This window comes from Apium graveolens, chromosome 9 (genome assembly GCF_009905375.1).
Source record: "Apium graveolens cultivar Ventura chromosome 9, ASM990537v1, whole genome shotgun sequence".
NCBI classification, from domain to species: domain Eukaryota; kingdom Viridiplantae; phylum Streptophyta; class Magnoliopsida; order Apiales; family Apiaceae; genus Apium; species Apium graveolens.
In genome coordinates, this window is record NC_133655.1 from 12,636,567 (window position 1) to 12,700,830 (window position 64,264).

At 38.5% G+C, this 64,264-nt stretch overlaps 4 protein-coding genes across 5 annotated transcripts; 1 reads left to right on the top strand and 3 right to left on the bottom strand.

Moving 5' to 3' along the window:
- Positions 1-38,165: 38,165 nt before the first annotated feature.
- LOC141685030 (uncharacterized) lies at positions 38,166-39,737 on the bottom strand. Its single transcript, XM_074490155.1, has one exon. The coding sequence runs from the start codon at positions 39,735-39,737 to the stop codon at positions 38,166-38,168; it is 1,572 nt and encodes a 523-aa protein (XP_074346256.1).
- An 8,176-nt stretch (positions 39,738-47,913) lies between these two features.
- LOC141685031 (uncharacterized) lies at positions 47,914-48,360 on the top strand. The gene has a single exon (XM_074490156.1). The coding sequence runs from the start codon at positions 47,914-47,916 to the stop codon at positions 48,358-48,360; it is 447 nt and encodes a 148-aa protein (XP_074346257.1).
- A 502-nt stretch (positions 48,361-48,862) lies between these two features.
- On the bottom strand, positions 48,863-52,068 carry LOC141683460 (uncharacterized). Of its 2 annotated transcripts, none has more exons than XM_074488194.1 (3): positions 51,314-52,068; positions 49,630-50,192; positions 48,863-49,538 (listed from the first exon to the last, which is right to left on the bottom strand). In XM_074488194.1, the coding sequence occupies exons 2-3, from the start codon at positions 50,140-50,142 to the stop codon at positions 49,410-49,412; spliced, it is 642 nt and encodes a 213-aa protein (XP_074344295.1). In that variant the 5' UTR covers positions 50,143-50,192; positions 51,314-52,068; the 3' UTR covers positions 48,863-49,409. The 2 variants fall into 2 exon arrangements, with proteins under 2 accessions (XP_074344295.1, XP_074344294.1); XM_074488193.1 differs by having other exon boundaries at positions 50,322-52,068.
- A 144-nt stretch (positions 52,069-52,212) lies between these two features.
- On the bottom strand, positions 52,213-53,882 carry LOC141683458 (2-oxoglutarate-dependent dioxygenase 19-like). Its single transcript, XM_074488192.1, has 4 exons — positions 53,551-53,882; positions 53,216-53,457; positions 52,746-53,073; positions 52,213-52,627 (listed from the first exon to the last, which is right to left on the bottom strand). The coding sequence occupies exons 1-4, from the start codon at positions 53,875-53,877 to the stop codon at positions 52,382-52,384; spliced, it is 1,143 nt and encodes a 380-aa protein (XP_074344293.1). The 5' UTR covers positions 53,878-53,882; the 3' UTR covers positions 52,213-52,381.
- Positions 53,883-64,264: the final 10,382 nt, after the last annotated feature.

The following is a 64,264-nucleotide window of genomic DNA, read 5'->3' on the forward strand; positions in this document are numbered from 1 at the left end:
ACAATCATGTCTGAAGCAGAAACTCCAACCAAGCCCACCAAAACTGAAGAACCTCCAAAGACTCAAATCCATAGTCGATATGAGGCTATTAGAGTTCCCATACTGAAACTATCTGAATATCCCATATGGAAGGTGAGGATGACTATGTTTCTGGAAGCTACATATCCTGAATATCTTGACAGAATCAATAAAGGACCTCAAAATCCAACCAAACTCGCTGTTGCAGTTGCAGGTGAAGCAGCAAAGTATGTACCAAAGGAGAAGAATGATTACACTGCTGAAGATATCGCATCAATTGCTAAGGATGCTAAGGTATGACACTTGCTGCATAGTGCCATTTATAATGTAATGTCAAACAGGGTAATTAACTGTAAGACTGCAAAGGTGATATGGGATGCCTTGGAGACAAGATGCCAGGGAACTGATTCGATTAAGAAGAACATGAAGACTATACTCACTCAAGAGTATGAACACTTTGACTCAAAGCCTAATGAGTCATTAACTGATTTATATGACAGATTTGTCAAACTCTTGAATGATTTGTCACTAGTTGATAAGGAGTATGATCTTGAAGATTCAAACCTTAAATTCCTGTTAGCTCTTCCTGAAAGTTGGGATTTGAAGGCCACAATTATAAGAGACAACTATAATCTTGAAGAAACAACTCTTGATGAAATTTATGGGATGCTCAAGACTCATGAACTTGAGATGGAACAGAGAAGCAAGAGGAAAGGAGGAAAGTCAATGATAGTTGCTCTTAAGGCTGAGGAAGAATCCCCCAAAGCACCTACCTCAAGGAAAGGCAAGGGAAAAGCGCTCATCACAAAGTCTGATACTGAGTCATCAAGTTCTGATAGTGATGATGGCTCAGAAACTGAAAGCTTGCCTGAGATGGATGCTGATGAAGAGATGATGAAGCTGTGTGCTTTTATGGTGAAAGGAATCACAAGGATTGCATACATGAAATTCAGGAAGGGAAATAAGTTTTTTAGGAAGGTGCAAGTTCTGATAAGAAGAGTTTCAGAAAATCTGAAGGCAAATGAGGAAATTTTGACAGAGGAGATTACTCAAATGTCAAATGCTACAACTGTGGTGAGAAAGGCCACATATCTCCTGATTGCAAGAAAGTGAAGAGTGACAAAGGCAAGGCACTGGTCACAAAGCAGAAAAACTGGACAGACACTTCAGATTCTGAAGATGAGGAAAACTATGCCTTAATGGCAAATGCTGATAGCAGTTCTGATGCTGCTGAGTTAAAGGTACCTCAAACTACTTATGCCTTTTATACTGATGATATTAATGAGTTGAGAAGATATCTTAAAACCATGTTCATTAGCTATAGAGATCAAACTTTAACATGTGAAAGATTAACTTCTGAAAATCTTGCTTGTAAAAAGAGGAATGATTATTTAGAAAAAGAGTTAGTCATGTTCCATCAAACTCAGAATGATAGAGCTGATGCTTTCTATGTTAGGGATTAAGTAATTAAAATGAATGAATCTCTAAAAACTGAGTTAGAAAAGAAAAGAGAGATTATCAGGACTTGGACTAACTCTGGAAGAACAACTCAAAATTTGTTAAGTAGTGGAAACTGGAAAGAGGGCTTAGGTTGTAGAGATGATAAGAATGATAAAGGAACTGTAGAAATTAAGCCTATAGTTGTTAAACAAAAGCCAAAGGTAAAACCTGTTAAGTTTGTAGCTGTAAAGTCTGATACTGAGAAATCAGAAGTTAAAGAGGAATTAACTTCTGACAAACTAAAACAGGAAAATTCAACTGAAGTTAACGTAGGCTTAATGACAAAGAAACAACTTAAACATAAGCTGAAAGATGTTAAGAATGTAAACAAGGTAAAGTCACCTAGGAAAAATAGGAATGAAAAGGAAGGTGTGAATAAAAGCAATGATTATAATTCTGTTCCTAATGCTCCTAGAAAAACATGTCATAACTGTGGAAGTTCTAACCATCTGGCTTCTTTTTGCAGGAAGAATAAGAACATAAACTCCTTACCTTCAAAGTCATGAGTTAAGAGTCAGTCTGTTTGATATAGGCCACAAAATCCTTGTTTTCATTGTGGTAGTTTATGGCATTCCATTTATACTTGTAAGGAATATCATAGTTTGTACTATGATTATTATCAAATAAAACCTTCTTTAAAGAAAGTTAACATTGTTCCTTCTAGTGTAAGTTCTGATTCAAAGTCTGATAGTGTAAATTCTGATAAGAAAAATGTTAACATAAACTCTGATGTAAAATCCGCTGTAAATGTTAACAAACTTAATAAGGCCAAAGGATCCAAGCAAGTCTGGGTCCTTAAAACTAATCATTAGTGGTCTTTGTGAGTGCATGGCAACAGGAAAAACATCCTAGTTCTGGACAGTGGATATTCAGGACATATGACTGGAAATAAAGCCCTGCTATCAGACTTTGTGGAGAAAGTTGGCCCAGGTGTTTCTTATGGAGATGGCAACATGGGAAAAACTTTGGGATATAGCAATATCAATCTGGGGAATGTCATCATTGAAAAAGTAGCTCTGGTCTCAGGACTTAAACACAATCTGCTGAGTGTGAGTCAAATCTGTGACAGAGGTTATCATGTGGATTTTTTTGAAGAACACTGTGAAGTTGTAAGCAAATCTATAGGCAAAGTTGTTCTGAAGGGTTACAGGCATGGTAACATTTATGAAGCTAAGCTTTCAACAAGTTCTGATGGTTTTGCAATCTGTCTGTTAAGTAGAGCATCAATTGAAGAAAGCTGGAATTGGCACAAGAAACTCTCTCATTTAAATTTCAACAATATAAATGAACTAGTCAAGAAAGATCTTGTGAGAGGACTGCCAAAATCAGCATTTGCTCCTGATGGCCTTTGTGATTCATGTCAAAAGGCAAAACAAAGGAGATCTTCATTCAAGAGCAAGACTAAATCATCAATTTTTGAGACTTATCACCTACTACATGTTGATCTATTTGGTCCAGTGAATGTCATGTCTATTGCAAAGAAGAAATATGCTATGGTCATAGTGGATGAGTTCACCAGATATACATGGGTGTATATCTTGCACATAAAAAGTGAAACTGCATCTATCTTGATTGAACATGTCAAGCAACTGGATAAATTGGTCAAAGATTCTGTAAAGATAATACGAAGTGATAATGGCACTGAGTTCAAGAATTTGATCATGGAAGAGTTCTGCAAAGAACATGAAATAAAGCATGAATTTTCTGCTCCTGGAACTCCACAGCAAAATGGAGTTGTTGAATGAAAGAATAGAACTCTTGTTGAAGCTGCACGAACTATGCTTGATGAAGCAAAGTTGCTAACATACTTTTGGGCTGAAGTTGTGCAGAATGCTTGTTTTACTCTGAATGCAACACTCATTAACAAGCATGGAAAGACACCATATGAGACGGTGAAGAAAAAGAAGCCAAATCTGAAGTATTTTCATGTATTTGGATGCAAGTGTTTTATTCTTAAGACTCATCCTGAACAATTATCCAAATTTGATCTAAAAGCTGATGAAGGAATTTTTGTTGGATATCCACTTTCCACAAAAGCCTTCAGAGTCTACAATTTAAGAACAAGGGTTGTCATGAAATCTATCAATGTCTCCTTTGATGATAAGAAGATTACTGGACTTGAAGATTTCAATGATCATGATCAGCTGAGATTTGAAAATGAAGTTTTAAATTCTGATTCTGTAAATCCTGACAGTCTAAATCCTGATACTGCAAACTCTGATGGATTAAACTTTGATGTTATTTAAACTGTGGTGACTACGCCAAAGGAAGATGCACCTGTACAGGGGGAGCATACTGAAGATACAATCACATTTCAAGAAGCATCAGAACCTACAACTGGCTCTTCAAGTTTTGATTCATCAAGTTCTGATGAGCCAAGTTCTGATAATTCTGGAAACTCAAATTATGAAGGATCCAACTCAGAGAGCATAATTTCAGGGGGGCATCAGAAAATGTTGATGAAGACAGTATGGATCATGGGGGAGCATCCAGTTCTAGAGAAAACCTTCCATCTGTAAGGAAGTGGACTAAAGCACATACACCTGACTTAATTATTGGAAATCCTGATGCAGGTGTCAGAACTAGAACAGCTACATCAAATGAATGTCTTTATCACTCTTTTCTCTCTCAGACTGAACCAAAGAAAGTGGAAGAAGCTCTTCAAGATACTGAATGGGTGCAAGCAATGCAGGAAGAGTTAAATGAATTTGAAAGAAATAAAGTCTGGACCTTAGTGCCAAGACCAAAGAACAGGTCACTTGTTGGTACAAAATGGGTGTTCAGAAACAAAACTGACAGTGATGGCATAATTACAAGGAATAAAGCAAGGCTGGTTGCAAAAGGATATTCTCAATATGAGGGAATTGATTATGATGAAACATTTGCACCAGTTGCTAGATTAGAAGCCATAAGGATATTTTTGGCTTATGCTGCTCACAAACAGTTTACAGCCTTTTAAATGGATGTAAAAAGTGCTTTTCTCAATGGAAAATTGGAGGAAGAAGTGTATGTTGAACAACCTCCAGGTTTTGTAGACTCAAAATTTCCTAATCATGTCTACAGACTTGACAAAGCACTTTATGGCCATAAGCAAGCTCCAAGAGCATGGTATGAGACCTTAGCTCAGTTTCTTCTGGAAAGTGGATTTAACAGAGGGACTATTGACAAAACATTGTTTTATCTCAACCATGGCAAGGACTTACTTTTGGTGCAGATATATGTTGATGATATCATTTTTGGTTCTACAAATGACAAACTTTGTAAAAGGTTTGCCAAGCTCATGCAGTCAAGATATCAAATGAGTATGATGGGGGAACTTAGCTATTTTCTGGGCCTTCAAGTCGAGCAGAATGAAGAAGGCACTTTTATTTGTCAATCCAAGTACACCAGAAATCTATTGAAGAAATTTGGAATGCAAGACTGTTCAAGTGCATCCACTCCCATGGCCACTGCAACAAAATTGGATAAGGATACTGGTAAATCAGTAGATATTACTGATTACAGAGGTATGATTGGCTCACTACTCTATCTTACTGCAAGTAGACCTGATATCATGTATGCTACCTGTCTTTGTGCAAGATTTCAAGCAAATCCAAGAAAACCTTACTTAACAGCTGTGAAAAGAATTTTCAAGTACCTTAAGGGTACAGCTGATCTGGGATTGTGGTATCCTAGAGAATCAGACTTTAAGCTAATAGGTTACTCAGATGCAGATTTTGCAGGATGCAAAATTGACAGGAAAAATACAAGTTGAAGCTGCCAATTTCTTGGAGGCAGATTAGTTTCTTGGTTTAGCAAGAAATATAAGTCAATTTCCACATCAACTGCAGAAGCAGAGTACATTGCTGCAGGAAGCTGTTGTGCTCAGATTCTTTGGATGAAGAATCAGTTACTGGATTATGGGTTAACATACTTTAAAATCCCTATTTACTGTGATAATCAAAGTACTATTGCTATGACAGGTAATCCAGTTCAACACTCAATGTCAAAGCACATCAGAATTAGGTACCACTTCATAAGGGAACATGTGGATGAAGGTACAGTGAAATTGCACTTTGTTCTAACCTATCAACAACTAGCAGATATCTTCACAAAACCACTGTGTGAAGCTACTTTTACAAGATTGGTAAATGAACTTGGAATGGTTTCAGGTTCTTTCTCTAAGTCTGCTTAGTTTATGTTCTGTTTCATCAGATTTTATGATCGGTATTTACAGATATTACTATCTTTGTGTGCTTAATTTGAAAATTGCTTAAATGTTGATTATTGTCTGATGTGAATTTCTAAACTATGATAGTGATATGAATGTTTCTGTGACTATTCAATCCAATGAGGATAACTGTGCTAGATGCTGACCTAGTAGTCTTTAATATACTAAAGATCCCATGTTGAAGTAATTGTTTATGTGGAAATCTTTTAACACAAGCAAATTCTGATATTGAGCTTAATTAAAATTTACTTTGTCTGTCTTATTACTAAGTCAAAAACTAGAATAATGCTTCTTATCTGTTAAGTTCTGATGTTAGTAAATCTGGTGGATGTACTAAGTGCTGATAAGCCTCACTTATCAAAAGAAAAGAAAAGAAAAGAAATAAAAAAAATCAGGTACTCCTTTGAGATCTAGAGTAAAAATGTGGAAGGGAAGACCCAAGTGCATTGCTGGTATTAAGTAATATGCATCAGAAAAGCAAAATAAATATTTTCTTGGTGACTTTTCACACTCGATGATTACTGGAGAAATACTCTGATAATAGCATAAATTCTGATAAGCAGTCGTGACTCACTTACACTGAGAAGCTACTGTAAAAAGGAATTTCAAAAGATGCATAAAATGAGCACAGAACAGTTGATGTGGACTCATGCATGAACTCATTCTATAGTAGACTTCAGAATAATAACAGATTTTGAGCAAAGTTCTTAGTTATGCCTTAGTTCTAAGATGTACTGAAGTGAATCAGACTTTAATCTTAATATGATATTTAGCTTATTACACACACATACACTCCATATGAATGATGAAAATTACTGTGGTGATAAATATTGTTTTAGATGAACAGGTTAAGTGTCAGTTGCATAAATTCTGATGACAAGTTATGATGGAAGTTCTGATGAATAAGTTCTGAAGAACCGAAATCAGAATTTGTGTGAAGAATAATAGGAATAAAACATTCACTTTTCGAGTTAAGGAGTCATGTTCTGATGACTGTTAAGTTATAATATAAGTCTAAGTTCTGATATTAAATCCTGATTCTTTACTTGACTTATTTGTGGTTCAATCTAAAACAGTCATTTCTAAAATCAGAATATGTTTGGGTGATATATAAATAGTCAACATAATTTGGGTTAGTGGTACTCGTATATGCACAATAATTTTTTACTTGTTTCGTGTGCTCATTAACTCCTGTTTTAAGCTACCAATGGCTGTTATTATTGCTCATCGATCTAGGGAGACGAGGCTTTAATTCTTTTTCATATTCCATGCATCTCTTTGTCTTCCCTTGTCTATATAACTGACCAAACATCCTTCAGTAAAAATCAATTCGTTCTTCTCTCAAACAATGGCTCAGTTTGGTTGGTTTTACAACTATGACACTGACACTCTGCATATTTTTCAAAATGGAGTTCCGACTGCATATCCTATCAACAACATTCCTCATAATCTCTGGATTCAACTTTCAGAGATCATTAAAAATGACTTGTTGACTGTCCAAAGAAATCTTCATCTCCAAGCTCTTCGTCAGCAAAAATGAATCATCCGTCTTGTAGTGATTTTCGTCAGCAGCAGAAGGAGTTAGTCCTTAGGTTTCTTAGATTAGGACTAAAACTGTTGATGTTAGGAATCGCAGCTTAGGACTGTCTTGCAACTTTTACATGTAATAGCTAAAGTTCATCGAATGTATTTGCTTGATATATTAATGAAATTTTCTCTGTTTTGCAAGATTTTGTCTCTGAGTTGTTTCGTATTCTGATGAACTTCTAAATCCTGATACTAACCATATTCTGATGACCTTTTAACTACTGATAATAATCAAGTTCTGATGCTGACGTGGCAGTACTTATTTACTTGGTTTATTTTTGGTCATTACCTCAACGGTCATATTTTTTTGAATATTGGTTTATAAGAGATAAAGCAGTAATAATGTCTTGATTAATGGAATTACTTGGTTCGTGGAACGGTTTTTCTCCTTGAAAAACTGATTGTGATAAGTAATAATTGCTTATTTACCGTGCCCATTACTTTTTGCCTTAACTACTGCATATCTGACAGGTGTCAAGGTCTGTTCCACTACTTTTAACTGCTGTCACGTGGGGTGTCTAAGTAAAAGAGATAAAAGACTTTAAAATCTTTTATTTTCATTCTTATTCTACTCTTTCTCTTTTCTTATTCTCTCTCATGTACTGACGGTTTCTTTACAAATAATTTATCAAACACCTTACAGGCAATTTTCTCTCTCACATATTTCTCATGGCACCCAAAGACATAATTTTTGATGGAGCTAAGTTTGTTCCGAATAACTTTTCCGCTATTCTTAGCATGTCAGAAGCCCCATCCGAACTTCATTTCATTCAGGACTTTCTTGCTAGTTCTGATATAGGGTATGCTCTGACCGAACCTGAAGCAGTTTCTGGTACTCAAGTACTGGAGTTCTGGAGAAGTGAAGTATATGATGATGGTGGTGCTCAAGGGTCCCCAAGTATTATTTTTTCATCAGGGGAGGATGAGTATGTTGTGACGTTGTCTACGGTTCGACAAACACTGCAACTATCTGAGAACTGTGTTTATTCTACTGTTGAAGAGCCAGTTCTTCAAAACATAATGGCTAGTCTGGGATATGAGAGGACATTGGCAAAGCTGGGCCAGTTGAAGAGATCTTTCATAAGGAGGGAATGTAGTTTCTTCTTTGATTGCATAACCAAGGCTTTTGCAAATAAATGTTCCAATTTCGATGTAATTCCCATATTTAGCCAATAAATCGGGTATGCTCTCATAACTCAAACTGATTTTGACTATGCAAGTGCTGTCTTAGGTTTTATTGGGGATAGAATGACAGAAGATAGAACTACTGTTTATTTTGCTAGATTCTGTCAGCTTATCTATAGTTTTTGTTGTGATAATAAGAAGGCTGTGTTAAGACCCCTCCTAATCCCTTTATCTGTCAAACAAGCCTTAATAAACTACGATCCAGTTAAATACACTGAACTATTTCCTGATGTTCAACCATCCGAACCTCATCCATCAGCACCTACCACCTCTACTCAACCACCTCAAACTTCTCAACCTCAACCTTCAGATCCTACAGTGCAGCCTTCATCTTCTAAACCTAAGAGGACTAAGAAAGTACCTCAGACACAACATAAGAGAAGGAGATTAATTCTGCGAGATGAATTCAATGCTGAGGAACAGGTTCCAGTATCAGAACCTGTTGTTATAGAAGCTGAGAAGGTCTCTTCTCAGAAGGATGCTGATATTGGGAGTTCTAGATCCCTAAAAAGGCTTAGAAAGTGTAATTCTGATGATACAACTCCTACAGACTCCTCAAAAGCTAAAAGATTCAAATCATTGGCAAAAAGGCCTGAAGATTCTGGTAAAGGAATGGAAGCAGCAGCTAAGGAAGGGGGTCAGGAATCTCTGATCTCACAAGACCCTGTTGAAGCTCACAATTCTCCTAGTGCTGATCCAGCCCTTCATGCAACTCATCACTCTCCACTATATGAGCCAGAAACAATTCACATTCCCACACCTCTAGTATCTCTAGTACATGCTGATAATCAGGGGCCAAGTGCTGAAATTGAACTAGACAACTTGGTCGTGCCTGAGGTTCTGTACATGGAAGCTCCACCAGCTACAATCACTCCACCAACAACACCACTTCCTGATGCTAATCCAGAATTGCATACAACACCTTCTCTGCATCTAGATACTGACGATCAGATTTTAGGTGCACATCAGAATATGGCTGTTGATCAGAACTTAATTAAGATCAGCTCTTAGAGGATGATGTTGAAGCCTCCATAGCATCTCATACTATTCTTTTATCATAGGATGCCGCTGATGCTGATTCTGTAAGTTCTGATGCTGCAAATGCTGATGATGCTGGTAATGCTGCTACAAGTGCAGATGCTGATGCAGCTGGTCCTTCTGGACATGCACCTCTATAAGTTCCTTCAAAAGCTGAACTAGTTAAAAAGTTTGTTAGAGGAGATGCACCAGTACCTTGGAGTGAAACTCATCGAGGACAGGAGTGGACTAAAGAATGGAACTCAGTTAGTTTTGTTCCTTCTGAAAAGATTCTTGCTGATCATTTGGAAAAAGCTGATGAGATGTTAGTCAATGATGATTTCAAGATACAGCTAAGAGTTAATGCACTTAGCACAAGGCACCTTCAAGGTCAACAATCTGTAACTCAGGCCAAGGTGGACAAGATTCAAGAATCCTTAAATCAGCAAGATACAGTTGTCAAGATGGATAAGAAACTGTTTTTCAAACCTACCTTTGACAGAATTGTCAACATTGAGAAAACTCAGGAGAAGCAACAGGCTCAGATTGATGAAATTTTGAAGAATCAAGCTTCTCATCAAAATCAACTCAATGAGATCCAATCCTCAGTGGAATTGCTTGTCTCTCTTCTTTTACCTGCTGATGCCAAAAAGGGGGAGAAAGTAATTAAGTCCAAATGCAAAACTGTTAAGACACTGAAGGGAAATGATCATGAAAAAGATGACCACGGAAACTCTGGAATGGGTGGAGGTCATGGTCAAGGTAAAGGTTTTTCATCAAGTAGAACTGGAACTACAAGTCAAAGAACAAGTTTTGATACTGTGCAAAACTGTTAAGACACTGAAGGGAAAGGATGATGAAAAAGATGACCAGGGAAACTCTGGAATGGGTGGAGGTCATGGTCAAGGTAAAGGTTTTTCATTAAATAGAACTGGAACTACAAGTCAAAGAACAAGTTCTGATACTGGGAAAAGAATAACTTCTGATACTGGTAAAAGGCTAAGTTCTGATGAACATCTGGAACTTGATGAGGAAATTTCAAGACAGTTATTTCTGAAAGAAAATCCAGGAATGGACTTTGAGAGTCTAAAGGAAGAAGAAGCTAGACTTAAGTTAGAAAAAGTCAACTCCAAATCTGAAGCTTCTGTTGTTGAAAAGAAACTTCCTAAAGCTAAAGGCATTGTGATAAAAGAAAGGACAAATCCTGTGGCAATCAAGGCCAAATCACAAATGGAGATAGATCCAAGGTCCAAGGGCAAAGAAAAAGTTGGTCAACCTGTAATGGTTTATGTGCCTGCTATGGATGAAGAAACATCTGTTGAATATGCTAATCTTACTCTGATTTCAAAGAAGATTTCTCAAACAACCTCTGACATGGCTCAAGTTGTTCAGAGTCAAGATATAGTAAGTTCTGATATGACACTGAAGCAAGCAACCTCTGACATAGCTCAAGTTGGCTTGATATCAGAAGATGAAATGAAAGGTAAGTTAACCTCTGATATTGCTCATGTTAAACCTACTACAAGTCTCCTACCAGGATTCACTAAAGCCAAACAAACTCAACCTTTGAAGACTGCAACAAGTGGTTTTGAAGCAAGGGTTGTTACAGGATAGGAAGCAAGAGATAAATCTGGGTTGGGTAGTTCAAAAGAGAAAAAAGTAAGCAACACTACCAATGATCCAACTTCCTTGAGTGAACCAGGTATTGGAGCAACTCCTGAGAGATTGAATCAACTTGAATCTATACAGATGGTTTACCACACATTCTTGAAAGAACACATCTTGTTATACTTTATGACAGATGGAAGGGTATACCATATTAGGCAGAATGCTATACCACTGAAGTATTATGAGGAACTAGAACATGTTTTATTCTTACTTCAAGTGAAGAAAAGATTAACAGATAGTGCTGCAAATTATTTGAAGACTCAAATTCAGAGACAGAAGAAGCTTTATTCTGTAAAGTCTGACATCACATACTGTCCCAAGTACAGAGATCACAAGGATGATATTGTCAAGATGAAGCCTAATACTGCAAAGATTAATACATATCTTGGTATTAAGGGACTTGAATTCAATCCAGAGTCTGATAAAGCCTATGTCATCAGACTAGATCAGGAGATAAGAAAAGCGAAGATAAATGATCTCAGAGCAGCTATTTTTCAAACTGGTGAAGATACAGCTGAATTAAAAGATGCAAAAAGGAGAATGGTTAATGAACTTGAATATGCTGAGAGATGTCTTTTGAAGAACTATCTCAGAACAACTCCTGACATCAGAGAGATCAGAAATTGAAGCCAAGTCAAGATCTACAACTACTCAAAATTCTGATGTGTATACAGACTGAAGCTGTTATCAGAAGTAAAAGATGGTAAAGCTACAAGGACTGTAAGTTGTAGTTATCAAGTCAATTCTCATGCATTTGTACTTAATGTTTTTGACATCGTCAAATATCTGTTAAACTTGTATATTATGCTAATTTACAAGTTGGGGGAGATTGTTAGATATATTTGATAATGTCATGTCTAATGTATTTCATGTTTAGTTTACAGATCTTAACAAACAGGAAATATCAATATTTACTGAAATTAGCACTTACTGGAAGTCAGAACTTAAGGATATCAGTACTTAAATTATCAGGAGATAATTATCAGAAGATGGATATCAGAACTTAAGTGCGGGAGGACGAACATTTATGGAAAGGCTGATTGAAAGGAAAGAAGATCAAGACTAAATAAAGAAGAGATATGCATGGATAAGAATTCTATGAAGAATAGAATACTTGGAAGAAAAGATATCTGATTGATATATTTTAGGAAACAGAATTATATTCCATATCAATTAGAACTTATCTTGTAACTGTGTAGTATATAAACACAGACATAGGGTTTACACTATATGTGTTATCATTATCGAGAATAATATTTAATGTAACCCTAGCAGCTCTCGTGATAATTTGTTCATCACTGAGAGATGACAGTTCCATACTGTAACAGAGTTTAATAAAGTTTGTTTTCTGTTACTTGTGTTCTTTAATTCGATTTGATTGTGCTAAACACTGTATTCAACCCCCTTCTACAATGTGTGTGACCAAATACATTACTTATTCCTTTGTTAACATGCCTTACATGCTTTTAACAGATAAGTTTTTCAATTTTAGCAACTATGTCATTCTAGAAATAGGGTATAAGCTAGGAGACATTCAGAAAAGACCTAGGTATATGTATTATGCTAGATTTTTAATGATGATAGCTAACCATATTTCTAAGGATCTTGTAATTCATAACCCAAACAACAAGTTTGATTTATGGGTTCTAGAAAAAAGAGTTCTTGCATATTTGATCAGGAACAACCTAAACAGTGAGGTGCCTCTAACCTATCTTCCGATCTATAAGGCACCTCAGGTAAGTGAGGTAAATGTTTCTATCCCGATCTCTTCCCAACCTCTAATTTATTTTCCTTCTATTGTGGCTATGGAATCTGTAATAGTGACCAAATAGATTCCTACCAAAGCCACCAAACCAAACATTTCAAAACCCAAAGCAAAGAAACCGACCTCCAGTGTCTCTCAAAAGACACCAGTTGTAAAAACTACCACAACACTTGAGGGGAGTCTACAGGGTAGTAAGCAAGGTAAGGGAAGCAGTGAAAATCAAAGAAGCCCCAAAAAATAAGGAGGGTGAGGCAAGTGTTACCCAATCCAACCATACTACAGTCTCCCAAAAGACTGTAGTTGTTCAAAAGGAAATTACCAAATTTCTAGTTTCATCCTCCCAAAAGGATGTAACTATTGAAACAAACTCACAACCAGGAGTACAGAACAAGAGGTGTATGAACACTGACCAAACACAAACCTACATTAGAAAGAAGAAGGTTAAACCTATGAGGGGGTCACAGGGTGCATACACAGTGCCAACTGCAGTCAAAGACTCAGTTACCACTCCTTCTCAGATTCAACTTAATGTGGCTACAATAAATGTGGAGTCACAGCTAAATTTTCTCATAATCGAAAAACCACACACTCATAATTCTCCAATAAATTCTCTGGATGTGGATATGATCAACACATTAATTCATGGTTCTCCATCTCTCAGATTCATGGAGGAGCCAACTACTCAAACAAGTGATCATCATCTAATTGATGATTTATTGGATCACTTGCCAATTCTTTCTCAAACTATTGAAAAGGTCTGTACAACAAAATCTAAAATCAATCTCCACAGACTCAATACTAGTTTCAACTTCTATTCCTCTTATTTCTTCTTCTTCAACGGATATTCATCATCCGTTGATAAGTGATTGTCTTTCAACGGATATGCTTTACAGAAATCATCTATTGATAATCACAACTACTCTTTCAACAGATATTTCACATCCGTTGAATGTCACTGCACAACTTGAGATCTCAAAATATATTACAAGTGCAGATGATTTAGTAGTTTTCCAATCACTCTTAGTTTAGAGGGAAGGGAGTGAATTGAGTGAGAGAATAGGTTGCTCCCCGGAAAAAGAAGAGGAAAATAGTGAACATATGAATGCGATTTTTTCCAGCATGGAAAAAGAGAGTGAGAGGAGTCCGACCTTAGATGGTGAAGGTGAGGGTATGAGGGTGGTGAGCCAAGGGGTACCCTTGATGCAAAAATAGAGAGATAATGAGAGAAAAACATGTACTGGTGATATAAGTGTGGCAGCCATTACAAGTGAGTTAATGAATGTCAATGAGGCTGAAAGGAAAATTTATCATCAAGAATACAGAGCTATTATAGACTCTATTTCCCTGAATGCTGAGACATTTACTCACCCTGTCATATCCTATCAAATGCTGGCTGTTCAGGGTAATAAGAAGGCATAAATGACACTTAATCTAGTACACACAACATCATCAATGCAAAGGGCTAAAGATGCTTTGTCTTCTCTACCTCCTACAGCTGATGTGGACTCAAATTTGGAGCTAATGTTGATTCTGCGTTTGATGATGATTTTGGTAATGAAGCTGGCACTAACTTAGGGGGAGATGAATGCCCTAGTTCTTCTATTCAAACTCTAGAATGGATGTTCAACAAAGAATGCAGCTATCATCACTTCAATTCAACCATGTTCAAATTAATTAACCAAACTCAGTCAGCCATTCAAGCCACTAAAAAAGCCAACACTAAAGCTCTACTTGAATACCATCTTGAGTCTCTACAACTCTTAAACATAATATAGACGTGGATGATATGAAGAACACAATTGAGGGAGTGAAAAAATGTTTTTATGAGAAGATTGAAGAAAAACTTCCAAAAGCAACAATGAGGGAAGTTTAGCTAAAAATGAGAAAAGAAAGTGATTTCGAAAGAAATGTTGAGGCCCTGTTTGATAGAATATCAAGAGTTGATGACTCTGTGTCTAAGATAGTGGCAGGATAAGACAAACTGATTAAACTCCTTCAACAACTGGTGGTTGCTCAAACTTTAACCCCTGCTTTTCTTGATGATGACAAAAAGGGGGAGAAGGATGTGCATTTTCAAGTCAGTAAAATAATAGTTCCAGCTATTAATATCTCGAAGCCAGCAGTCTTATATAGAAATGATTTAATCAACCTAGTAGTAGTTGAGTTGAAGCTGAAAGAACAAAGAATAGATCAAAGAATCTCAGAGATATTTTGCTCAACTGCTACTCAAGATAAATATGTGAAGCACTCCACACAGTTGAAGCTAATTACCATCAATGAAATGAAGCTAGGGAAAAGAGAAGAGGGTGAACCTTCAATGAAAAATGAATTCAAGAACTTTGTGGTGCTAAAGCCCAAATCAGAAAGTGTCACAATTTTAAGAAAGCACCCAATGTCGGTTGATTACACTCCACCTAGACCTGATGAAGAAAAGTTGATGGGTGCATCTATTGCATGCTTCAAAACAACCAAGGATGCCATGTTAAGATTAACAAAAGCCAAAATTTATAGATATGGAAAGATGCTATGCGTAATGACTGGGAACCCTCAGTTTGGGGAAGCTAAAGATGAGGAAATTCAAAGGCTAGGAGCTCAGAAAATAAGGAAGAAGCATGCCATGAAAGGAGTTAAAAGAAAATTGGAGATACCTGCAACTTCCACTGGAACTGAGAAGAAAGAAGAAAAGCCAGAGTGGGCTAAAGGAAACAGGGTAAAGGTCAAAGCAAAAAGGCCAAGTAGTGCTACAGAATAGGAAAGTAAATTATCTCAACCTATGCCAACAAGTCAACCAAGTTCAACCACTATGGAAGAAAATGAGATTAAGGTCAACCCTGAGATTGGTTGGATCAACTATTTATATATGACATTAAAGAATTTTCAGATATCAATCTTTACCTAGATGAACTGGATGAAGTAAGGGCAATTGATGCTTCCTATAAGCTTCCAGAAAGGTTGGTGTTCAGATACAAGGGAGGAAAGGAGATCACATGCACTCTCTATAAAATTCTCATTGAAGGCTACAATGTCCTAGTAAAGGTGTTCTCTGCAATGAAGAAATATTTTGGATTCACCAAAGTGGCCAAATCAAAAGTACTTAGCAAGGTAATCCAATTCAGACAAAGCTGGAGAGATCCAAATACACTACCTAGAGTTTTGACTATCCCATACACTGGTGATAGAGTGAATTTGAGACCTTATTGGATGATGGAGTTTTGAGATGAAAAATTTTCCTGAAGATTTTTCAGACTTGAAGACCATCTACAAATATCAAGCAATGATACACTCAAGGAAATATAGGAGATGCTGGATATCAACAATGAAAATGAAGCTGAATTATATAGACAACTTCAGCACCAGATTGAGAAGAATAATGAGAAGTTAGGAAACATGACAATGGATTCAAGGAAAAAGAATTGATATGCTCAGTCTAGATGAGCACCTTGAAAAATGACATGCAAACATTCTTTACCTTCTTTGCTAAATTTTTAAATAAAGCATTTTGTAATTTATCTACTATTTACTATATTATTTTTAAATAGAGTGTTTTGTTATCATCAAGCTAACCTGAATTTATGCCTATAATTCTATTAGACATAAATTGTGGGAGACTGTAAGGAATATGTTGTAGGTTTGATGATAGATTACTAAAATACTCTAAGTAGATAAGTAAAATGAGTTTTTAGCTTTCAACAGATGATCACATTAATTATCCATTGAAAGAGTAGGTTATATGAATAAGTATGTAGAACATTTTATACACTAGAATAGCTGGGAGATTTGGGAGTTTTAGTTATTTCTAAGTCATGTTGACTACTAGCAAGATATACAAAACATAAGGGTTAATTTTAAAATACAAAATGCCTTGTAATTTTGTATAAGTGAAAGAGTATCAACTGCTATGGAAACAACTTCAACTGCTAATCTACAAAGCTTTAATGGATGACTCTATAAAGGCTAACAGATAACTCAGTATATTCTCAACGGGTGATCTAGTCAAGTTTCAACGAATAACTCCTATGAAACCTTAACGGATGATCAACCAAAATAGTAGTTGAAAGGGACTTGACAGTCACATGGGTTAATAATGCATAAAAGGAATGTGGCAGTCTGATTGCAGCTGTTAGAAGAAAATGAAGCATTTCCATTTCCATGCAAAACAAGAACGTTCAAAGCTGCAGTATCTAACTGGATTGCATTGGATAGAGAAATGAAGAAACATGTGAATGACCTAGCTATTAGGTTTTATGTTTTGTCTTATTTCACATTTATCTTATTGATATAAAGAATCGTAGTTTGATTTAGAACAAAAAGAACAAGCAAGTTGTATCTTTAGTCTCTCTAGTTCTAAGGTTGTAAACACTTGTAAGCAGCTGTGTGCTATTAGAATCACAGAGTTATCTTCTCAATATACATATCTCTGGTGGAAATATCTGTAACAACCCAAATCTAGGGTCAGGATTTGGTGTAACTAAACAATCATTATATAAAATAAAGAAATAAATAAATAACCCCTTAAATCCGGATCGTTTACAGGTTATGGTATGAAACAAGAATATAGCCCTTTACAACTCACAATAACTAGAATACAATTATAAATACCTTTGAACTAATGCTCTTGTCACATTCCTCTAACATCTTCAACATCTCGCAGCGGAAATTTCTCTAACTCCTGCTGTCTATCAAAGCTATTCACTTTTACCCTTATCTGTTTCTGGAAGAAATAAGAATTTACAAAGCAAGAGTGAGCCAAAAATGCCCAGCAAGTATATAATTTGAGTTTCAAGCATTAATATCAAAATAAAAACTTCCGGACAAAATCTTAAAACAATTTTAAACCATTCTATTTATTTTGAGTGAGTGAGCGAATAAACGTTGGCTGTCACCAGCCTTTAACTAAAATCCAAAAATGACAAGCGATTCCCCGATTCATCTCTTGAATCAGGGTTTTGTCCGGTTTTGAAATCATAAGACCATTCGAGAGAGAATGCCGTTAATGGCGATCAACAACAAATTAGACTGGACACTAGTTCACATCTATATTCTGCTGATCAGTCAAAATATAATGCAGAATATAATGCAGATCTATATCTCAATATATAGATCTAGTCGGGTCCCCAGGCACTACGGCCCATCTCAAGGCACCAGTCATCCCGGTCCTCAGGATTAAGTAAAACTCAATCACTAAAATATCACTATCCAGCCTGTAGAGTGTTTTGATGTCAAATCATTTTGAATTCAAAACATCCCAATTCAGGGTTCGCAAATAACCCAAAAGAATGGGTATTTGCTCACGAGAGCAATCAAATTATAGGAACAATAATGAAAGGAACGTGCATAATCAGAGTAATTGTAGCAAAATGTAAAATAGTTAACTATTCTGAACTTAGAATAGGAGCGAATAAATATTTGCAGTAATTTAAAAGAAAATTCAAGAATACTTGCAGTATTTAAAAGAAAGATCTAGAATACTTGCCTCAATAAGTTTTAACCGCTATCGACTTTGGTTCGACTTTGATCGTTTGGCTTTATCGTCAAACTACTATCCTATTCTGGATACGATCCCAACATTCAGACGCTTCAGTTGGAACTTCGTTGATCTCGACGTCTAATCACTAGATCGTTCCTAGTCCGATGTCAAATCTCGGGTCTTCCGTCTAAAACCTACAGGGTTGAAATACCCTAATTCAGATAACCGCTTAAGCTTAACATCAAATCGTTATCCTATTCTACCCATACGATTTCATAACCGGATTCATATTTATATGTATTATCAAAATACACATAGCAATTATGGTTCACATCTTCGAAACTCGGTTCGGTATTTATTTTCAGAAAATACGTATACTCGTCGTTTCGAAAAACAGGGTAATCGATTATTTAAAAATTATTTTGTCTCAATCGCAGTCAAGTTCATATAATATAATTGTATGGTTATTCGACGTCTCCGATAATTATAGGTTACGTTCCCGTATTTTCGGAATTAATTTTTTTGAAAATCGGGCAGCGTCTCCTTTGTTTATCGGCCTACCCGTCGAACATCCCGACGTCAAATAAATCACAACCAATTTCAAACCAACTACAATTCAATTCCCAACCACCGATTTCAGTTCACAATATTAATTCGCAAATTCATACACACCAATTAAAACAATTATTAATTAACATTCGCATTTTCATTTTAATTCGCATTTTATAATTTTTATTCGTATTTTGCATTTTATTTGTAGGACTCAGATAAAAATCATCATCGCCCACCGTCGGCTCGCTGAGGCTCATCGCCGACGGCGGTAAAATTCGTCGGTGCCCGATAAATTCGGGTTTCCGTACGAATTTCACCGATTAATTATTATTAATTTCTCGCACGAAATATTTATTTTTATTTCACGAATTCCAATCAAATTATTTTTTTGCAGAAATAATTAGACTGAATAAAAAAATCAGGACAACACGCGCCTACGCGCTGCGATACAGGGGAGGGGTTGCCTCGCCGGATAAACCCGACGACAACCGGAAAGTCGAACCACAGCATACAGACCTGAACAAACACCAACACAAAAACACACCCGAAGCACACACATACACATATATACTCACGTATATATATACAAACATGTACCGAATTGAAAAACCGGAGCAATCGCCAGAAAGAAACCGGAAAAAGGAGGTGCGGCGGTCAGAAACCCAGCAGCGACGGAGAAGAAGGAATAGAGAGAGAAGAAAATCTAGAGAGAATGGGTGAGGGATAAACAGTCGAGAGAGAGAGATTTCAGAGAGATTAATCGGAGGGGAAGAAAGAAGAGGCGGTGGTGTCGAACAGGGGGGGATAAATTAGGTTTTATATTAATTTTTTTTCTTTATTTGTTAACTTTGTTTTAATCCAGTTATCACCCCTTTTTGTATCGAAATTTAAACTTGAACGAGCATTTAACGGGTAAAATAATCCGAAAATTTACGGAAACAATTTATTTAAAAATCCCGAAATAATTAGGAGTTAATAAAATTAAATTTGCAAGATTTTTAAATCATTTTTATAATGCGCATTGGACCTGTATTCTTTTTAATTTAATAAATACACATGTGGTTAAATAAAAGTCAGAATATTTCCAAAATAATTTTGAAATTCTTTAAATATTCCAAACTTAATAAAAGAAAATTTTCATGATTTTTGAAGCATTCTGGAATTAAATACTGATTTTATAAATTAAATGGACTCAGAAAATCATTTAGAGATAAATAATGAATAACATATTGATTTTTAAATTTTATAAATTTCTAAAAATAATAAATAAAATTATAAAATAACAAAAAAAATTTTAGGAGTAATTTTAGCATTTATGAGAATAAATATTCAATAAAATCATTTTAAAAGGAATTAAATTCATACAACTCGATAATTAATTATAAAAGTAATCTTCGCGTCCAACCAATCAAACACAATTAACAATATAGCAACACAAGGCTGACAGAACCATCACATATCTTATTTATTTAATAATTTGATAATTACATTTACACATCAGATCCGAAAATAGGTTACTTAGCCGCTAAGTAACTAAAAAGACGATACGATTCTAATACCAAATTTGGATAATTATCAAAACAGAGCTTCCTACAAAATAATTTATACGAAAATAAGATAATAATGTCTCGTCTTTTGAGAATATGGATTCTTATCGATATATAAAATAATTTGCGTATTAAAATTTCACACCGGGACTCGTACAGGTCAAACCGTACCCCGGATCGAAAAAGTCAAAACACGGAAAATGTTCAGAATTATCAGATTAGGTTAAGAAGGAGTTTTCGGAAGAGTTTCGGGTTGTAAAAACGCAAAAACGGTTGAAGTGGAACGATTTCTGATTCTAAAAAGTAATTTTATAATTAGGTAAAATAAACATTATTAATTCTATAAATCCTTATAAAATCATATGATAATCCAAAAATTACCAGAAAAATACCAAAAATAATCTAGATTTAATTCTGGATAATTGGAAATTAAAATATCTCACTTTTATCAGAAATAAACATCCAAATATTATTATCCATCATCAAATAATTCACCAAAATTCACATAAAAATCACATAATAATTATTTATTGAGAAAAATAATTACATAAATTTCCCAGACGTTACAATATCAATCCACCAGAAAGTTTTTAAACACCGGTTTATTTATTTTGTGTTTTGAATACTATTATTGTTTATCCGCACTCAAGCATATTCAAACACAATTATATATTTTAAGAAGTTTTCAAAGTTTCATAAAGGTAACCAGAATTCCATTCAACCCCCCTTCTGTAATTTTATTGTTATATTATTAGGGAATAACACTCATGTTGCAAGACTTGAGGCCATAAAAATCTTTTTGACCTATGCTGCTCACATGAAGTTTAAAGTATATAAAATGGATGTGAAGAGTGCATTTTTAAATGGAGAACTTGAAGAGGAAGTGTATGTTGAACAACCTTTAGGTTTCATTGATTCAAGATATCCAAATCATATCTACATATTGGATAAAACACTCTATGGAATAAAGCAAGCTCCAAGAGCCTTGTATAAAATACTTGCACATTTTTTACTGGACAATGGTTTCAAGAGAGGTCCATTGATAAAACTTTATTTTATAAGAATTATGTTAAGGACTTGTTATTAGTTCAAATATATATTGATGATATCATTTTTGGCTCTACTAATGATAAACTATGTGAAAGATTTTCCAAGCTAATGCACTCTAGATATCAGATGAGTATGATGGGATAATTGAGTTGATTTATGTGATTACAAGTAAAGCACACTGAAGAAGTGAACTTCATTAATTAAGCTAAATACACCAAAAATCTGTTAAAAAGATTTGGAATACAAGATAGCTCAATAGCTACAACTCTCACGGCCAACGTAACCAAGTTAGATTTAAATACTAGTTCATTAGTAGATATAACTAACTACCGAGGTATGATTGGCTTATTCCTATATTAGACTGCTTGTAGCACTGATATTACATATGCTACATGTCTGTGTGCATGGTTTTAAGCTGATCCAAGGGAACCCCATCTTATAGATGTGAAAAAATATTGAAATATCTCAAAAGAACCATGAATCTTGGTTTGTTGTATTTTAGATAAACAATCTTTAAGCTAATAGGATATTCAGATGGTGATTTTACAGGATGAAAAATAGATAAAAAAACACTTATGGTAGCTGCCAATTTCTAGGAGGCAGATTAGTTTCTTGGTTTAACAAGAAACAAAAGTCCATTTCCACTTCTATTGTAGAAGCTGAGTATATATTTGCAGGAAGCTGTTGTGCACAGATTCTTTGGATGAAGAATTAGTTACTGGATTATGCGTTAGAATATTCTAAAAGTCCTATATATTGTGGTAATCAAAGTGCCATTGCAATGACATGAAATTAAGTTTAACACTCAATAAAAAAGCGCATGAGTTAGAGAGTACAATGGAATTGAATTTTGTGCCTAGAGATCAATAATTAGCACATATGTTCACCAAACCACTTTGTGAAGCTACAATTACAAGATTAGTGAATGAATTGGGAATGATCTCAGTATTTTTCTTAAATACTGATGAAGAAGTTATTTTCTGTAATAGACATAAGTGACCCGAGTTTGGTATATGTTACTAGGAATAAGTATTTCTTATAATCTGATACTGTATTAAATGCCGATACTATGTATTCATGCTATTTATTAAGTAGAGTATTAAATTATAATGGTTTAATCTTTATAATATTATGCATGAATAAACTCTTATAGTTGAAATAAATACTGATTTACGTCAAATGTATGTTGACTGTTAAGCACATATGATTTTTGAATTTATTCAAAATCTGCTAATGTTAGTATTCTTTTTAATTTTGTGGTTGTGAATAAGATCAATAATTATTTATAATGATTACAACTGTGTCACTAATGGCGTTTAAAAAGGAGAAATGGTTCAGTAATTTCCAACATTATCCTGTAAAACCGTGCTCATATTTAATGCTTCCTTTTTATCTATTCCATGTTTATTAGGAGAACTACACGATAATACCACGTGTCCCACTAAGTCGAATCGTATGTCAGAAAAAGAGTACATAATTACACAAAATCATATTTTGATTTTAAACTCTTCATTTTATCTTTTCCTAACTCTTTCAACCCTCTTACTCTCTCTTCTCTCTCTACTAAACTATAATAACCTAATCAGTTTAAAGCTTTTTCAACAGAGAGTAACAATGACTTCATCCACAGCAACTGAGCCTTTTGTTTACAGTGGAGGAAAATTTGTTCCTAATAAATATGTTGATATCTTGGACAAGACTGTTGTTCATCCTGATTATCATATCTTTCAAGACTTGTTAGCTAGAAGGAAGTAGAGTATGCTCTTACTAACCCTACTATTATCTCTGGTAATAATGTTCTCATTATTTGGAGAACATTTGTATTTTATAATGGCGGTGAAGATGGTGGAACTCCGAGCATAGTGTTCGAGTTCAATGGAGAAGAAAAAGCCATAACTCATCCAATTATCAGAGATGCTGTTCATCTACCCACTCATACAAGTTATACTACTTTCATTGGGGATCAGGAGATGAGATGCTTCTTAACCGAGATTGGGTACGACAAAGAGATGAAGAGTCTAGGTCAACTCAAATGACTTGAATTTCGAAAGGAATGAAACTTTTTCTTCGATTGCATTACACGAGCATCAACAGTAAATGCTCCAAATTTGATACTCTACCCATAATGTCACAGAAAATTGGATACTCTTTGATTCATTCTACTAATTATGATTTTTGTAGAGTAATACTGTGTTTTTTGGTGATAAATTAAAAGCTAATCGTAACATAGTCTTTTATGCTAGATTTCCTCAGGTTAAATTTAATTATCCATGCCTAAATGTTGTTATCCCTCCTGCTCAAATTATATATGTTGTTAAGTTAACAAAAAGAGCATTTTCTGATCTAATCTCCAAGGATGAGAACATGAGTAATCTTCATGTACTCAGGATCGAGGTCAGTGCAAGGTTTCCTAGGAGGTATGCACCAGGTACTGTGCAAGGTGCTGAACTTCAGGAAAAAACTGATGGAAACTCCTTGTAGTTGTCCCAAGCACCACAACCCAAACATCACCACAATTATAAGTCATCTCAGGTGCCTCTCAACACACATCTGTTGTAAAAACAAAGAAGGTAGCAAAGTCTGATGCCCCTCAAGAATCAGGACTAATGCCTTTTCAGAAGCCATCCTTGAAGTCTTTGAAGAAACAATGTGGAAAAAAAGCCTAAACTTCTATATCTACTAAACCTTCATCCACCTCAAAAAGGAAGTTTGTTGTTTCAGTATTAAGCAGTAATCAAATGGAAAATGCTCCTCTATCATCCAAATTCACGAACATAAAGTGTAAATCAGTAACAGTTGGCCAGGGTCCTAGCAAGAAGGTTAAACTGACAAATACCGATAGTTTGCAGGGCACAATTCACACTCACAAACAACCAATGAGTGATAAGGGAAAGTCTACATCTAATGTTCCTCTTGAAATCTCCGATTCACCTGTCAAACAGAAGAGAAGAGTCAGAGAAGTTACCAAAGAACACGTGGACAGTATTATGCAAGAAATATTAGAAAGAAGAATAGTTAAAGGTAAAGATCCTGCTACAGGACTACCATTTTCTTTAAAGAAAAAGTTGAAGAGAAATAGCCAAGAATCATCAAAAGAGAGGATTTATGAATCTCTCTTCGGACCTAGTCCACAAGAACCTGTGTCTCAAAGTGATACATTAGCTACTGATGGTCCAGTTCCACAAGAACCTTCAACTCAAAGGGTTGAAGATGACATCACTGCTGATTTTGGTATTATGAAGGTCTGTTTGCAGATGCTGATGAGCAAGTAAAGTCCGATGCTGCACCTAAATCTACTACTGCTTCACATGAGGACTTTGTTGTAATTCCTAATCCTGATTCAGAAGAGAGCCCACATGAACCTCCTACAACAACTCTCAATTCTCTAATAGCAGCAACTCTATTGGTGCCACAGAAGCTCAACGAACTAAAGCCTCTCATAAGTTTTAGTTTTGATGATGATCTTTCTGGTGAGGAGATACTAGTGGATAAAGCCGGAAAGGTGTATAGTACACCAAATATTGATGATATTCTTGATGTTCAGCCTCTCTCTTCCATGCCTACGAATGCTAAAACTACATCTGCACAAGGTAAATATTATGATTCCTCATTATCAGCATTTATTTTAAATACTAATATTGTCTTAGAATTTAAAACTTTTCTTAAATAATGATGGGATGACCATGAACAGTTCGTTCTTTGAGGATACCCCTGTTCTTGTGACCATTATCTTTGAGGGACATGAATTACTGAGAGGCAGGCTCCCGACCTGAAAAAGGAGAGGCAGTTGAGAGAAAGTATTTAGTTAATCCTATTGAGAAAACTCTAACTATTAAAAGTTATGAGAAGATTGGTGTAAGAAGTAGTGAGACTATTTAAAAGAACATAGAGATTTAAGTTTTTACTCGTTTTCTTCTGCAGGTGCTCAGATTTTACATAAAAAGTTGTTGTTTCTCAGGATGTAGTCCCTCAAACATACTCTGATGCATCTAGTGCACATGTTGATACTTTCCTTGCAGGTACAAACACTAATATTTTACTATAGTCCAATCCTACTTACACATCACCCATTATATCAATCCTTGTTGTGACTGAGACAGTACAACACTCTATTCAAATTTTTACTCCATTCTCTATAATCTTTGTTATTGATGGTGCTGAAGTGACAGAACAGTCCACTCTACAAGCTATAATTCCAGTTTCTACTCTAATTCCTGAGTCTTCAGTTCATTCAAATGCCATAAAGGTTTTAAAAAGATTCATTTATTCTTATGCTCACTATTCCTAAGGGAATTAAGCTCAATCTTACTGATGGTGCTCAATATTGGAGATATTGATATGATGGTTTCTGAAGCTATTGGTTCTCACAATGCTCTTATTGTGAAATTACCATAAACTCTGATGTTGAAGGTCAAGTAGCACAGAAACTCAAAGAGCCAATTGCCGATTATGAAGCTTCTACTCACTCTGATGATAATGATAATGATGTAGATGATACTGATCCTTCCAAGATTAATGTTGATTTACATTTTGATGAGGATTTGGATGAAATTATTTTTCCTGCTGATATGCAAGAGAGGGAAAGGAAGAAAAAGATGAATAAGGGGGTTGTTGCTGTGTCCAATGAGTATTTGGATAAAGAATGGAATTCTAAATGGAAGTATGAACATTATCCTATTTTCATTCATAATATTTCTCATAATTTGCAAATAGTTGAAATACAAACTGATCCAAATATCCTCATTCATCTTAAAGCTTTCCCTTTGATGGTCAAATCCATTCATTTTACTCAACTCAAAACCCAGCCTCTGATAGATGAACTCAAGAATTCTTTTCATGAGGTCAAGGCTAAGAGTGAGCTTGAAATTCAGAAGAAACCAAAAACCCTTGTTTCAATGTAATACAAACTAGAAGCTAATCAAAATAGAATGTATGGTCAATTGGACGAGGTTCATGAGTCCTTGGAACTTATTGTCTCTCTTCTACTTAGTGATGATGCCAAAAAGGGGGAGATAATTTTTAAATATAAATGCAAACAACTCAAGTCAAATACTGATTATAAGGATGATCCTCTTGATGGAGGTAATAAGGCAGGCTAAACACCTAGAAGTCATAAGATCAGAGGTTATATCATTGAATCTAGTGGTGTTTCAAAACCCGGTGACCAATCAAGAGGAAGAGGAAGATGTGGAGGTAGATGAAAATAACAAGTCTACAACACTGAACTGAAAAGCAAAGTCTAACAGTCACAAATACTGATGAAGATCATGCTGATTTGGAGATAGAAGCTGATACTGAAGCTAGTCAGTTTTTTACAAACTGTGAAGTAAAGAGGGAGAAAGAAAACTATTCACTACAAAGATCCAAAATTTTTAGCATTTGATGCTGAAGTAGCTAGAAGGGTTTTTTCAAATAGATTTCCCTAATGTTTATATTGATTAAATCAGTCAAATATTGGAAGATTTTAAGTTTTAAAGTCAGCAAACACTGATAGTTCTGTAAATTCTTTGAAACAAGCTTTGAAGATTAAGGACATCATTCAAATTCAAAATATTGAAAGACCTGTTCTTAATTCTGAACTCATTCTAAATGCTGATTCGAGTTTTAAGGAAAAAAATGTTGATGAAATTCTAAAACTTAATCTGGAAATTTTAAATGATGATTTCAGAGGTTTCAATCACTGACACGGCTCAAGTTGAATATGTTTCAGTAAATCCTGTTCGAGTTCTTAGAGATACTACTCATGTTGGAAGACAGGTCAAAGCTAAAAGTCTGCGGTTCTAGAGATTACCTAAGTCTTTCAAGCCTAAATTTGAAGTCAACCAAGACACTGGGTATATTATGTACAAAAAGATTGGTATGAGCAAGACTTTGTATGATTATGTCAATTATAATATTGCTCCTGAACCTATTAATGAAAAGGCATTAGACTTTGATGAAAAGAAAAAGCTTTTATGAAAAGACAAGAAACCTGTTCCTGATAGAGACACTAATAATAGTCAAGAATATTTACAGTGAAGGCTCTCAAGCTAAAAAAGCTTTTCAGTGAGGTGGTCTTGGATACAAAAATGCCAAAGTATACAAGGGAGATTCCTTGATGATCAAAAATACAAATTCATTTATTTGAATTAGTGATGATATAAACCTTCATGATTTACAGAAGATAATATATGTTCAGGTTGTTCTTGATGAATTTGGTGGTGACAAGCTCAAAAATAAGCTGTTATGTTTTCTTGATTATGGAAAAAGGCTTAGAGTGTCACAAGAACAAATACTGAACAAATTGTGCCAAAAACTAGAATACATTATCTGCATCTCTCTGTTAAAAATTCAAATATTGAAAAATGGTCTAAATTCTTGAAAGATATAGTTCATGAGAAGCAGAAAGATATGATAAAATCTGAGTTCATTCTAAAATACATACGGAAGGATAACTCAGTTGCTGACATGCCTAAAAGAGGAGCACAACTTATTTTGCAACGTGGTCCCAAGCTAATCTCTTTCAGTCATGATGCTAAAGATTATGGGTTGATTCAACTGAATGATCTGAACTGAAGCAGATATAAAATTTATGACTTAGAGGATGCTATTTATCAGATTGATGAGTCTTCTCAACAGCTCAAGGATGTCAAGCAAAGACATGAGATGTATTTGAATATAGATGAGGAAAACTTGCTCAGACAATTTTTTAGTGAAGCTACATAATATGCCAGAATTCAAGAGTGAAGATTAAAGTCTGATACACTGTCTATATGTTCGTACGCTTGTTAAGTATTCATAATGCATAAGTTGGGGGAGATTGTTAGATATAATTGATGATATCAGTAGATAACAATCAGAGTTTGTCACCAGAGTCTACGAATGGAAGATATCATAGTTTATCGAGCTTATCAGTATTTGACATATCAAAGTTTATTAATCAGTATTTATCTATCAGCATATGTCAAAACTGAACTCCAGGAAGAGATTGATTCAATCTATAATTTGTAAAAGATATGTCGGTTTAGGACTTTACTCATTTGTAATAATCAACAGTTGGACATGTATCAGAACTCTTGTTTTATGTATATCATATCTTTGATTGATTATGTAGTTGTGCAGTAATATAAGCACATATTAGGTTAATACTATAGGAGTCGATTATTGATATATAATCCGTGTAACCTAACAGCTCTAAAAAATATGTGTTCATCCTTTTAAATTTTTTTTAGCACTTTTTATTATCAATATATAAATTGTTCTTTACCTTTAAGTTCAGGATTTGATTTGATTATTTAAATATTGTATTCACCCCTTCTACGGTTTAACTTAAGGCCTAACAACGCATATTTGAAAATAAATTTACGTATATTTGAAAATAACTTTAAAAAGTAACCTTAAGATTGCAAAAATTTACTGAAGTAATTGTATTTTTTTAGAAAGCCATGCATTAAATTCATAATTTTGGTTATAAGCTAAATTTAATTTCAATATCTAAAAATAAATAGAAAGTATTTATAAATAGTATTGTTAAAATAATTCATATAAATTACAAAATTATTGACTTGGACTTTTCTAGGTTTTCTAATGTTTTGAACAGAGATATGGAATTTTTTTTTGAATAACCATGAAATATCTATGTAGTTTTTTTCAATCTTCTTTTTCCACATAAATTATATAATGAAAACTGTTTAGCCAATATATAGTTACCGAAAACTACTTTGTTGAGTGTTGCATATTGTCCCACCTTATAAGAAATCTTGTCCCAAGGCTGAATTTTATTATATATTAAGGAAAGAAAAGAAAAGATTTAAAATTTAAGAGATATGTTCAAAGTTTTGAAAAAATAAAGTACTCTTGTATAGTGTGTGTTAGAATAATCAACATTTCTTGACAATAAAAATCAACATATTTATTTAACAAATAATCTTTCACTCATCATCAAATGACAGAGATTAATGCTTCCGTCGCATTTCTTCTTGGACCCAGAATTTTTGTCCTAGATTTAATATTATAGTGATATATTTCTCATCCTATCAATATTTTTTAATGAAATTTCGCACTCCAATGATTTTTTGATATTTGTTTTAGCGGCATTTTTTATAAACAACAAATATCAATAACAGTCGGTCGATTGTAACAAACAGACAACAAAAATTACTGTGCTAAATTTATATTTAATCATATTTTTCCTTTAAATTTAAAATAGATAATTTATCAATTTGTTTTCCATTTACATTTCAATGCCTAAATCAAATTTCTATTTGAATTTTTTTGAACAAAAAATATAACATCTCCCATAAATTATAACAATTGACAAAGAATAAGAAATCTGAGGTAAGTAACAATTACCCTAAATTAATATCCAACGGGTCTTTATTAATATCCAAAGTTCTCGTATTAATGCTCTAACTAAATAATATTATTCATTCAAATATGTCATGTATTTTAATATCCTGTAGCAAAATAAAGGTGAAATGCCTCCACTTCATATATCTTTTCTTTCTGGGTGCCCTTCCTCGGCCAAGTTTAGTTGGAAGAAATTTGTAAACTAACACATTAAAGCCGTTAAAGTTAAAAAGAAATGGCTAGGATTAAACGCTTCCGCAATGGTTCATTGCGAAAATAATAAATTACCTTTGTGCCCTTACATAGTAGGAAAATTCTAAAAAATTCGAAACATTTGGAAAAATAGGGGACCTTCCGCAATGAATCATTGCGGACGGAAAATTAAATAAATAAAAAAAGGAAAAACATAATTTATAAAAATTCCAGAAAAATATCAAAAATCAAAAATTTTGAGAAAATAATTACTGTAATTGTTTTACCTAATTACCTTAAGTTTCATTTTTTATGAATTTTTTAAGTGCTAAAATTCTGAAAAACAAAGCGGGCCAAAAAACAGGGGAAATCCGGAAAAAGAGAGGACCTTCCGCAATGAGTCATTGTGGAAGGTGACGTGGCTTCCGCAATGAATCATTACGGAAGGAGTATTAATGACTTCAACCAACCAACGCGCCACAGACGTGTGAAAATTAAAAAACTTCCCGACCTTCCGCAATGAATCATTGCGAAAGCCCCAAGCATTGCAGAAGCATCCAATTTTTTTATTTTTTTTTAGAATATTTTTTTTTATTTTTAACCATAAATTTGATAGGACTTGTTACTATTACTAGAATTTTTGATATAATATTTTTTTATTTTTTAAACATAAATGTTGTTTACTTTACCTTTTATTACGGTAAAATAAGTACACTAATAAATAAAAAATTATTTAACAAATGTAATTTGAATTTTAGAATACGTTGTTTATGATATAAAGTCTGATTGGAAAAATAAATTATACAATTCCGTATTACAAATATTTTAGCACTTGATAACCACAAATGATGTACTTTGAGTATAGATTCTACAATTTTTCTTTCAAATAGAAAATTTTGTACATTTAAATTTAAAACACATAAATATATTATCAAATATAATAGATAGGCTATTTCGGAAGTAGACTTATTATGTTCACATTTACATTTTTTTAAAAGTATTTTATCAAATTCTTAGAAACATTTTTCTTAATTATAAAATTATATTTTTTATTAAATAATACTCATTTCAGTAATACTACTATTAGATAATATAGAAAAACGTATACCCGAGACAGTTTTTGATTTATAAACTAATCATAAACTCGTGGTGTAATGAGATCATGAGTGTATGAATCAAAAACTATCATGTGTATGAATCAAAAATTATTCGAGATACACGTTTCTTGAAATAATCTAAAAAAGTCTAGGATATTTATATTATAATTTTATTATTTCATGACACATAATTTCACAAAATTTATAAATTAACCAATTTTATTTTAATTAAAATATTTAATATTAACAACATAATTAGAATATAATTCAAGAATGTATTTTTTTAGTAAAAAAGTTATGTAGAAGGCTTCCGCAATGATTCATTGCGGAATGTTACGTGGCTTCCGCAATGAATCATTGCTGACTATTTTGAACGGCTACATCTGTTGGTTCCATAGCCACGTGGAGCCAACCGTGGCTGTGGAACTTTTGCCTTTCTTTTTTCCATTTTTTTAAAAATAAACACCAAAAAACAACAATAAGAGCCCTCTAATAAATTTTATACATCAGTGTAAGTATTCACTTTTAATTGTTCACTTAGTTGGTTATATTTGAATTGTTTGAATATATTCATAAATTTGTGTTTATATATTTGTATGCATTGTTATACCTTTCTTTTAATATAATATGACTTTAAATGTACATATAATTGATATAATTATGCTTATATATATATATATTTATAGATGTCATATGATCGTAGTAGTAGCTTGTTGACAGAGGAATGTGGTAGTAACAAAGTTTGAGGTTCGTAGCCGGAAAAAAGATCTGTGACGGTGGTTCTTTATCGGAAACGTGAACAGTAACTGGTGGATCCGATGAACAGTGTTCGTCGGGGAGTATGAACAGTGTTTGGTGGTGGTGATTATTGGTGGCTGAGATTACTTAGGGTTAGTGGTGGCTCCTTTGCGCTCTCGCTTCTGACCCCTTACAATTTACCTACGTATCCCTATTTATAGGGAATCAAGCCAACATAGTTCTTGGGGAACAAGAAACCTTATGGGATTAGATTTCCTATCCCGAGGCCCAGTAGGAAACCTACTGGAAACCGTCTTCTACTAGCTTTAGGAATGTTCGCCGATGAGGCCCAACCACAAAGGCCCAAGGCTCGTCCGCGGCTTCGAGACTTCACGGATAAGGCATCTCTCTGGCCAAGGATAACCCTCCGCTACCAGCTGTTTCTTTAGACCGTGGATGCAGGTATAGTCGTGGTTCACCCCAAATGTTGGACGCATCCTTGTCCCCCGATAAGGTGCCCCTACCAGATTACAAGACAAGTGATCCCAAGCTTTTGGGTGCAAAGTGCAGGATACTCCGAAGTCTCCCAACGAGGACACCCGTTGACTACAGAGACAGGAGCTCCTAAAGCACACACCAGAATTTATCCCATATCCCCAATGAGGACACTCATTGACTACAGGAAGAGGCCTTCCGTCCAGGCATACCCCTGAAGGTCTCTGACCACGGACACCGCCTTTCTTGTAGATGCACTACAGGAAGGAGTTCTTCAATAGAGTACCTGCATCAAATAGGTTAGTAACAATAATCTCCATCTTCCTTGAATCTTCCAAAGAACCCGTTCAAGTAATCATGTTGAAATCTTCCCAAGGTTTCTTATTCATTCAGGGTGCGCCCTAAGTCTCACTAAGGATTTAATCAGGGATTCCTCATCCTTTCCTTAGTAATTGGGCGTGCCTTCCCACTATGCCGAGGGCGTGCCTTCGTCTTTTATATATTTTTAGTTTCATATTCATTGGACGCGCCTCCCCTATTATAAGGGTGCGCGTTGTCCTTCATAAAGAAGTAAAAATTCTTTGTCTTCTCCCTGATTTCAGGCATTTATATCTTAATTTTGACAGCTTTCTTATCTTCAGTCTAAATATAGTTTTTACCAATTTTTGGGCATAACAACTACCCCCCGAATTCCATATGTCATTGGAAATGGAATTGGAATTTTTACTCACCTTTATCAAAATTTGTATAAACATATTCATCAATACCTTTTTCTTAAAATTTCAATGCTACTATGATAGCCAAATAAGGCGTGCCTTCGTGAGGGTGCGTCCTGGAATTTCAAACGGGTTGGAAATGGTTCCCCTTATTTTTAGGGAATCGTGATCGACGTGATTGATTTGACAGTTGTCATTTTCAGCTATAAATACCAGTCACATCATTTTTTTTTACTTTTTACTTTTACTCTTTCTCTCTAACTTTACTTTTCTTCAAAAAAATTACCACACCGGCGGGAGGGTACTTTGCTCGGAATCCGACTTAATCTTCCATCGTTTCTTCAGTTTTTCCGGTTAATCTTCTTCGCCAACTGAAGAGGTACATAAAACTCTTCTCCTTTTCAAGTTTTATCACGTATTTTGTGTTGCATGTGCTTGGAGTCTATTCATCTTCCTTAACTTTTTTGATGATGTATATATAAAATGGTGTGTATATCTGTGTATGTATAGTTGAATCCTTGTATTTTAGATCCAAAATCATAGAGTTTAACTTTCAAATTGGTGTTCCTGAGAATCACAATCGTTTATTCTTTATCTTTAATTAAATTTAAGAGCATATATCTTGCAAGACCTGTTTAGGGCGCGCCCTTACATTCATACGAGGCGCGTCTTCCCTCTTCATTATTGTAATATAATCTCCCAATGTCTTAAAGTTTAACCTTTATAATAGACTTCATAGGTTTTATAATTGATAGGACGCGCCTTCTTAGCATAGGACGCGCCTTCTTAGCATAGGATGTGCCCTATAAGGAAATTGACAGAGGTCACCCCTGACACAGGAAATACCATTTTCTTAAGCCCTCAATTACTTGTCTGTTTCCTTCATATCTTCCATTCTTTCGACTTGGGCGCGTCCTTAATATTTCTTTGGTTTTCTTGACAGCTGGAAGATGAGGGCGCATCCTCTCCTTTTCATCCATTCAAGGATTTCCTTACCAAGTTGGGAATCTATTCACCTCCAAACACCTCCTCAGCCTCCAAACGCCCACCACACTCTTGAATTTCTGAATCAGGCGGCACGCCTTGTTCAAGATTCCAAAAAAGGTACCCTGATGGCTGATTCTTCGAATGGTTCCTCCATGGACAATGTCCCCTTGTCTCGTAGGCACGGAAAACAAAAGCTAGTCCAGAAGGAGAGATCTCCTGCACCTACTACAACTGAGCTTGATGATGATGACTGGTTGGAGTCCCTCAATGCTGATAGGTATAGGTGCACAGAGATTGGAGTAAATGTTGGGGCAGGTCCATTCAAGGTCTCTTACAGGGCGATTTCTCCAAGTCCATCTCCAAGAGAGGGCGCGCCCACTCCTCTTTATTCAGAGGGCGCCTCTGGAGATGAATCACCTGAACTCAAAGATGAATCCAACTTCTTTAATGAAGACTCCTATCAGTTTTCTAATTCTCCTCTCCCTTCTCCCATTCCTTTCGAGCATTGGAAAGTATCTGATAGTGAGTTGGATTTCGACTGGAGCAAGTATGAAGTTTGTAAGGAGGCTATGAAAAAACGTTTCAGAAAGGAACAAGGGAAATTATTCTGTGTGGGACTCTCTTCTAATTGTTTGGACGAGCAGTTAGGCTGGTTGATGGAGTACTATGATATGGAGGGCATTTGGGCGCCCCCTTTGAGCATGATGCGCCCTCACCTTTTCAATTATGACAGGAATTTCAGAATTCCCAGGATGGTGACTAGTGCTAAACTGTTTTCCCTGGGTGTGGGCACACCTCTTCACCCCTATCTGAGGGATGTGATCGAGCTTTATGACTTGGCCCCTCTGCAATTATCCCCCAATAGCTACAAACTTGTTTTAGCCTTATTCATCATGTACATGGACCTTGGTTTCCCCACACCTACTATGGAAGAGGTGAGCCACTTCTTCAGTCTCAGGAGGTCTGACCATGGCTACTTCTACTTGGTCGTAGACAAGCAGCATAACAGAAAGGGCTTTTTATCAGGAAAAGTTAGTCATGGGAAAGGATGGAAAGAGAACTTCTTTTACCTGTACGATGTCCCCAGGGTTAGGATCCGGTTCAACACAGATCCAAGTAAGAGCGCACCCTCTTCTTCCTCTTTATATTCCAACTCTATGTGCACACATATTTCTTATTTTCTTATATCTTCTTTTATCAGACAAACCAATTGTTTGGGATCTCGAGGGCGCGCCCAAAGAGAGGGAAGAGGCCCTTCTTAGAGTTGTTGCGGCCAGGTGGAACCTGAAGACGCTTGTAACTGAATCCAACTTAATGCGAGTTGGTATTTTTTCTGATCGTGTAGGGACCAAATGTAGTTATAAAGAATTCAGGAAATGTGCTCCCCTTACCCGTGTGGTAGAAGTGTGAATAGTGGTTAGGAAGAGGATGAGAAAGAGCATGAAGATAGCACTACCCAGCGTGAACCTCCCTTAGGTTTTAATATATACCTCATATAGGAGGACGCGCCTTATTACCAGGACACGTCCTACTTAGTTTTCCCAATTGCTTTTCTTTTCATGTTTTCCATTCGTGATATATAATCCACTTGTATCTGCAGTCATTTTTCATGCACTGTCTGTAACATATCATTTTTGGCACTTTAAGTCTCATGAGGGCGCACCCAAAACATTGGAGCACCTTTACTTACACTTACTAATCATTTTTATGTGTTTTTATGCAGATATGGCCCCTCCTAAGATTCCTAGATCTTTTAGGGCGCGCCCTTCGGAGAAACCTAAGTCCAAACCCCCAAAGAAGGACGCTCTCAAGGTTCAGACCTCTGCACCTACTCCAACTCCTATCCCTCAGTCTACTCCTATCTTGAAAAGACCAGTCATTGATCTTACTGACCAACAGAGCGCGTCCAAGAAGCTAAGGACAGAGGGCGCGCCTTCAGGTTCTTCTGCTGCTCTGCATTCTCTTGGCCCATTGGGCTCCTTTCATGTTACTGATGAGGAAGTGGAGCAATGGCAAGCTATAAGTCTAGGGGATGCCACCAGGGCTTTAGTCAAGGAATCTTTCCAACTGGTCATCCACTCCAGCCAGATGGTGGATAAGTTCTTAGCACAGAGGGTGCGCCATGAGAGGTTGCAAGATGATAACAATATCCTGCTGAATACCTTGAAAGACGAGGACTTTCTTCATGCTAAGGACATCAAAGCTAAGGATTCTGAAATCTCCTTCCTCAAAGGTGAGGTGGCCAACCTAACTTCTCAGCTTGAAATTACTAACAAGAAGGCTACTCTTCTTTACACTGAGTTAGGTGGTGCCAATATGAGGATTGAGTACCTGAAGGAGCAGCAGAAGGAAGGATGGCCAGATGAGATATGCTGCTTTTGACAATGGATTTCATTTCTACAGGGTCGAATTTGTTTCCAATGATCCAGACTATACCTTTGAGAAGTTTGGGGAGGAGATCATGGCTGAGATGGCGGAGTTTAAAAGAGAACATGCTGCAGAGATCAGGGCAAGCAGGATAAAGCTTGGGCTAGAGGAAGATGTTGAGGGCGCGCCACCAGAGGAGGCCCCTAAGGACGTGCCTGAGGCTGATCCTACCATTCCTCTCCAGTCCATTCCCCCAACTGACAATGTTGAGGGCGCGCCCTGATTTACTTGCCTTGGCTTGTTTTTAATTCTGTTTCTAAATACTTTGAGGTGCCAGCCCTCTTTTGATGTTGTGAAAAGTTGTATGACAATATGGTTCCTGCTACTTTTTAATTTCGCATTATGACATATCGTAAGGTTTTATTTAATTCTATATTTTTCCAGGATGCATATGAAGTCTGTCAAGGCGCCTCAACCATTTGGGCGCGCCTTGTTACATAGGTTGCTATTTTTAGCTCTTTTTCCAGCCTTTATACACTTCTATTGTGAGGCACGTTCTTCGTGAGGGCGCACCCTTATATCTCTGCTTACAATTTTAGAACATAATTTTTTTCTAAGGTCAACTGCATTTGGCGTGCCTTACAGTAGGGCACGCCCTTTAATATTTAGAGAAAGTTACTTAGCACATTAATGGACATTTGTCTTTTTGCAAGATTTTAAAGTTGTTCCCATATCATGGGGATCTATAGTTTTTTCTTTACTGAAGTACTTTGCAATCAGGGCGCGCCCTGGTTCTTTTTAAAGTGCAGGTGCCAAGTAAACCAACAATTGAAGTAACTTTTCTTTTTATTGATAATGCGCTCTAGTGTAGAAATTACACTAGTCCCATGGCTACTATGCTCTGTGGGGAAATTATTTAAATTTTTTTTATCCTTCAGCTAAAGCCAAGGTTAGCAGTCATGCATACTACCCCCTAGGCTAGGAGGAATTTATTTACTACTAGTATATTACATAAAAATCAATCGCAGAAACGAGAGGGTCGAGGCCACACCATATTGATAATATTTCCTCAAGTGTTTTGCGTTCCATGCTCGGTGAATAAGCTTGCCATCCAAGTCTTTTAAGCGATAAGTTCCTTTCCAGAGTATAACTTTGACCTTGTATGGTCCTTCCCAATTGGCGCCAAGCACCCCGTGCTGAGCTATCTTAGTATTTGGCATGACCTTTCGTAACACAAGGTCTCCCACCTTATATGGCACCAACTTTACTTTCTTATTAAAGTACCTTGCAACTCTTTACTGATATGTCGCGAGATTTAATTGAGAATTTATCCTAGCCTCGTCCAGCAGATCCAAGTGGAGCCTCTGGTTAACTTCCGCATCTTCCTCTTTGAACAAATCCCTTCGCAAAGACCCAACTCCTATCTCTACGGGAATCATAGCCTCATACCCGTAAGTTAGCAAAAAGGGAGATTCTCCCGTAGTGGATCTAGGAGTCGTGTTATAAGACCAAAGAACCATGGGCATTTTTTCCAGCCAATCTCCTTTCTTTTCTTCCAGCTTGGCCTTCAAAGTATGTTTGATGATTTTGTTAATAGCTTCTGTTTGCCCATTGCTTTGCGGGTGGTAAACTACAGCGAAATCCATTTTGATGTTCAGGTCTTCACAAAGCTTCCTTAATTATATACTGTCAAACTGCTTTCCATTATCTGAGATGAGTTTATATGGAATTCCAAATCTACAGACTATGGAGTTGAAGAAAAAATCCCAGATTTTCTTTGTTGTGATCGTGGCTAGCGACATAGCTTCTGCCCATTTTGTGAAATAATCCACGGCCACCACGGCGTATTTCACACCCCCATTGGCCTTGGAAAATTCTCCAATGAGATCAATTCCCCACAACACAAAAGGCCAAGGACTAGTCAGTGAAGTGATGGATGTTGCTGGTGCATTGGAATAGTTGGCAAATCGTTGGCAACGATCGCATGCCCTAACGAACTTGAAGGCATCTTCTTTCATTGTTGGCCAGTAATATCCTTGTCTGAGGACTTTTAATGCCAACGAACCACCCCTCGAGTGATTGCCACAAATGCCTTCGTGTACCTCTCTAAGGATGTAGTTTCCTTCCTCCAAGTCCACACACCGTAATAGTGGTTGGTTAAAACCTCTTTTGTACAATACTCCATCATATTCGACATACCTCGCAGCCTGATAGCGAAGGAGCCGAGCTTGTGACTTGTCTTCTGGCACCGTTCCCTTTCGAATGTAATTATGAATGGGAGTCATCCAAGTCTCTTGTGGGATTACTTGAGTCTGGAACACCCCTATTTCCGGGATACTCGGGATTTCTTGGCTCCCCAAAGGGATTTGTCCAAGCCGTACGCTATCCATCTGTGATCCCATTTTAGCCAAGGCATCAGCATTATTATTGTCTTCCCGAGGCATACCTTCTAGTTTAGCACTTCCAAATTTCTCTAGCAAACGCCGCATGCATCTCATATATAGCTCCGTTCGAGGTCCTCGAGCTTGAAAACCCCCGTTGACTTGGTTTACCAATTCTGAGTCACTTCGAGCGATCAGGTTCATAACTCCTACTTCCAAAGCTATCTTCAGGCCATTGATTAATGCTTCATATTCAGGATCGTTGTTGGTGACGTAAAACTTGAAGTGAATTGCGCTCATCGGATGATGTCCTTCTAGGGTAATTAAGACGATTCCAGCCCCTGCTCCGTTGTTATTCAGAGCCCCGTCAACGTGTAAGATCCACCAGGGGTGTAGGAACTCTTCTCTCACTTTGGCGGGGGCATCACCCTGTGAGAGAGGTTCTGCCAACACTATAGCCTTACCATCTACCTCAGAGTCAAACTCAAGTATGAAATCGGCCAGTACCTGTCCCTTGATTGATGTGCGAGGGCAGTATTCTAAATCAAATTGTCCCAGCTCTATCGCCCATTTTAACATTCTTCCCGACGATTCTGGTTTATGTAGAACATGCCTAAGAGGATAGGCGGTGCAGACTTCTATTCGATGAGCTTGGAAATAAGGCCTTAACTTTTTTGTCGCAAGGATAAGGGCGTATACCAATTTCTCCATGCTAGTATACCTAGTCTTTGCGTCTTGTAACCTTTTGCTTACGTAGTACACTGGGGACTGTCGACCTTCTTCCTCTTTCACTAGTGCTGCGCTGATCGAATATTCAGAGACTGCTAAATAAAGAATCAACGTTTCTCCGTCCTCGGGCTTGGCCAACATGGGAGGATTCCCCAATTGTTCTTTGATTTTTTGAAAGGCATCCTCACAGTCCGAGGTCCATACAAAGTCTTTTCCTATCCCCTTAATTGCCTTGAAGAATTCCTTGCAACTGTCTAAGGTTTTTGACAAAAATCAATTTAGTGCCGCAATCCTTCCTGTTAAACTTTGCACCTGCTTAATGCTCGTGGGAGATTTCATGTATAGAAGAGCCTTGATCTTTGCAGGGTTGGCTTCGATTCCATGATGGTTTACCATGAATCCGAGAAATTTCCCTGATTCGACTCCAAATACACATTTTTGTGGGTTCAACTTCGTCCTGAATCGTCTTAGGATGTGGAACATTTCTGCCAAGTCCGCTATGTGGTCTTCCGCTCTTCTGGATTTTACCAACATATCATTCACATAGACTTTCATTATTTTTCAAATCTGCTTCTTGAATATTATATTCACTAGCCTTTGGTATGTTGCTCCGGCATTGACTAGGCCGAACGACATTCCGATGTAGCAATAGAGACCTCTGTCCGTGATGAAGGAGGTGTGTTCTTGATCAGGTTCATACATAGGAATCTGGTTGAACCCAGAGTATGCATCCATGAAACTCAGCAGAGCATGTCCTGCCGTAGCGTCGACCAGCTGGTCAATTCTTGGCAAAGGAAAACTATCTTTTGGGCATGCTTTATTTAGATAGGTGAAGTCCACACACGTTCTCCATTTGCCGTTGGACTTTTTTACCAACACTGGATTGGCCAACCATTCCGGGTAAAAGAACTCTCGAATCAGTCTGACATCCAAGTGCCTATCCACTTCTTCTGCCAAGGCTATAGCCACTCTCTGCTTATATCCATGCGCTTTTGCGGAACCCCTTTATGTTTGGGATCGATATTCAGTCTATGGCTCATGACTTCTGGATCAATTCCCACCATGTCGGAATGACTCCATGCAAATACATCAAGGTTTGCCAGGAGAAATATAGAAAGTCCTTTTCTCAATAATGGATCCAGTTGGGAACCAATCTTCAGAACCTTGCTTGGATCTTTTTCATTGACCTTTATTTCGACCGTATCTTCCACTAGACCCATTTTTTCTGTTGGCATGGGTATTCGAGGGTCCAAATCGAGCTGATTATGATCCTCATCACTTTCCTGAGAGGGCGCATCCCCATGGGAGGGAGCATCGACCTCTTTATTCATTGAGGGCATGCCCTGTATAACAGGGGCATCAACCTCTTCACTTCCTGAGGGCGCGCCCTGTACAACAGGGGCATCAACCTCTTTCACATTTTTTAATGATAAAGGCGCGCTCTCAGGGAGAGAGGCATCTACCTTATGTGTGTTCAGCCCAAGACTCTGCAAGACATCGAGTCTTCTTTCAATCTTTTCCCCATTGAAATCTGCTTGGACTACTTGGCTCGGAGATTCTTCGTCATCTAGCATCTCAATTCTGATAGTATCTTCCAAAAACAGTGTCGCCGAAGGCAATTTAGAGGAGCATTCACTTTCCTGCTCGACATAGTAATGGACTCGAATTTCTTTGATTGTCTGTTCGATGCTTCTTTCCCGTTCATCATCCGATACATCCCCAGTTTCTCCATCTTTTCTCCTAAAGCCTCTCATAGCTTGTCTATAACATTCTTTAGAATAATACCGGGAGCCTTTTATGTTGCCGACTCCGTTTGGAGTTGGAAACTTGATGGTAAGATGGTGGATCGAGGTGATAACCCTCATCTCCTTAAGGAAGGGGCGCCCTAGCAGTACATTATGGGATGATTATTGATTTAAAACCTTGAACTCGAGCATCTTTGTCACGGACAGCGGACTTTCCCCCAAGGTACATGACAACCGAATTGATCCCATAACTCTGACTCCTGCGCCAGAGAAACCATAGAACCACGGATCTTCTCCCGACATATCCCGATCAGGTAGCCCAATCTTTTTAAAGGTGCTGTAGTAGAGGATGTTTGCCGAGCTTCCATTGTCTACGAAGGCCCTATGGATATTTTTGGTCCCGGTCTGGATGGAAATGACCAATGCGTCATTGTCGGGGTGATATACCCACCGGGCATCTGCTTCTCTGAAGGTGGTGTCCATGGACTCGCCCTTGAATATTTTGGGTGGTCGAGTCTCCACCCTATGAATGTCTGTGAGAGGTATGAATCGGGCTTCCCTTACATATCTTTCCAAGGCTCTGTTGCTGCATTCCATCCCGGGATCTCCTCTGTAGATTGTCCGGATGATGACGTCCCTGAAAAACTTATTTTCTTCCAAAGTTTCATTATTCGATCCCCGTGGGGCTCGCCCTCCTTCTTCCTTTACTCTGTCGGTGCTATCCTTGTGCCTTCTTACTTCCTTAACCACCCATTCGAACAGTAATACAATTTTAAGGTTCGGTTTTTAATAAACTAAACTTGAGCAAAATATACGTCAGTTTGAAAATTTCGAACAATTATTAAGTTCATGGACAAGTTCCTTAATATAGTTTGCATAAACACACTCGTTGATATAACTCCTTAAGAGCAACTCGCTCTTTATAGCCTCTTAAGTCAAAATTTGAGGATTTTGACATGAAAATAATCTCCAACAATCTCCTAAGGTATCCTCAAAAATTTAAGATCTCCATATCCTTCCTCACTAGTAAGGAGCTCCTAACCTTTCCTCATTTAATTTATATTAATAAATAATATGTTCATGCACTTGGATTTTGCCATGTAGCATTTTCATTCAATTGAAACTGTTAGACCAAGACAATACGGCCCAAAAGAGTTATAATTAGGATAATTTTGGAACATAATGTAAAGCCCAAGAAGGCCCACTTTATAAGATAAAGCCCATTTGGAACTTGGTATAAATATAAGACAACAACCTCATTTGAAGAGGTTGGAAAATTAAGTAAAGAAATTACCTCCTAAAATAATAGTCTTAATAATATAATAATATTGTAGGCTTATCATTTGGCGCTAGAAGGACCTTTGCTTTACAGATCCAACCGGAATATAATTGTGGAAGAGCTTGATCCGGGAACGGCCGGACCAACTCAGGTGAAGGAGTTGACGGCAGAAATTGCCGCCGATCCCTCGACCCACGGTGGTCATGAATTGCCCAAGCAATCGGTATTAAAGCCGAAATATTTATTTCCTCCACCTGAAGGCCCTTCTGATGACCAGCCGGTGAACTTGAAAGATACACATCAAAGAGATAAGAAGAGAAAGTCCGTCTCAGATCAGCGTTTCAGAGTACAGACATCTAAAGGTAAGAAGGTTCTCTCAAGCGATATACGACTCCATCTAGAAAAGAAACAAAGGCTAAAGGCTCAAAACCAAGAAAATCCAGAAGAACCAGAAGAACCACTTGATTCAGATGAAGAACTTGGGCTACTAGAACGTGAGACTCGAAGGCTGCAGGTCAAACTCGAGCAAAAATGTGAAATTCACCGTCTCCGTCGAGAGCTCCAACAAACAACAATACAAAACAAAGAACAAGACAATGAGCTTTACGATGAAGATGACGACGCCGAATACGAATATGAGCCATCGGTAGAGTCGACATATTCACAACCGCGTGAACGTCGACAGCGGACAATGTCATCCACCGAGGTCTCGCATCGAACCGATTCAACAGAGTCCATCTCCCACGAAGAATTTTCCAAAATGCAAGAAGAAATCGCCCAAATGCGTAACATCATGAGAAATCAATCAAGATTCGAGACTGTCTCCGAAAGCCCCCTATCGCTAGTCCTCGAGAAAGCGCGCATCGACAGGACGTTAAAAACTCATTCCCTCGATCACTTCGACGGATCTTCAGACCCGTTGGTATTTCTCAACACATTCGACGGACGAATGGCTTTCTTCGGCCACTCTGAAATCTCCCGTTGTCAGTTTTTCTCTACATGCCTTTAAGGCACAGCACTCCGATGGTACAACAATCTGCCCCATCGATCCATTGACTCATGGACAACCTTAAAGAACAAATTCCAAGCCCGATTCTCTAGTAACTATAAAGGCATTAAGGTTACAACATCTTAAATGACAATACACCAACGCTCGGGTGAAAGCCTCCGCAGTTTTTTAACTCGATTCAGAGAAGAGATCACCGAGATTCCTGATTTAATAGAACAAATGGCCATCAGTTTCATAACAGCAGGTATCGATAAGTCACGACATGGGCTACTCTTAGAAGAAATTTTTGAAAAAAGGCCAAAAATTCTCCAAGCAGCGTTCCAGATTATTGAACACCGTATGATGCTACAAGAAGTAGTGAGTTGCATTCAGTCACCCCGACGCTCTTCAAGGTATGAGCGTCGTCGCAGCTATAGCCCACGATCTCCCGCGCGAGAAAGGCGCCATGAGCGTCGTCGATCTCCGCCATCGCGCGCGGAAGATCGCCCTCCGAGGGATAGGAGAGAAAGGGACTGGCAACCCCGCACACGACCAGAAAAAGAATTTACTAAACTGAACACAGAGAAAACAACAATTTTAGCAGTCCTAAAAACAGAGCCAGACTACCAACCACCAAGGCCCATGAAGGCCGGTAGACCTTCCAGTTCCAGATATTGCGAATATCATGAAGATATTGGCCACACAATAGAACAATGCTTTCAACTCAACAACCGTATTGAGGGAAAGATCCGTCGGGGTCAGTTAGTACATTACGTACAATAAGAGGATAATCTCAGACGTCATCATCGGGATGAAGATGATCGGGTCATTGATGTTATATTCGGGGGGCAGCTTCCGGAGGATTCTCCCACAATTCTAGAAAAACATACACCCGGGAAGTCTTTAAAGTCAATCCATCGACGGTCAAATGCCCCAGGGCGAACCCGACCCCCGTCATTTCCTTTTTCGACAACGATTACCACCCGAGACTCATTGAGGGTCATCAGGACGCTCTCGTCATCACGACCCGAGTGGGAAACAATACTGTGAAGAAGATGTTGGTCGACAACGGGAGTTCTGTCGATGTTCTCTACCATCACGCTTTCTCGCGAATGGACATTGGCGACCGTCGACTCGAGAACTCCCGAACACCGCTATACGGTTTTACCGAAAATGAGGTCCATGTGGTGGGAACCATTGATATGCCAGTCCTTTTTGGTTCGCCACCTTGCCAAGTATGGAAGGTCGTTAAATTTCATGTGGTCAGTGCTTCTTCCAGTTTTAACGCCATCCTAGGCCACACTACAATCACAGCCCTAAGAGCAATAACTTCAATCTCCTATTTGAGATGAAATTTCCTACCGACTTCGGCGTCGGAGAAATGATTGGAGATCAAGCAACCGCTAGACAATGTTACTTGACAACAGTTTCCCTAAAGAAGAAGGGAGAGGAAGATCTAGGAGTTAATCAGGTACTCGAGATCGACCCCCGAAGCTCAATTGAGTCTACAAACCAGAATTTATGCTTCCCCACAGAAGAAACTGAGGAGATTGAAGTGGTCGTCGGGGACCCGTCAAAAATAACCAAGATGGGAAAAGGACTCCCTGAAAATTTGAAACAAGAAATCATTAACCTTATTAGAGAATTCGCGGATATCTTCGCCTAGGACCCGAGAGACATGCCGGGAATTCCCGAGATAGTCGCGCGCCACTCCCTTCACATCAACAAAAACATCACACCAGTACGGCAGAAATGACGAATATTCTCTGATGAAAAGAGGGCAGCTATCGATCAAGTAATTGACCGACTCCTCGAGGCTAAATTTATCGATCCCGTCCAGTTCCCTACATGGATCTCCAATGTCGTCTTAGTAAAGAAACACAACGGAAAGTGGCGAATGTGCGTAGACTGTTCTGATGTCGATAGAGCCTGCCCCAAAGATTTCTACCCATTCCCGAACATCGATGAACTGATCGACTCCACAGCAGGAAACAAACTCCTTTCCTTTATGGATGTATTTTCAGGGTACAACCAGATAAAAATGGATTCTCATGATTGGGAGTAAACAACATTCATTACTCATAAGGGGTTCTTCGGATATCGGGTTATGCTTTTCGTCCTGATTAATGCCGGCGCAACTTTTCAGCAAATGATGGACACGATCTTTGGATCGCAAATAGGAAAGAATATGCTAATATATGTGGACGATATGATAACTAAATCCAAACTCGCCATTAACCACTCGCTTGATCTTCGTGAGACCTTTGAAAATGCCCGAAATCATAACTTGCGCCTTAATCCTAGCAAATGCTCCTTCGGACTTACATCCGACAAGTTTCTGGGATTTCTGGTCACACAGCGAGGCATCGAGGCCGACCCCGCTCAAACAAAGGCAATTCTAGAAATGGACGATCCAAAATCCATCAAAGATCTGCAAAAGCTAACAGGGTGCATAGCAGCCCTTCGAAGATTCATCCCTCAGTCATCCAAAAGGTGTCTCCCGTTCTTCGCCATCATAAAAAAGGATTCAAGGTCGACACCCTTCGAATGGGACAATGAGTGTAAATCTAGATTTGCAGAACTCAAGGCATTTTTGGCAATCCCCCCAATCCTCACTCGTCCAATCCCAGGCGAAGCTCTGCATGTTTACCTGTTGGCCTCCGACGAAACAGTCACAGCTGTCCTTGTCCGACTCGATAAAGGAAAGGAGGTTCCTGTATACTACATTAGTCACTCATTGCGAGATTCTGAGACTCGATATCCTCAGGTGGAAAAGCTCGTGTACGCCCTGGTCATCGCTAGCAGGAAGCTACGACACTACTTTCAAGCAAGAGAAATGCATGTGTTGATAAATGCACCTCTTAAAAGAATCTTGCACAAGCCTGATATGACGGGAAGGCTCGCAGCGTGGACCATTGAATTAAGTCAGTTCTATATTGAGTACAAGCCACGAACATCCATAAAGGCTCAGGTCCTCTCGGATTTCGTGGCAGAATGCCAATTCAAGGCCAAACGATCGAATCCCGAGGAAGTTCAGCCAAGACCATGGTTACTGTTTATTGACGGATCATCAACCACCAATTCGAGGGGAGCAGGAATAATTCTTATCAGCCCAGAAGGAATTAAGATCCAGCAATCCCTCAAGTTCGAATTCCAAGCAACAAACAACATAGCCGAGTACGAAGCATTAATCGCAGGTTTAAAACTGGCAGCGGACCTCGAGGTAGACATTATCGATATATTTGGTGATTCCCAGCTGGTGGCTAAACAAATAAGTGGAGAGTTTAAAACTCACAATGAAAACATGGCTAAGTACCTCACAATCGCACAAGAGCTGCTCAAAAAATTCTCCTCGTGGAAACTCTCGAATGTTGATAGAACGAAAAACCAATGGGCAGACTCCCTCGCTAAGTTAGCCTCGTCTAATTTGAAAATCAATCTCGACCCTGTATATGTTGACATTCTGACATCCCCAGCCATCGACACACCAGCAGTCCAAAACATTCAAAACAATCCTGACTAGCGAAAGCCTATTCTCAAGTACATCCTGGAAAATAAGCTTCCTACAGAGAAAAGTAAAGCTCGTGCGGTTGTGTTTAAAGCAAGAAACTACTGTACGATAGGCTCAATATTATATCGACGCGCTTTAACTGAACCACTTCTCCGATGTTTAGGCCCTGAAGAGGCCGATCAGGCAATCCTCAAGGTTCATACAGGAATATGTGGCGAACATCTCGGGGGGAAAAACTTAGCTCTTAAAATCATGAGACAGGGGCTGTATTGGCCTACACTCCGGAAAGAATGCGAAAGTTATGTTCGGAAATGTCAGGCATACCAACGACATGGAAACGTGAGTCATCGACCCACAACAGAGCTCAACTCGATCCTCGCCCCCTATCCTTTCTATCAATGGGGAATCGACATCGTGGGACCTTTCCCAAGGTACAAAAATCAGTACCAATACATTGTGGTCACGGTCGATTATGCAACAAAGTGGGTCGAAGCAAAACCCCTCTCCAAGAACAGAGAAAAAGAAATGATTGAATTTTTTATGGAGTATGTAGTATTCCGATTTGGAATCCCAAAGATTCTAGTCTCAGACAATGGGACGCAATTTGTAGGGGCACAATTCGAGAAAGCCTTAAGCGATTTAAAAATCCAGTACATCAAGGCCTCGGTGGCATACCCACAGGCCAATGGTCTTGCAGAAGTGACAAACATAACCATCCCATAAGGGTTAAAGAAAAGAAAATAAGAAATTCCCCCTGTTGGGTCGATGAGCTCCCGAACGTACTGTGGTCCTATATGACAACTTCACGAAGTGCAACGGAGGAAACACCTTTCCGCCTCGCATATGGCGTCGATGCTGTTCTGCCAGTTGAGGTTAGCCTGACCTCCCCAAGGATCGAGGTTTTCGATCCCTCCCTCACTATCGAAGGCTTACGCTTTCACAATGACTTGCTTGAAGAAACAAGAGAGGAATCTCGACTGCGCATGATCGCGCAGCAGGAAAAGACCGCAAAATACTTCAACAAAAAAGTCAAAAACAAGCGCTTCGAGGTTGGGGACCTCGTCCTTCGAGATTCCGCTGCATCGCAGCCCACCATCTCAGGGAACCTTAAACCAACATGGGAAGGCCCCTACCAAGTATCAAAGGTCGTCAGCGCAGGAACCTACGAGCTCTCACACCTCGACGGTCAACCAATTAAGAACGCCTGGAACGACATTCACCTCAAGAAATTTTACCAGTAATTCGCTTTTGTGTAATATTTGAAATATTAAGGCCACAACGGTCCTACCAAAAACCAACTCTCGATACAATGGGGATCGTTATGAGATCCCCATCGAGGGACTTTAATTTATGAAAACTTTCAAGTCGTTTCACGAAAATGTCATATTTCATCATCCGTTTACTCTATCTTGTTAAAAAAAATGTATGTATGTCCCCGAAAGAGGAACAATAAATGATCCTTTCACAAACAAGTTATTTTTACACAACAATTATGCACTACGTGAACAAGCTCAAGGATAAAGCAAGTTGTAATGAATTCCGAAGGACTCTATGCGATACAAAAATCTCACGCTTATGTCCCTATAAAAAAACAACAAAAATACACATAAAACTAACATAAGACTCCAAGATATTAACAAACAGAGAAAATGTACCAACCCGCAAAACCGACCTCTCGATAGATAATAAAATCATATAGAATATCATAAAAATACACGCCACATAGGTAAGATTAAAACAAACTTCTTAAACGGCTAAGGCCAAAAAGGCCTCATTAAAAATATGACAAATAATGTATCATCAGACAAAGAACATCACGGTTTTACTCATAATCAACAGAAACTTAAATCCATACATCATTTACGGGGCATTCCCCGCCTTCAAGGTTTATCGGTCGAATTATCGGGCTGCGAGGCAGCAAGGTCAGTAAGGTAGTTCTCAAATGAGTGCCCCGTGGTATCAAACCCCGCCCCCTGCATCCTGGCAACGCAACGCCCATAACCATCTCCAAGGGCGTTAGCAATGTCCTCGATCCCTTTCTGCACTTTTGCCTTTAAAGTGGTATTTTCTTAACAATCAAACGATATGATGAATTCATGCCTTCAACATGGCGCTCCGAACCCTCACACTTCTCTTTCAAATCGTCGCGCTCCTTCTCCACTTCGCGAAGCCTTCTCTCGAGATCCGACACCTTCGTATTCATCGACTGCCCCAAAACATCCATTTCACTCACCTTCTTGGACAACGCGGTATTCGCGGTAGCCAAATCCGCCGTCCTCTTCTCCAACTCCTAATAATTCGACCCAAGCTTCTTCTTTTCTGCCTTAAGAACGCCCACCTCCGCTTCCAGTCTCTTGAGAGCCTCGTCATTGCCGTCGGCTCGGAATTCTTTCATGATATGCATGAAATCCGCGAGGAACTGTCACAATCCACGAATACAAATATATAAAAAAGAGAGAGAGAAAGAAGAAATCAACGAAAAATAATACACATAAACAAATTTCACATACCCTCCTAGCTCGACTCTTACACCGGTCAGCAAGATCACCCCGACGCCGACCATCGAAAGTAACCGCGTCTTGAGGAAGATGAAAGATATCAAAAGCCCTCAGCGGCATAGTTGTTCCACCTGTCCAACGCTCACTGGGCTGAATCTCGTCCCTCACATGCTCTTTTTTAGATCGATGCTCGACAGTATTGGCCATCAGGACCCTACTATTGACCAAGGTGATGGTCTTATTCACCCCGCTACCCGCCGCAGCTGGCTCCACAAACTCGCCACCTCCCAAGTTAATATCCTCTACCTCACGACGTCCTCTCTTCCGAGGATTCAACTCCGTCAGCTCAACATCAGACACAGTCTTCCCAGGATCCTCCACAATCTTGTTTCCTTGATCATCTAACAACTCGATGGACACAGAATGCCCAGCTCCCGACACCCCAACCCTAGAAGGATCGAGGTGCATTTCATCGACATTCTTCCTCGATGCACGCTGAACGAGCAACATCATAGCCTTATCCATCTCCTTCCTAACTCCGCTGTTTAAAATCTTCTGCAAAGAGGCTCCAACCACTGAAATAAAACAAAAGAAAATAAAGACTCAATACAAGATGCATGATAAAAAAAAAGACAGAAAAGAAAAGATAAGCAGTAATAATAAGAAATGACAAAAATGATTAGTCATTGGAAATCCCCTCTTACAATCATGCATTTCCAAAAATCGGGTTCATTTAACTGAAGATGCGTATACATCGACCTCAACCCGTGAAACTCGTTCAAATACCTCGCGTCGCACTTCTCGAGGTTATTTAAATAATCGATAGTAAGCTGGCTCACTTTCCCACATGGTTTTACAAACTCCAAATCGGGTCCCCCAAAATACAACCACTTAGCATGATACCCAGAATTAGAAGATCGAACACTGGCAATCTTAACCCGCTTATAAGGACAATCAAAATAAACCTGTCCGTCATGATATCTAACTGCATATATTGAAAAGAAAAGTTTAAAAGAAGGAATCATATCTCTATCACAACAAAGAGCGACGAACCCACTAAGCTGTGCAATGGAATTGGGCGTCAACTGACTAACCCCACATCCAATAGCCTCGAACATCGCCAAGAAAAATGGATGCATAGGCAACCGGAGTCCGAAATGGAAGAGTATCATCGGTATCCCGTGCATCCTAAACTCTGGCATCATCCACACTCGCTCATCAGCCGTCGGTACTCGATAACGGTAACCATTCGACAGATCCGCATATGACTTTAACTTATTCAACGGAGGGTCCTTTGTAATATAATAACTCAAATAGTTCAAATTTGTTTTACCCCCGAACTCTTCCCTACCCAACCGAAGACTATCTTCAACAACCTGTCGCCTTTTTTCTAACGTCCCGGGGCTCAGGGGGGGCGAGGGAAGAGGGCCCATAGGAATATCCCCCAAGAACTCGTCCTCGTTCATAAAATCAAAGGACCCACACTGCTCTAAATCAGGGATCTCCAAGTTATTTAGGTTCAAGAAGGACTCTTGATCACCTTCCTCGAGGGGCCGCTTACCGGGATCTCAATCAGAAACGGTACGGATAGAAGATGAACTAGATTGATCTATTGAGTGTAGAAACCGAACAAACTAATTGAGAAAAGCAAAATGCAAAAGCAAAAATAACACAACAAGAGGAAGGATGAACTTACAAGTGATTGCTACAGTAACCGAGGGTTTGAGATAGATTAGGAATCCTTCGGGCGGACGCTGCACTTTTGTTGAGAGAAAGGGAAGCCGAACAGTCTAAACTCCCCAATCAATAATCCCTAGAAAATAAAGGCTAAAATACATATACGTCTCACACAAAAAAAGTAAAAGTAAAAAATGTGCACAAAACATCCACTCCTATTTCACTATCCCTGTCTTTATTTTCCTATTGTCTTTTACTAACATTTATTCTTCTCATTATTTTATGCGTTTTTTATCATGTTTTGCTCATGTCCTCAATTCTCAGGTCTCGAAATAAATAAAGCGCAAATCTAAAGATAGTTGCTTGAACTGGGAGGGGGACAAATGTTGGACCAAGACAATACGACCCAAATGAGTTATAATTAGGATAATTGTGGAACATAATATAAAGTCCAAGAAGGCCCATTTTGTAAGATAAAGCCCATTTGAGACTTGGTATAAATATAATACAACAACCTCATTTGAAGAGGTTGGAAAATTAAGTAAAGAAATTACCTCCTAAAATAATAGTCTTAATAATATAATAATATTGTAGTTTTATCAGAAACAATAAAAATATAAGTAGAGAGTGAATTGAAGAGAATTGTTGGAGAAAGAGTAAATTTTTGTGACTTAAATAGTTAAATTATAATATTTGTAGTGAAAAACTTAATAATCTTTTGGAGTTGCTCTAAAAAGTCAACGTAGTATTAGTTATATAAACTCATAAATATGTTTTATGAATCTATACTTATAATTTATGTATATACGTACCCATAAATTACCTTTTTTCCGAATGCTTATTTCCAGACCCAATTAACTAGTACATTTCTTTTACAGTTTTAACCGACTGAACAGAGGGTCAGATTGTTTGAAGACATAAAGTAAATAGACACCTTTTATTTCTTCTCTTTTTTCAAGTATTCTCAAAATCTCTCGATTGTATGTCACACGGGAAAAAAGAGATTGCAACTAATGACTTTTTGCATTATTATCAGTGTCCAGGACTCTGACTTAATTCGATACTCGAACATAACAGAAGGCATAGCTCAGATCCTAACCAAATCCAAAGTTGTTACTACCTTGGTAGTGCTAGTTTGGTCAGCAATGAAGTAATCACCATATTTCATTCCCCTATACGCTGGTGGATTGTGATTATCGTCCACAAACTTAGGTGCTGGTACAACGAAATTATTCACCTCTGGTCCATAAGAAGTTACCAAAGATATCCTTACAGTCTTACTGTTCACAACGGCCCTGTGTACAGCACTCTTGTATTTTCCGTTTGTCAAAATCTATAAAAAAAACAAAATAAAAGGATCATCATTAGAAAACAAAAATTCATGTATACTTAACAAGAGGATGTTTTATATAAACCATACTACTACAAATAGTATGTTTAACAAAATATACCTCCATTTGATCTCCTAGGTTAACCATCAAGTGGTTCCGATCAGCATTAACATTAAACCACTTCCCATTTTGTTGTATCTGAAGGCCATTAACTCCATTGGAAGCAAGCATAATCATGATTCCGAAGTCCGTATGAGGAGGTGAACCTATAGCAAGTTCAGGCTGGGGACATGGTGGGTACACGTTACTCAGAAAGTAATCCATCCCGTTGTCCATTTCAACTATATTATGCAAGTAAGATTCTTCAACTTCTAGGCTCTTTGAAACTCCTGCTAGCAAGTTCTTCATCACCTCTCTTTGTTTTGTGCTCAACTCCAGCAATGTCTCACTATGCATAATAAAATTAGTGCCATTACACAATTGAACTTTATAGAGCTCTTAGACTCAAAGTTAAATTTAGGTATCTGAGATTAAACCAACAGTAAAGTCAACATGTTATTGGAAGAAGTAAGATATCGAAATGAATATACCTAAAACCTGCTGGTTTATGAGGTGAGTTGAAATTCGGATGCACAACGAACTTAAGGTAATCCCTCCACAAGTGTACTTGTGTCGAAGATAAATTATTGCTACTACCAAACCTAATGCGGTCCAAAACAGTACCATTCGTCGTCTTAAACTCTTGTTTTTCATCATCAGACAACGAATTAAATTCTTCACATTTTTCAAACATATCTTCGTAAAGTTTCTCTGGTATGCCATGGTTCTTCACCTGCGATAAATTAACATTAATATAAGTATCCTAGACAACATTAACTATATAAGAAATAGGAAAAAACAATCATAATGACACCAAAACTCGTACAATGAAAAAACCCCAGTCCAGACATGCTTTTCTAAGTTCACTGACACATTTAGTTTGCTGATCAAGGTCCTCTGATATCAAAAGCGAGTAATCGATAACAGGGATGCTATCACCTGGTAATGCATCAGAATCTTCAGGGTTCTTGAAGTAGGCATAGTGAGATGGAATAGGTGTGTGCTTATTCCCATTTTCAACCAGTGTTTTTAGAGAAGAAATATCATTTTGTTCTACACTTGGGACTGTTGGTGCCATGTCTTTTACAAAAATGACCCAACTACAATGTAATGAAAGAGAGAAGGCTAGGGACAAGGTTGGAGGTGAAGACATTGTTATGTATATGTATAGGGTTAGAGCGATGGGTTCCACTACCAACATACAAATTGTTACTAGGCTGCAGTTTGTTGAAAATATTTTTGAGTACTTTCTTAATTTGTGTTTTTTGTGAAACGACATAGTTGTTCTCTTACAAGTATTATTTTTTATTTTACTTAATGGAACAACATCTCCACCTATAATAGTTTAAATGTTTAGCTAAGTGATCATTATCTAAATTTTTTCTAAATACATAATGTCATTTACTCAAGTGATATTAGGTATATTTATTAGCTATATTCAAAAATATTATACTGTATGTATCTTCAAATATATATATATATTGAAATTTCACACATAAAAGAAATTTAGTTAACATTTAATTAAATACAAGTAAAAATAAAATATTTATTTATATTATATTTATAAAATTTTAAAATATATAACATTTAATTATATATATTTATTTTAAAAAACATATACTTATATGTATTATAAAATTTTATATTTATATTATATTCTATTTGATTATATAAGATTAGATTAAATTTATTAGTATTTTTATAAATATTTAATATTTATTAAAATAATTAATAAAATTGGTTAATAATAAAATCATATTTTGACATTTAACATAACATTAAATACAAATATATTTTAAATACAAATATAATATCTATTGATAGGGATAAATAAATCCTGATTATAAATGGTTTGGGCTGCAATGCCCAATAAAAAGATGTATAACATTCAGACCAAAAAGGTCAACACATTGATCAGGCCTGATGGACCAGATCAGGCCTGATGGAACAAAGAAGGCCCAAAAATCCTGTATATTAATTAATTTCGTAATTAATTAATAAGGAAAAAATCAGCTATTGAGAAGAGTCCCGATAAGGATATAAATCCTTGCAGATTAGCCTCAAGGGGACCTAAAAGGATAAGGAATCAGTTTCCTACTATCTAGGACTCCAAAGTCCTTTCTAATTATGAGACTTGCCCACCAAGTCTCCTATATCAAGTCCAATTCAAGGACCACCAGCATCTATATAAGGGGCCTCACCCCACAAATCAGAACTATGTTTTTTGACTTGATACCAAGAGCAGTCAAACCGAGCCTCGAAGCTCACGTTCCTTAGTAATTAATACAGCGATTATATATATTAGTTTTTAATCCATAACATTTGGCGTCGTCTGTGGGAAAACACAACAACAACCATGGCGAGAACACGGAGAACAATTAGAGCTCTGGAGGAAGGAACACCATCAGGGACAACCTAGGTGATTTCGTCAACTGTGGAGATACCCCCTCACTCAACTTATGCATCTACTCAAGGGGAAGCCCAGATTGGGGGAACTCAACCTCAGCCACAAGGGACGACTCCCCCGACTATTCAAGGTACGAATCCTCAAGTTCAACAAGTACATGTACCTGTGAATTCTCGACCCATCGGGTATGAATATTCAACTGTTGTTACTACTAACCCCCCTTATGGGATGCCCCTTAACCCCGAGGTTGGAGGAAGCGGACATGCTGGGCGAAGTGAAGCACGAGGGCAATCGCTCCCTACATACGAGGTTTGGCTCTTATCCCCGAGGATCGGGAATTTTCTGGTCTTTACACTGAGAGAGACTCCGAATCTTCGGACGATGAAGTAGCCCCAAGAAGGAGGCGTGCTGGCAAAGAGCCGATGGCTGATGGAGGCCAACGTCCTCAAAGCACCCAAGGGATGAATCCCCAAGAAGTGCAGGAAAGAATCAGGGCTCATGAGGCTGAGATTCAAAGGCTGAGGCGCGACTTGGAGGCGCACCAGACCCCCATACCCCCAGTACCTCCTAGGGGGAGAAATTATCCTCCTGTCATAGACCTGGATGGTCCGGTACGGAGAAGGGTTGTTGTCCCAAGGACTGATCCAAGCAATCTTCTTCCCCTTGGAGATCCTGATGATCCTACTCCGCCCTTCACTGAAGAGATAATGAATGCCCATATCTCAAGGAAGTTCAAGATGCCAACTATCAAAACCTATGATGGCACGGGAGATCCCGCTAATCATGTTAGGACATTCTCTAATGCACTGCTGCTGCAACCCGTGAATGACGCTATTAAGTGTCGGGCCTTCCCTCAAACCCTGTCGGGTATGGATCAAAGGTGGTATAGTCGCTTGCCCCCAAACTCTATTGGGTCGTTCAGAGAGTTAAGTCAGGCTTTTATTAAGCAATTCATCAGGGGGAGAGTTCATGAGAAAAGTTCAGCATCTCTTATGAGCATTGTGCAGGGAACAAAGGAATCCTTGAGAGATTACCTGAATCGTTTCACAAAGGAGGCTTTAAAAGTCCCAGACCTTGATGATAAGGTAGCCATGATAGCACTGCAACAAGGAACTAGGGATGAGTTTTTTAAGATGTCCTTGGCCAAATGTCCCCCCGAAAGCATGTTGCAGCTCCGGGATAGGGCAGGGAAGTATATCAAGGTTGAAGAAAGCATGAGGAAGACCGTAGTAAGTAATGAGCCCACTGGAGGCAAGAAGCGAAAAACTAATTTGGAGTATATTGCTAAGGACAAGTATCCTAGAACCGAATAAAACTCTGATTCAACCCCCAAGAAGGGAGGACCTGGGCAAAAGTTCACTGAATACGCTAAGCTGAATGCTCCTAGAAGCCAGATTTTGATGGAGATCGAGAAAGATAGAGATATTCGTTGGCCTAAGCCCTTGAAGGCTGATCCCGCCAAGCTAGATAAGAGCAAGTATTGCAGATTTCACAAAGATGTTGGCCATGACACCGATGAGTGTAGGCAATTGAAAGATGAAATTGAGTTTCTGATTCGAAAAGGAAGATTGAACAAATATACTGGAGAAGGAGGGGATAGAAACAACAACGTGAGAAGGAACTTTGATGACCGAAGGAGAGATCAAGAAAATCAGGGGTGGAATCCCCAACCTAGGGGACCGGTGATAAATTCAATCTTCAGAGGACCGCGCCCACAAGGGCCTGTGATCAACACAATTTTTGGAGGACCAACTGCTGCAGGGTTATCCAAGAACTCCAGAAAAGCGTATGCTCGATTATGCATATTGTTGGGGAAGCCCCGAAGAGGGCTAGGACAAGAATAACAATGTCTTTTGATGATTCTGATCTGGAGGGTGTGAAATTCCCCCATGACGACCCGTTGGTCATAACCCCGATAATAGGGAACAACCCGGTAAGAAGGGTCCTTGTGGATAATGGTACTTCAGTGGATATTTTGCTCCATGACACCTTTTTAAGGATGGGATATAATGACTCCCAATTGACCCCAACCGACATGCCGATATATGGATTCGCAGGAGTGGAATGCCCCGTAGAAGGAATAATCAAGTTGCCAACAACCATAGGACAGGAACCAAGGCAATCAGCTCAGATGTTGGACTTTGTGGTGGTAAAGGCTAGTTCGACCTATAACGCTATCATGGGTAGAACAGGGATACATGCCTTTAAGGCAATCCCTTCTTCTTATCATTCAGTTTTGAAGTTTCCGACTCGAGATGGGATTGGAGAAGAAAGAGGAGATCAAAAAATGGCAAGAAGCTGTTATGTGGCCTCTTTGAGGGCAGATGGAGTTGAGGGGTAGGTTCTTCCTATTGAAGATCTGGATATCCGAGAAAATGATGAGAAAAGGGGAAAGCCAGCAGAAGACTTAGTTTCGATTCCTTTAGACCCCGAGAATCCTGAGAGGATGACTTTCATTGGGGCCATATTAGAGGAACCCCTTAGAGGGAAGTTGGTGAAGTTTTTGCAAGAAAATAGTGATGTTTTTGCATGGTCAGCAGCTGATATGCCTGGTATAGACCCGAAATTGATTACTCACAAGCTGAATGTAGACCCAAATCGGAAGACGGTAAAACAAAAGAAAGAAGTTTTGCTCCAGAAAGGCAAGAAGCTATAAAACAGGAAGTGGAGAAGCTCTTAGAGGCTGGTTTCATTGAAGAGATTCAATTTCCAGAGTGGTTGGCAAACCCTGTAATGGTGAAGAAGGCTAATGGGAAATGGAGGATGTGTATAGACTTCACTGATCTGAATGATGCGTGCCCTAAAGACTGTTTTCCGTTGCCAAGAATTGATACTTTGATTGATGCCACTACTGGGCATGATATGTTGAGCTTCATGGATGGATTTTGCGGATACAATCAGATTAAGATGCACAAGGATGACATTCCAAAGAATGCAGGAGGCACCTATCAAAGATTGGTAAATAAAATTTTTAAGGATCTTATTGGTAAGACTATAGAAGTCTATGTTGATGACATGTTAGTCAAGAGTCTAGTAAAGACTGATCATATAACTCATTTGAGGGAAGCTTTTGAGGTCCTGAGGTACCACAAGATGATGTTGAATCCTACAAAGTGTGCTTTCGAAGTAGGATCTGGAAATTTTTTGGGATTGATGGTCTCCAAGAGAGGGATCGAGGCTAACCCCGATAAAATAAAGGCAATCCTGGACATGGAACCACTAAAGACTGTCAAGGATGTTCAGAAGCTCACAGGAAGGGTTGCTGCGCTGGGACGATTCATCTCCAAGTCAGGAGACAAGTGCCTATCATTCTTTAAGTCACTAAAAAATATTAAGGAGTTTGTATGGAGTGAGGAAAACCAGAAGGCTTTCGAAGAACTGAAGCAATATATGGCGCAGGCCCCGTTGTTGGCCAAGCCAGTTTTGAGTGAATATTATTCTTGTACTTGGTTGTTTCAGAGAGTGCCTTGAGCATGGTGTTGGTTAAGGAGGAACTGAAAGTTCAGAAACCCGTATACTATGTCAGCAAAATTCTGCATGGTGTTGAGTTGAATTATTCAACTATTGAGAAATTTTCTCTAGCCTTGGTAATGGCTTCGAGAAAGCTGCGTCCTTACTTTCAGGCTCATCAGATTGAGATGCTAACAAATCAACCCCCGAGAAATATCATTCACAGTCCTAAGGCAAGTGGGAGATTGATTAAGTGGGCAATAGAGCTGGGAGATTGATCTCAAGTATAAGCCACGTACGACAATAAAAGCCTAGGCACTAGCTGACTTCGTGGTGGAATGTACCATACCCAACCAAGAAGTCGGGGGGAAGGAAGATACCATACCTCAAGACAAGGGAGTCGATAATGGGGATAAAGAGAAGGATGATAAGGAGAACGAATATTGGGTTCTCTATTTTGATGGAGCATCAAAAACAAACTCCAGTGGAGCAGGATTGGTTTTACAAAGCCCTGACGGGTTCTTGATTGAGTATGCCATGAAATTAGACTTCCCAACCACAAACAACGAGGCAGAATATGAAGCCCTGATAGCTGGCCTTGGCCTAGCAGGGACACTTAGAGTCAAAAACTTAAAGGTCCGCGGAGACTCGAAGCTGATCATATCCCAGGTAAAGGGAGAATTTGAGGCAAGGGATGATACGATGGCTAAGTATGTCCGCCTAGTAAGGGCTGTGATGACCCAATTCAATGAATGCCATGTTGAGCACATTCCAAGGGAGGAAAATGCTAAGGCAGATGCATTATCAAAGTTTGCTTCATCCGAGATAGAAGAAAGTTCAGGAAGTGTGTACTTCAGTGTTTTGAAGACACGAAGCATAGATGTTAAGCTTGTAGCTCCTATAGGCCTGGGGACGTCATGCATAGATCCCATTAAGGCCCACATTCAAACCGGTTGGTTGCCAAACAATGCAATTGAAGTACGGAAGTTAGCTGTTAGGGCACTAAGGTACTCTTTGATAGATGGGATTCTGTACAAAAGATCTTTCGTGGTTCCTTACTTAAGGTGTCTCAGGCCTGATGAGGCACGCTTGGCTCTTGAAGAAGTGCATGAAGGTATTTGTGGGCAACACTTGGGGGGCAGGGCCTTGGCTCATAAGATAACCTGTTTAGGCTTCTATTGGCCAGAAATGATGGCTGATGCCAATGAATATGTAAAGAAGTGTGATCGCTGTCAGAAGCATGCACCTGTTGTTAGACGACCCCCCGAGATGCTGACCTCTATAAACTCGCTCATTCCCTTTGCTATGTGGGGAATGGATATTCTGGGGCCTTTCCCCATGGCCACGGCACAAAGAAAGTTCTTGATTGTAGCCATTGATTATTTCACCAAGTGGATTGAAGCCAAACCCTTGGCCAAGATCACAACTAAGCAGGTTGCACAATTCCTGTGGGAAAATATTATGTGCCGGTATGGAATTCCCCGTATCCTAGTCACCGAAAATGGAACATAATTCAACAACGAGGAATTCAAGAAGTACTGTGAAGAAAATGAAATTGAGTTACGGTTCACCTCTGTGGCTCACCCGCAAGCCAATGGGCAAGCGGAGGTAGCAAATCGGATAATCCTGGATGGACTAAAGAAGAGGATCGAGAAGTCAAGAAATAATTGGGTGGATGAAATACTTCCAATATTATGGGCCTACAGGACTACCTGTAGAGTCACGACTAGAGCAACTCCCTTCATGTTGGCATATGGGGCAGAAGCAGTAGTTCCCGTGGAGATATCACATTCCTCTCCAAGGATTCAGGCTTTCAATGCTGAGGAAAATGAGGAAGGACAAAGGTTGGCTCTGGACTTAATCGATGAAGTACGAGATGAGGCACATGCAAAGATAGTAGAATATCAGAAAAAGGCTTCATTCTACTACAACCTAAGGGTTAAAGAAAGGTTTTTCAAACAAGGTGACCTAGTCTTGAGGAAGATAGAAGCTTCTGGTGAGGACAGAAAGGGAAGCTTGCCCCAAATTGGGAAGGGCCGTACAAAGTCAAGAGCGTTCAAAGTAGAGGAACCTACAAGCTGGAGACAATGGATGGTTTTGAAGTCCCAAGAACTTGGCATGCACAAAACCTGAAGGTTTACTATGTATAAGGCAACTGAATACGATTCTCATTTGTCAGGATGACAAGTAGGTTGAAAAGCACCTTGAAGCTTTGCTTGCATAGGATTTTATATTCCAGTAGAATTTACATTGTCAAGTTATTATTGTTAAGGGTCGAACCCATACTATGTAACGTTTTGGAAAACTACACGTCATATTAAAGAGTTGGAAATTATTTCAAACTATGGATGTTTAAGTTGTGATAATACCTTGTGTGGTTTTAACAAAAAATCGTGCTTTGGTCATTGAAAAAAGGAAGACTTCAAGGATTCTTTTATAAGAGTGCACGTTGCACAATTCAAAGCGCCAATTAGTTCAAGTTTAAATGCATATTAAGTATTGGAGAAATAAAGGAGAAAGATGCGAGTAAGAAAAGCAGCATATGAAATAACCCCGAAGGGTAACAAGTTCTGATATAAACGAAGTTCACATATTGTCTAATAAAGAAGAAATACATAAGAAAAAAACTTAGGCCTTGGAAGGCTGAGATTACTCGGAACCACTATCCGAAGTCTCCTCGGATGTCTCAGTCGTCCCCTCGGACGTCTCAGTCGTCCCCTCGGAAGTCCCCGTAGAGGTTCCATCAGAACTGCCTTCGGGCGCTTTGGATGCTGCGGGAGATGCTGGTTGCTGAGGCGCTGCCCTTTGAGGCTCTTCCACCCTGACCTTCTTTGCAACGGGCTCAGACTCCTCTTCAGAAGAAGCTTCCTCCTCTCCGGAGATGGACTCAAGCTCTTTCCTCTTTTGGCCTTGGCTCCCCGACGGGCCTTCCTTGATCAGGCCAACGAGCTTGTCGGTAACACCCCCAAGCTCTGGAACTCGCACAGGGCAAGGAAAGGAAGACTGCTCGAGGACTTCTGGAAATTCATCCTGAATGGCCTCCACAGCAGCATCCCAGCCTTTCTTATAGCTAACTGGGTGTAGGAGGGCATCGTGCTCCACCATTAAGTCCTTAAACTCCTGGGTGTCCATCCAGCCGTCAAAGGCTTTATCCTTTTGAGCCTTCAGTATAACGTTTTCGGCCCGGGCCGTTTCCAGGTCAGAAGTGGAAGAGGCAAGTTGGGCTTCAAGGGCCTCTATTCTTTGGTTGGCCTCCTCCAACTTCTTGTTCGCGTCCTCCAGGCCAACCTTCCAAGCCTTGGCTTGGTGAATCGCCCCCTGAAAGTGGGCGTTCGGCTACAAGAAACACAGCAAAACTATGAGGCGGGAAAATCGGAAAGGCAACTATGAAGGGCAAAGGAAAAAAATGTACCATCGCCAAAGCCTGAGCTCCAAAAAGCTCGTTCCCCTCTAAGTCCTGTTGAAGGACAAAGTCTTGATAATCGACCGGGGAGATGGAGTGTTTAGACCATTTCTTGGCAAGCGCTCTGCTGCCAACAATTGAATCCTTGCCCCGGATTCCCCAAGCAGGTTGAAAGTAAGACCCTGGCTTCTGCTTGGTGCGCAAAACTTGGCTGGGGCCTTCTTCGCCTGGTTCCATTGCTTGGAGTAGGAAGTCCGGGAAGCGATCCCCAAGGCGCGGGTCTTTAAAGACCTTTCCAGCACGCTTCATCCTGGTTGTCTCCAGGTCTTTAGGCTTGGTAGCCTCCTCAATTTTCTCAGCCACTGCAACAAATGAGATAAGTAAGTTGAGGAATCAGAAAATAGAAAATGAAGGAAATAAAAAAGAGATATATAAGAAAGGAAACTCACTTTTCTTAGGGACGGGAGAAAGGCCGCGTTCTACAAGAACGGTCTCCCTGATAAGATCCCAAGAATGGAAAGTCCCATTATCTTGCGTCAGGAGGTTGAAAGCTCTAGCCTCCTCCTCAGATAAAGTTATATCGTTTGGGCTCCCATCAACGGCAAGCCCAAAAGACGATCGAAATAGGGTGCTCCAATCGCCACCCTCCCAAACGACGAACAATAAATCTTTCTTCCACCCCAAGTTGTTGTCAGGGATGGATTTCCCGTTCACAATGTGAGGAATAGTAGGGCGCTGGTTTAAAGAAACCCAACCCGGATTCTTATCAGGGCTGTTCTTGAACTGAAAAATCTTTCTGAAGACAGCAACGGAAGTGGGGACATTGTGCTTGGCACATTGCGACAGATAGCACAAAATGAGCCTCCAAGAATTAGGGGGAGTTGGCAAGGGCTGATGCCCACATCAGCTAGCAAAAGAGGAATGAACGGGTAAAAGCGGAGTCTGATACCTGCCCTTAGAGTATCCATGTAGACGCATAATGCGTCCTTCTTCCACTGGCAGGCCCTATCGGCCGGACCTGCAAGAACCAGTTTGAAAGGTTCCTTGATCTTGAAACAGCTGCTCAACTTTTCCAGCTCTTTTGGATCCCGCAAGGCGCTAATATGGTCATGCGCGTCCAGATGCGCATCAGAAGGGTACTCGTCCCCTCGGGTGTTGATCATGTCGATCAAGGAAGTGTACCTTGATCGAATAGGGAATTCATTGGACTTTCTAGCCACGTTCATCTTGGCCAAACGAGTCATTTTCTTATCAGCCATCTGAAAAAAGGGCACATAAAGAGATAATTTTAAAAGCGCACACTATGTAAAAATAAGCACAAGGAGTAAAGGGAGAAATTTTACCTGAAGAAATGCTCCTAAAAAGGCTTTGATACTCCAACTTACTGTTATTCCTCTAAGATTTTTAGTAGGAGAAGAAAGAAGAAGAATTTAGAAATGAGAAAGTGAGGAGTAGTAGACTTTCCTCACTCCTTTATATAGGAGGAAAAGTGAAGTTGAAGGGACAAAAGCCCAATAAGGATAGAGGCCCAAAGAAAAAAGCCCAGAAAAAGGAATATTCCAGAATATTCCAAGAAATTCTAGAGAATTCTTAACAGGGTATATTGGTATATTAAGCCCAGATCAATAAGAGGCCCAATAAGAGTTAGAAGGCCCAAATCAAATTAGGATTTGGAAAAAGCCCAGTAAGAATTAAGAAGGCCCAAATCCAATTAGGATTTGGAAAAACACAATGCCCTAAATTGAAGCCCTAAAATATATAAGGCCCAATAAAGAAGGCTAGGCCCAAACTGAGGCCCAATAAAAAATGGAAGTCCTAATTTCGAGCAGGCACCCGAAAATAACGGGTATAAAAGACCAGAATTCAGGTCGAAATTCAGGTCGTAAATTCTGCTCGAAATCCTTCGAACAGACACCCGAAAATTACGGGAATAACAGAACTGGATTGAGGTCGAAACTTGGACCAGGAATGAGGTCGAATCAAACAAAACACTTTTCAAGTATGGGGTTTAGAAACCTAGACTAAAATCTAGGTCGAAGAATCGACTAGGATCCTGGTCGAAAACCAGGTCGTGAATCCTAGTCGAATTCTATCGGCCAGGAAGCAAGAAAAAGCAGAGAATTTTCGAACTAGATTCAGGTCGTAGTTTCGACTAGGATCCTGGTCGAAATCCAGGTCGTGGATCCTAGTCGAAACCTCAAGACCAGGAATTGAAACAAGACCAAATTCTTGACCTAGATCCAGGTCGAAAGTTCGACTAGGATCCTGGTCGAATTTTAG

Coding starts and splice junctions, on each gene's coding strand:
- LOC141683460 (XM_074488193.1), bottom strand. Junction 49,539..49,629: donor GTAAGAGTCGAGCTAGGAGG/GTATGTGAAATT, acceptor GGATTGTGACAG/TTCCTCGCGGATTTCATGCA.
- LOC141685031 (XM_074490156.1), top strand. CDS start 47,914: ATGACAACTTCACGAAGTGCAACGGAGGAAACACCTTTCCGCCTCGCA.
- LOC141683458 (XM_074488192.1), bottom strand. CDS start 53,877: ATGTCTTCACCTCCAACCTTGTCCCTAGCCTTCTCTCTTTCATTACAT. Junction 53,074..53,215: donor CATAAACCAGCAGGTTTTAG/GTATATTCATTT, acceptor TATTATGCATAG/TGAGACATTGCTGGAGTTGA. Junction 52,628..52,745: donor ACCTAGGAGATCAAATGGAG/GTATATTTTGTT, acceptor TTTTTTTTATAG/ATTTTGACAAACGGAAAATA.
- LOC141685030 (XM_074490155.1), bottom strand. CDS start 39,737: ATGTTGGCCAAGCCCGAGGACGGAGAAACGTTGATTCTTTATTTAGCA.